The sequence below is a fragment of the Vidua chalybeata genome, chromosome Z (genome assembly GCF_026979565.1).
Source record: "Vidua chalybeata isolate OUT-0048 chromosome Z, bVidCha1 merged haplotype, whole genome shotgun sequence".
Lineage (NCBI taxonomy): Eukaryota > Metazoa > Chordata > Aves > Passeriformes > Viduidae > Vidua > Vidua chalybeata.
This window is the reverse complement of record NC_071570.1, coordinates 8,514,620-8,575,567: the sequence shown is the minus strand read 5'-3', so window position 1 is coordinate 8,575,567 and position 60,948 is coordinate 8,514,620. Positions and strand designations below refer to the sequence as shown.

At 40.5% G+C, this 60,948-nt stretch overlaps 2 protein-coding genes across 5 annotated transcripts; one reads left to right on the top strand and one right to left on the bottom strand.

The window, feature by feature from the left end:
• The first annotated feature begins 8,687 nt into the window (after positions 1-8,687).
• LOC128781989 (uncharacterized) lies at positions 8,688-11,003 on the top strand. Of its 3 annotated transcripts, none has more exons than XM_053932040.1 (3): positions 8,688-8,816; positions 9,712-9,757; positions 9,939-11,003. In XM_053932040.1, the coding sequence occupies exons 1-3, from the start codon at positions 8,779-8,781 to the stop codon at positions 10,818-10,820; spliced, it is 966 nt and encodes a 321-aa protein (XP_053788015.1). In that variant the 5' UTR covers positions 8,688-8,778; the 3' UTR covers positions 10,821-11,003. The 3 variants fall into 3 exon arrangements, with proteins under 3 accessions (XP_053788015.1, XP_053788016.1, XP_053788018.1); XM_053932041.1 differs by having other exon boundaries at positions 9,877-11,003; XM_053932043.1 differs by lacking the exon at positions 8,688-8,816 and adding an exon at positions 8,888-8,911 and having other exon boundaries at positions 9,877-11,003.
• Positions 11,004-15,000: 3,997 nt separating this feature from the next.
• On the bottom strand, positions 15,001-29,461 carry NFIL3 (nuclear factor, interleukin 3 regulated). 2 transcript variants are annotated; one of them, XM_053931541.1, is made up of 2 exons: positions 29,361-29,461; positions 15,001-18,979 (listed from the first exon to the last, which is right to left on the bottom strand). In XM_053931541.1, exon 2 carries the CDS (start codon positions 18,784-18,786, stop codon positions 17,413-17,415), a length of 1,374 nt encoding a protein of 457 aa, XP_053787516.1. In that variant the 5' UTR covers positions 18,787-18,979; positions 29,361-29,461; the 3' UTR covers positions 15,001-17,412. The 2 variants fall into 2 exon arrangements, with proteins under 2 accessions (XP_053787516.1, XP_053787517.1); XM_053931542.1 differs by lacking the exon at positions 29,361-29,461 and adding an exon at positions 27,568-27,619.
• Between the last annotated feature and the right edge of the window lie 31,487 nt (positions 29,462-60,948).

Sequence of the window (60,948 nt, the reverse complement as noted above, 5' to 3'; positions counted from 1 at the left end):
GCAGGGAGTTGGGCTCCATGATCCTTATGTGTCTCTTCCAGCTTGAGATGTCCAGTGATTCTGTGAGTCTATGCCATTGCTGGCAGTGGTAAATCCAAGTACAGCTGAGCCTGTTTTCCCAAGCAGGGGTACAAATAGTTTGTATAGCTGTAGATAACTGCATGAGTTCCTTGAAAATTATCTAAACATTGATTCTTTATTGTACTTATAAAACAGCAATCTGATTAGCACTGTTCCCAAGTACATTGCAGATACATTCATTCTGAGGCAGAGAAGGTTAGTTGAGATAAGCAACTAGAGCAAAGACAGATTACAGAACTGCACAAAGGTTGGTCTAAAGGAGCTTCAAGAAACAGACTATTTATCCCCTTTTCCAAAAAACTAACATCCTGACAAATCCTTATCTAAGATGCCTTTAAATATGTCTAGCAAGGGACACTTCATATCCTTCACAAATTATCTGGTCCAGCACTTTTCAACACATTCTTAATGTGAGTTGTTCTTATTGAGCAATTCTAACTTTCCTTGCTTTTGTTGAAGCCTATTGCTTCCCATCTTACCGCCATTGAATAGACATGAATTATCTTTATCTTTGCAGTAACATTTTATGTACATGAAGATTGTTGTCTGTATTACTACTTAGTATTTTTTTTCAGGATAATTAACCTTAGTTTTCCCAGCTTTTTATATAGGTACTGCATTTGGTGAGCTTTCCATGGCCCTATTCTGGGTTCTCTGCTGTTGTTTAGATTTTGCTTTGTATTCTTCTTGAAAGTACTGTCCAAAACTGAAAAAACCCAAAGCCATAATAATGCAGATTTTTTTTCTACATCTTTTAAACTGTTCCTCTGTTTGTATGTCCCAATATGCTTCTCTTCCAACATCATGATCTTATTAAGTCATGATCAACTGGTAAGTCAAGTCATAGGTCACACCCATGGAGGCTTGTTGTGAGGCAGTTTATGCTCATCACACAATTGTGCAATTGAACATACTCATTTGAATAAAGCACCTTGTGTTTACTGTTGAGTATCATCCATTCACTTGCATATCCTTTTTCCAATTTTGACAACACCATTTTCAGTCTTAAACCTCTTTCACTTTACACAGTCTCTTATGGCTTCAGATTGTCTCCAAATTTTATAAGCACGTTATTACAATTTGTAATTTTACTGAAAATATTTAACATAGGAAACTAGGTGCAGGCTACTGAAAAATACCATCTGCTCCAGGTTTTGTTTAGATTAAAAAACTGGTAACTCACCATGAGTTTCCATGTACGTGCTTTTGCCATCACCATCTTAGCAATTTCATCTTAAGCACACATCCCTGGCGTAGTATGCAACTGTCATGTGAGAAAAAAGATCCTTACAATAGTCAAGATGTATACCATCTATTTATTCTTCCCTTCCTCATAGCCATCAGGGGCTGTAGTAGAGTAAGAGAGATTCATGTGTTCATTATGAACTCCTGTGTACTTTCACCCATTTCCTCACTAACTTGGTAGTGTTGGCAAGTGGATTGATTGATAATTTTTCAGCGTGCCTCCCATTTTTAAAAGAAGCAATCTATTTTGTTTTCTCCCTAGGGTTTCACCCCACTACTCAAGAATAGCTACTACGAATTATGAGATATCTTCAGATGATTGTTTGAGCAAGGATCTCAACAATCATTAGTTTGAAGTTGTATTAATGGGTTGTATTAACAGGTAAAATACTTGGTGGCTGCCAATTTGGAAGTATCAAGCTCAATGAATTATTCTCATTATGTCCTGTACAGATACTGTCTTGACCTCATACTTATCTTAATGTTGTTAGAGAGTACTAATCAAAAAATATGAAACCCATGATTTTTGTGCATTATCTATCATTATTTTATCTTCTTTTTCTTGAAACAGAGCAGCAAGTCTCTTCTCAGCCTTACAGTGCTGATGTTGTTGTTCCTGGTGATATATTTCACTCATTTTCTACCTCAGATCTCCATATGTGTTTACATACCTGAACCTAGTTTCCACCTTTGGTATGTTTTGCTTATGTTTGATGCCAGTGAAATCCATCATTAAGCAAATTGCTCCCTTCCTACATTTTCCCACTTTCTGTCCTTAGTATTGCTGTTTTACCAGTTTTACTAAAACTTCTACTTCTTTGACCTGATGTCCTGATTTCTGCCTTTTTTTTCCAGTTTGCTGATTCCATGTTACATTGCACCATCTTTTTAAAAAGTAAATCAGCCCTCATGTCATGGTCCATAGTCCTTTTACTTTGCACTCTCAACATCCTCAAACTCCGTGGTGAGAATGAAAATTAAAATATCTTTCACTGCATACTTTGCTCTCTGCACCAAAACATTATTACTAATGCATTCCAAGAACTTGCTGAGCAGTCTGCATACTGTTCTATAACTTCCCCAAAGTCACACCAAATTTCTGCAGAATTTAGCTGAAGTTACCTCTGTTAACCACAGAACATCTTTGTTGTGTGAGAACCCAAATAAAGAAAACAATGCAGTCCTTGATCTAATATGTACCACACACACCTACATTGCCAGATTCACCCACCCTTCCCCACAATTTGGAGGGTTACAAGTAGAACCATTCTTCACGTGTTTGGAATTATTTTTGCTTTTTCCATGCCATCAGCCCTTCAAGATGAAAGGCAAGGGAATGCGAATAAGAGAGCTTTTGTCAAGCCTAGAAGGCACAGAGGTTGTTTGGGCTCACTTCCTTCCTGAGACATTTTGGATACAAAAAGGAGAGTACAGTGCAATGTTTAGAAAACAAAACCTTTAGCTCTACATCCATATCAGATCATTGGTAATAGCATTATGAGACAGAATACAGTGTTCAGTGTACATTCATAGGTCTGATCCACATGTTGTAATGATGGCATAGGAAATTAGACCAGCTGATTTTCCTTAAGTTGGTTTTCCTTTTCTGGAATGTGTCTTACTTTGTAATTTTCACAATGCAAATAATGAGATGATAGATCCTACGATTATTTTCTTAACTATACATCTCATTTTATCTCATTTTATTCAGTAAGACAGGACTTTAACCTGGGGTCTGAAAGATTATTAAGTGGGCAAAATCCTCTAGTTAAAATGTACTCTTATTTATAAAGTACTCCTAATGTTCCCTAATTCTTTAGCTAATGATTGAAATGTTTTTTGGATAATGATATATGCTATTTTATCTAGTTTAGGGTCTTTTTCTCTGTAAACATCTGTGAAACAGAAGGCATGAGTTTTCTCTTAGAAATTGTGGGAACACATAAAATATACAGTACACTTCCTGTTATAGAAGGCTATTTATTAGTCTAAATACTTGTGCAATATTTGGCAAATGATCAAAACTAGTTTCCCCTAGTGTGTTTACAATGTTCTAAATTAAAAGCAAAGCCCATGTTCAAGTGGCATTTGTCATAGAAACTGAAATGTTTCTCTCATGCTGCATGTCGTTGTAATTTCTACTTGACAGGATAAGCTCCAAATGTTGAGCACAAAAATTGCAGCAAAGCTTGTAACAAAGTTCTTGAGAGAATTAGACTTGCCATCTAGCAATTCTTTTTATAGGAACCAAAGGAGTCTTTCCCCCTAGTGTAGGGTCTTTTTTCTTCTAAGACTGTATGTTTACTTAACTTTCTGCCTGATGCTGTACTTAATCAGCTATACTGAGGGAAATTCTTTTGATTTCATTACAAATTCAGTTGCTCTTTATCCCATTTTAATGTTCTTTCCCATAACCTTTGAGTGGTAAAATGGTCACAGACAAGAACATCAGAGCTCCCATTTCTCTAGTGAATGCTTCAGAAATGTACTAAGACATAAATTTAGCAAAAGTTAAGAACAGACACTACTTCTGCATCAGACTCTGAAAAAATAGCTTGGAGAGCTACAGAAATGGACTTTCAGTGAAACAAAAATTACTCCCCACCGTTCTCTTTTCAACTCAGGTTCAAAACCTGATGGAACAATAAACATGTTTATTAATTATCATTATTTTTACTAAAGGGGTTTTGACAAGTTTGAGAGAAAACTGGGTCAGCTCATAATAGCAGCTTTTGAGTGTATTTCACCATTACCTAAGTATTGAAAAGCCGTGCAACACTTAATAAAATGTTGCACAGGAAAAATGTGCTTGGGTCGTGTTTCATGTTATAAATAGACAGATAGGCAAACACATACACTGTACCATTTCCAAGGAAAACACCTCCTATTCCAGTAACCTGTCTCTCTTTTCATATCTCAGATTTAGTAATCTTTTTACTGAATTGCAGACTGCCCTTGGACTTTCAGTCATCCTTGAATTTAAATAAAAACTATTGACATCTGTAGTTGTATTTCTTTTTTCCTTTACCTAAGTACTTTAATAACCATGAATAGTCCTACTGAAATTCTGATGAGACACTCTACTGCACTTCAGGAAAACTACCATTTGCCATTTGCAGTCAACTGGTCTATGGATATTTTAGGACTGTGGCTTCAGCTGAATCAAGGATACTTGAAAAGAGAATGAGTAAAAAATGTGTGTGTGTAGTCTTCTAAAAACAAATCAGCCTTTTGTCCAAACACTTAAGTACCTTTCTAAGGAGTACCTGCTTCTCAAAGGACCATATTTTGCTTATGATCTAAAGGATTCAATTGGATGAAAAAAAAAGAAGATATAAATGGAAAGCATTCCACATAACACACCATAATTCTCAGCTTGATATTGAGAGGTATAGTCTGTAGAATAAGAATAAACAAGGAGGTCAGCTTTCTTTAGGATCAACTCTAAACATTTTAATTTTTAAATTTAACTAGGGTTATTAATTTATTCTTAGAACGCATAAATGCTTTTTGAGGAGAGGCTGATAAGGACCATAATGATAGCTGAAGAAAGAAACATTTCAAACTAAGCAAGGATGCTGAAATCAAGACAATAGGCTTTGGCTAAACTGAGATTTTAATCAGCAGTTTCTCATAGGACTGAACTAATGTCTGTGTTTTCCTTATTTCAGGAGATATCTTCAGCAACCTATAGAAAAATTGAGCATATAACTAAGTGCAATGGATGGGAAAGTGAAAGAGCTTCAGGTAGTTCATTACTGCTACAGACAGAAACTTTCTGAGATCTGCCCGTGGGAATCGACAGGAGAGAAAAGCCTCTTAGTCAACAATTGTGGGACATGTGGAAATCACTCTGGAGTGGCAGCAGTGTGTCTAAGTCCATTGTTACCCAGATAGACACCAATGCTCTTCTAGGAAAAAAGGCCACTTCCAGTCAATTTTTGAAGACATAGTATGTACAACTGAAGAAGAGAGAGAAGACTGGTGTGTAGTCTCTGGAGTGTTTCTATAATCTCTTGAGGCTACACATGAACAAAAAGAGAATATTTTCCTTAAGAAGCATTATCACATGGATTTAAGATGAGCAGGATTATCAGAGGAAAAATAAAATTAACAAAGGCATGAAGTGAGCTAGTGAGTGAAAACATCAGATTGACAAATATCACATCAACAGATTGAAACAGTGACAACATGGAACCAGGAGGCTCTCAGGCTTTTCTTACTACTCGGATTCATTATGTGACATCATACTTATAATCTTCTGAGAGCAACCTGTACAATCTGACATGGTACTTAACTGTTTCTTCACATCAAACATAACACATGAAAGTGAGAAGTTTGTAGCATTTTTAACAAGGGCATTTTCCTTCTCAACCTGCACTTGTTAAGAAGATGAGAGACATGAAAAAAAAAAAAAAAAACCAGTGATTTCTAAAGAATTCAGACTGCAGAAGTGGTTTTCCTTCCTCTGAATGTCATCTACAGGCAATGCTTTTACGTTTTTTATATGTGGAGATACTAGTGCAGAGATATTACATGAATCATATACAAGTATAGATCATATCATATTCTCAGTATAGAAAGAGAAAATTCCCTAGTGGACTCTCAGATACAAACCATTCTTTTTGATTTCTGTGTATGTATCACTGTGTTGCTAGGACTTACAATAAAATTTATTGTTGATACAGAAATTGATATGGATTAATATATAAACCAAAAGACTGTACCTCCCTTCCATACTCTTTTTAACACTTTCGCTGATGAGTTATTCTATAGGCAATTAAGAGAAATCTCTGGATTGTTAGCCCTTGTCCTTGTGGGAGACTTCAAGTTCACAGACATTTACTGGAAATACCATACAGATGTTACAAGCAAGACTGGGCAATTCCTGGAGCTGCTTGAAGACAATTTCTTGCCACAAATCCTCCAACTAGAAAAGATGCCTTCCTATACATGTTATTTGCTTATAGAGAAGTACTCATGCATGTGGTGGTAGGTGTTTATCTTGACCACAGTCGTGGTGAAATGCTTGAGTTCCAAATTCTTAATGTAGTGAGAAAAAAAGTTCAATAGTGTTTTTACTGTAAATTTCAAGTGAGCAAATTCTCAGCTACCCAAGTAGCAATTTTGCAGTGTCCCCTAGGAATATGCTCTGGAGGCCTCTATGGGTGCTGGTCAGTCTCAAAAGAACCACTGTTGATAAGTGTGGAAGCAGGCCATCCTATTTGTCACAGGTCAAGCAAGAGGGACAGAAGACCAGCTTGGCTTAACAGGGAACTCCTCTTGGAACTCAGGAAGAAAAAAAGATTGGATGATATCTAGAAGTAAGATCAGAACTTGCAGGAAGATCATATATGTTCACAAACACAGGAAATGACATGCAGGGGCAAAACTCAATAAAAGTTGAAAATGGCCAGTGATGTGCTCAACAAGAAGAAAGGACTTGTAAAATATGTTAGTAGCAAGAGGAGGCTCAAGGAAAACAATGGACCAATTCTTGTTGAAGATGGTTCTGTGACAAATAGAAATACAGAAAAACAGGAGGTATTCAGTGCTTTTTTCTCCCAGCCCTTAATAATACTGGTAAAACCTCAGAGTTGAAGGACCACAACTGCAGGAACAGTGACTCTTCATTTGTGCACAGAAATTATAAGGTGCCACCTGCATCACCTGTTCATAACATCATGAGACCTGGTGAGATTCATCCAGAGTACTGCAGGAGCTGTTAGATGTGACAGCAGGACCCCACTCAAAAGTCATGGATGTTTGGGGAGGTCCCCGCTGACTGGAAGTTGGCCAGTCATTGCAGTTTAGAAAGGTGTGCTGGAAGACACAGGAAACTACAGATCTGTGAGTCTAACCTCAGCACCTGAAAAAATTGGAGAAGATACTACTGGTCATGAAAGGCATTTCAAGGAAACACAAGCATCAAGCATAGCACAAGTTCACAAAGAGAAGTCCTATATGACTAATCTGAGACGTTTCTACAATTAGGTCACTTGCCTAGTGGTTAAAGAGACAGAGGTGGATTTTCATAATGCTTTTGATACTGTCCCTTAGAGCATCCTTTTGGACAAGTTGTCCAGCTGTGAGATGAACAGGTGCACATTGTGCTGGGTGAAGAACTGGCCTGTTGACATTCAGAAGCATTTCCTACTGGGAGGGTGGTTGCACACCGAAAAAGACTCCCTAAAAAGATGGTTGATATCCCATACCTGGTGGTGCTTTAAAAGGAGGCATTTGGACAACACCCTCAATAATGGACTTTAACTGTTGGCCAGCTGTGATCAGGCAATGGGACTAGATGAGTCTTGTATGCCCCTGCCAACTGGAACTATTCTATTCTCTCCTAATTAAAAATTTGTGAAAGCTGCTGAGCCAAATGCAACAAGAAAGTAAAAAACTTCTCAAAGCTGTTGCTCCTTTGCTGTGTTTCCTACTGTCAATGCTTTCTCTTCCAGGACTTCAGCTAGCATCCATTCACGAGCTTGTGACTGTTGTGCTCTGGGTTATGGCCACTCAGGATTTGAAGACCTTGGCAATTCACTTCAGTGCTTCGTGGTTCTTACAGCAATTTTGTTTTTATTCCTTATCTCCAGTTTGAAACACTCTAGTTGCAGTAGATGGCACCATCTCTCAGCCTCCCATGAATCTGGTCCAAACCTTTTGATGTGGGATGTCCCCATCTTCAGAAACACTGGGTTGTGCTGCGAGATGCTCCCAACACCTTGTCTGCTCCATGTTGAACCAGCCCCAGCTTCACAGAGCAGCCTTACTTTAAAGGATGGAGCCTCTCTTATCTGTCAATCTGACTCCAGGACCCCAAAGAAGACACAGTCCCCGGATGAGGTCTGATGCATACTGAGCAGAGGAATCACCCTAGCTCCTTCCAGCTAGAGAAAAAAGATAGGAGAATACATGCCAGAGCAAGCCAAGTGCTGCCTGTGACGCATCGCGGAAGAAAGCAGGACAGACCAAAGGGGTGGCCAGCAGTGTGGAGTGTGTGGAGAGCCTGTGGGACTTTTTCCAGCAGCCCCACAGGGAGGCACAAGTTGTTTCTGAGTGAGCCCTCATGCTTCATATGCCTGGAGACATCTGTCATGGCCAGAGGAAACGGGCAGGAGTCTGGGGAAGCACAGCCAAGGCCCCAGTGACTGTCTTGTAACATCAATGTGCGTATAAGATGACAAGATGGGGAACGGAGTTGGCATTTGGGTAGAGGTAGCCCCAGATGCATGGACTGAGACAGTGTACCATGATGGCCCATTGTGATGGCCCATTATGATATCACCTAGACATGGATTGTGATGCCCTTGAGGGTTGGATTGTGACCCAGCATCCCTCACTGCTTACAGCTGAGCACCAAGTTTCACCCAGCCAGCTCATTCCCAGACACATCTGAAGGACAGGATGCTATCCAGAGGAACCTAGACAGGCTCACGAAGTGGGCCCATGGGAAACTCATCAAGTTTAACAAGACCAAGTTCAAGGTGCTGCAACTGGGTCAGGGCAAATCCCAGTACCAACACAGACTGGGGATGAGCAGATGGAGAGCAGCCCTGGGGAGAAGGACTTGGGGGTGCTGGTGGGTGAGAGGCTGGACATGACCCAGCCATGGGCACTCCCAGCCCAGAAAGCCAAACGTGTCCTGGGCTGCAGCCAAAGCAGCGTGGGCAGCAGGGGAGGAAGGGGATTCTGCCCCTCTGCTCTGCTCTGCTCTGGTGAGAGCCCACCTGGAACCCTGCATCCAGCTCTGGGCTCCCAGCACAGGGAGGACATGGAACTATTGGAGTGAGCCCAGAGGAAGCCACCAGGATGATTAGAGGGATGGAGCACTTCATCTATGAAGAAAGGCTGAGGGAATTGGGATTGATTAGCCTTCATAAGAGATGGCTTTGGAGTGGCTATAACAGCCTATCAGTACCTGAAGGGAACCTACACGAAAGATGAGGCAAGACTATTTACAAGGGCATGTAGCAATAGGACAGAGTGGAATGGGTTCAAATTGAAAGAGAGTAGGTTTAGATTGGATATTAGGAAGGAATTATTTACTGTTAGGGTGGTGAGGCACTGGAACAGGTTGCCTAGGAAAGCTGTGAATGGATGTTGTCCCTGGAGCTGGTCTTCCAGGTTGGATGAGGCTCTGGGTAACCTGTTCTAGTTGAAGGTGCCCCAACCATAGCAGGAGGCTTGGAACCAGATGATCATGAAGGTCCCTGTCCAGCCCAAATTATTCTATCAATTTGTGACTCCTGCTGAGCATTTGGAAAGGTTTGGAGTGCCGAGTGAGGCCTTTGATGTTGTCATTGTGCAAGGAGAGTTGTTTGTTGCAGCTCTCTGTGTTCAATCCTTCAACCATTGAAGGATTTTCCCCCTCCTTGCCAGGTTCAGACATCTGGGACACCCAGGAAGTGCACTTGCAGCAGCAGAGGTGAGCTGGGAGGTAAAACCTACTGGGGAGCTGAGATGGTTTCCCTCCTGAGGGACCAGGGCATTTCTACCACTCTTTCTGGGTCCAGGCAATGGCCATAGTGCTTCTTCCCCTTCTAGAGTAAAACTTGCTGATGCAATGCTAGTGAAAGGGAGCAACTCATAACCCCAGCTCCCCTCAGGCCGCTGCAGAGAAGAGCATGGCCACAGAGACAGATAGCTGCTGTCCCATCTGCCTGGACAGCTTGAAGGAGATCAGCTACATATTTCCGTGCCTGCACCAGTTCTGTTACACCTGCATCCTGCAGTGGGCAGAGAACACACCCAAGTGCCCCCTCTGCAAGAGGAGGATTCTATCCATCCTGCACTCGATGGAGACAGAAAATGACTACATGGAGCATGTCATTGCACTATCTGAGACACCATCCATCGTTGTCCACCAAGCGAGGGGAGACCCAAGACAGCTTGACCTCCATTTCTCTGGAGCATCCCAAACATGGGCTGCAGAAGGAGTGCCTAGGCATCCCGTGGCCGGTCTCCAGCCTCGGGAATGGATGGTACTTTTCCGGGACCACCCATGCCTCCTAGATACCCTGATGCTCTGGCTCCGACCAAGGCTGAGGCAGATCTTCAGGAACAACTGGATGGAGGCAGACCTAGTGGAGGTCACTGTCCTGGACATCCTGACCAACCATGGAATCGATGAAGACCAGCTGGTCCAGATGCTGGGGGTCTCCCTCCAAAACAATGTGGCGATATTTGTACAACAGCTTATCCGTGTTGCTGTGCGACAGTGCAGCAGGGAGGCCTGTCGTCTGCTCACCCACCAGCCCTATCTCCCTGCCCAGGTCCCAGCCCTTCTGACAGCCCTGCAAGATGCACCATGGGTGAGGTGCCCAACACCGCCTCCTCTGCCATGGATAGGGATTTCAGAAGCTGCCCCTCTGTACCCATTACCATTACTGTTGGAGCAAGAAGAGCCTCAGGAGGAGCCAGAGGAGTCTGTTCCTGGGTCCTCCACTTCCAGACGGGGCAGTGACCCCTCTCCTGAGGGGTCATGGTGACCTGAAGAGGCAGGCAAGTGGCCCTGGGGCCTCTTCAGCCACCCCTGCATCTGGGGCTTTGGAGGATGCCTCAGGGGTTAGCCAAATTGGGACTGGGCCACCAGCTGGGGCATGCAACAACCCTCTAGGGCTCCCAGCCCTTCATATCCAGCTATCCAAATAAAATGAATGCATGGAAACTCAAAATAAGTCTCAATGTTACAAACGGGACAGTGGCATTTCTGTCCTTGTTATTCTCCCATCAAACAAGTAATGGCCAGCTCCAGGCCCATTCCTGTAGCAGATTTTCCCATCCCAGAGCAGATATTTCCAGCATGGAGTTCTCCAGGTCCAGATTGTGCCCCACAGCCCATCACCCCAGGTCACTCCTGAGCTCTTCAGTGCCAGCCTCTGCCCTCACATCCTGGTTCTCTGCTCTCCTACCAGTCTGTGCTGCCTGGTGCAGCCTCGCTGCAGCCGTGACCAATTCCCTCCCCTGCCTGGAGTTACGACTTGGTGCTGCTCTCTGTGTCACCCCAGGGTCATACCCTGCCAAGGCAGGAGCCCCCAAAATTTCATGAAGGAGAAGTGTCAAGTCCAGCCCCTGGAAAGGGACAATGCCAGACTGGCACATGCATCAGGCTGCACAGCTGGTGAGCAGCCAGGACAAGGAAACCATACTGCCCTTAAGCACAGATTTTCCTCCCACAGATCCAGCCTCTGTGCTGGTATTTTTGCTCTGCTTAGAGAGGGCCTATCTGTGCCAGATGGATACCAAGCAGCTGAAAGCTTTCTGTTTGTCTAGTTTGGAGAGAAAGAGGCTGAGGGGTGACTTCACTGCTCTCATACAGCTTCCTGAGGAGGGAAAGTGGAGAGGGGCTTGCTGATCTCTTCTCCCTGGGATCCAGTGAGAGGACATGTGAGAATAGTTCAAAGCTGCATAAGGAGAGGTTCAGGCTGGACAGAAGAAATTTCTTTACTGAGAGTGTGGTCAGACACTGAAACAAGCTCCCTGTCTGCCAGTGCCTTAAAAGGAGGCATTTGGATAATGCCCTACATGATGAGCTTTAACTTCTGGTCAGCCCTGAAGTGGTGAGGCAGTGGATTATCATTGAGTTTCATTGTAGGTCCCTGACAACTGGAAGTATCCCATTCTGATACCTGTCAATACCATCAAATATGTGGTGTTTGCCCTCTTCCTGATTATTTTCAGTGACATAAATATTATTTCATGAAAAAGGTAATTTTTTTTCTTAAGTAATCTCATTACAGAAAACGAGAAAATGTACACAATTCCTTCCAGTCCCATGCAATACTGATAGTTCATATATGTTGTCTGTTATTGTCACTTGTCCAATACAGATTTGCTTACACAAATATTTATGGTGTTTGCTTGTTCACATTTTTCACCATGAGGCTTTTATAGAACATATGTCACCAAGTCTTTTACTGAGCACATGTATTATCTATTCATGTGTATAATGTCAAGAACACAGAGAAAGGAAAACAGTGTTCTGCTACAATGGCCCTCATTGCATTTTATCATCTTTTCAGCTCTTAGGTGTGATACATTACGCTTTGATATTTTCTGATTTTTATACAAAGCATTAATGTCTCAGCTTTCAAGGTTTCATAACAGAACTGGCTTGGAAATGAATTCATTATGTTCTCAGTATGTTTAGATACCAAATTTAAGAGAATTTTTAGAGGCCCAGATTGTTAGAAACTTGTTTAGCATCATGCCTCAGAATGTAGACATAATGGATATGGATGCTGGCACATACAGATAGCAGGGTAGCCTGATTTTTTTATATGTGTAAGTTATTAAGTGAGATGCTCATTTGCACATCTAAGAATCTGAATAACATGAAAAGGTACAACAGCTGGCTAATGTTTTGAGTTGTGCTTTGACTTGTCAGGGGAGTGAGGGATGGTGGAGGAAATATTGACCTCATTATCTGAATGTTGGTAGTATTAGATGGCCATTTAGCTTCCTCAGAATGTTTGGACTGATGCAGGCTTTTTCAGATAAGGTCTCTTTCAGATGCACTAGAAGCAGGGAGGATGCTTGCATGCAGGAGACAAACCGACATCAAATCATGGCAAAGTCTCATGCCCTACATTCTTCCCAGGCACTTCTGTTTGTAATCCTGTGGAGCTCCATAGTGTTTCAGAGGGAATTACTATAACTCTAGTGACAGCATTGTTATCAGTGCATGGGTAATAGCTGGTCAACTCATAAAAAGCATAGAAGCATTCCCACTATTCTTTGGAGTCCTGAAACCAAATGTCTTCTGACACTTTCTCTTCCAAGCAAGTAAACACTATGCCTCTACTCTGACCTTTTGCTCCTAATTCACCAAGACCTTCTAGAGTTCTCATTGAATAAATAAAAGTTGGGTGTCTGGTCACCTTCTGTTTCATAGTGAGGAAGCTCTGTACAGTTCCAGTGATATGTACGAAGTGACATATATCACTGTTTCATCATGAGAGGTAGCCCTAGAGATAGAACAATCACTAGGAGTTTGTGCCAGGAGGGAACTGTAAAGTGTCTATCCTGGTGATGTTACTTCTCTTGAGTGAGTCCCTTATTGTACACAGACAAAGTCTACTTCATCAAGGGAAGTAGAACTTAAAACTGAGTTAAAAACCCTAGGATTCTGCCTGGTGTTTTTAACTTTTGATTTGGCACTGAAGTGGAACAATATGTTACTCATTCTTATGCAAGAAATACCAAAAATTCTTTTGTTGCATTCTTGTAGTTACCAATCTTGTATTGTGCAATAACCTATAAAAGTATCTTTCAAAAAATATGGTAATAATAAAGGCCATATTAATTGGATTCTCAGAGTTTCTTACTAAATTCACTGTATACAATTTTCAACAGCATATTCATGTGCTAGCAAGTAGAAAATATTTTTAGCAGTTGTTTTAACTAGACTTCAGGAATGTGTTTATTGCACAATTTTGCATTTGCACAGATGTGGTTTTGGTCTCATAAACTACTCAAATAGACATTAGGGAGAAAATAACAAGAGAAGAATAATCAGGAGTTGTCAGTTAGCTGTCTCCTATTCATGATCAAGGGCATATTGAGCTCTATAGAATATTAATAAAATCTAAATATATGCCATGCAATACATAAGTTTTACTGAAGACAGAAATTTGAGAGTATTCAGAAAATTATAACATTTGGGCTCAGTATATGTATGGGCATATCCACAATTCACCTCTCTATTAAAATAATGGCATTGATAGAACATGGGGCTACATTACTGTGTTTATACACAATTAAGTTAGGCAAATTTAATGAACGAGCTGTACTCACACTTTGTATTGCTAATTAACCACTAGTTGATATCACTAGGAAAAAGTTTACCTTGCTAATCAACAGTCATTTTTCAGACTTCTTGTACTTTTCCAGTAAGCCCTTCACATTAACAATTATCATGGAAGAGAATTTATACTGATAAGTCTCAGAATTACCAGTTTCTGTATTCCTTAACATTCTGTATTCTTCCTTAACATTTGTAATTGAAGACACTAAAATGAGAAAGATTCCCCTTTTGCCATGTTTCATGTTATTTTGTCAATTGCTGACAATTTTTGTAAGTTAAGAGGATGTTATGCCAGTTTATTCACAAGAATAAAAAAAGCCCATTTTGTGCTCAAAACCAACCTTCTGATTTCCCATTGAGAGACTAAATGACCATGACCAGCCAGGGATACTTTTTCCATGGAGGCTGATCCTGTTTCCTGTAGTGCAGGGAAGGCAGGTTGGAAGAGCACAGCACTTACATAATGATGTACCAGCTGAAGGCTGGAGCAGGGCAGTCTCATTGCACTCTCTCCCTCCCCACCCCCACAGGGTGACACTCCATCTTTCCCATTTCACATCCCAAGGGGAAGCAGGCTACAGATGGGCAAGCAGGGTGAGAGGTCTGCATGAGGAGGCCATCTACACAACAGTTACTGCAATTGAGCAGTTCAGAGTCAGCAGCTGTAGCCAATAATGGGGCTTTGGATGTACCACCCACACTCTAGCAGTTTGTATTTTTAATAGGTATGTGAAAGACATTCCAAGTATTAGATGGAGAAACAGCAACTTCAGCTTGGGAAGATCGGTCATCAGCCCAAATTAATGCCCCTGTGTTGGACTATGATGATGAACATAATAGAAAAGCATGTGGTAGGTTAGATCTGGTTTTGAACAAAAGACAAATTATTTATTTCTTTCTTCAAATGAAGCATAACACTAAGGTATAAAGGGAGTATAAATAACATCTGATTGTGCTCCTAAGCTCCATGCTATAACTTTCTTGCAATGACATCCTTCAACAAATTAACTACATCATTACTGTTAAGTATTAATTGCACAAAACAGATACACAAAATATATCATGAGCTAGAAAGAGGACAACATTCTTCCATTATGACAAACAATTCTAACAAGAAATGGAAAAAAACCCAATAGATCTAGGCTTACACTGATGGCAACACTGAGAGTTTTAAGTCCTCTCCTTGAACACATTACATGTGATAAATAATATGCAAAATATTTAAAGAATTTTATTGTTGCTTACAGAAGATACTTAGCAAGCAAGGAGGCAGTAGCCATAACTGCCTCATGTCTCATATCCCCATCATTCAATGCAAATTTTTACATTTCATGCAATAATCCTGAGCTTATTTTCAGTAACATTGAAATGTCATCTATGTTAATTACCAAATACATACAGAGCCCAGCTATGGGATCTATTGTATTATTAAGGCATGAAAAAAGAATAGCAGTTTATCAACTCTGAATGCCACAAATACAGCACAGCAGTTAGAAGGCTCAAAAAAGCTCAGAAAGTACCAGTGATTTCTGTGCGGAGGTCCTCCCAGAACACAACTGAATCATCAGTTCCTGAAAAGGCACAGAATCAAATCCTGTCCTTACTGACATCAGGGAGTTCTGCCATTGCCTTGACTGCTGGACCAAGCTTCAGAGCTATCAGGAGTGACTCAGACTCCTCTTCATATCCCCAAAAAATTGACAAACTTTCTCTTACTCAAGTCAAGTATTAATTAAAAAAAAAACAATACCTACATATTGTTTGTTAATTAGTATTTTAAGCCTATGGAAAGGTTCAATTCATTATACAGTATGGCAATTAATAAAAAGCCTTTTCAGAAAAACTTATTTGTTAGTCTGATTTATTAGTACGTTAAAAGAAGGGGGAAGTATCATGAAAAGAACCTCTGTAAAGTTGATGCTCTGTTTATGAATTATTTTTAAAATGAAAGATTTTAGTAAGCCAAACCAAGGATATGTGATACAATTCTAGACTCCATGGTTCAATGGCTCTTCTGAAAGACAAAGAGCACCACAGCCCTGTCCAGTCATCAGTGAAGAACTCATCATCTGCATAAGTTGTAAAGGGCTAGCAGTGTCTAGATTGTGCAGTTCTTCACACAGTCCCCATTTTACATCTGAGACGCTCTTGCAAAATGCCCTTAGCAAGCCAAGGTATTCCAGTTCAGTTAATTAAGCCATTGAAACCAGGGACAAATTGCTGGCAAGACTTACTTCATGCATAATTGCATTATGTCCCATCCTGGGAACTAAAATAGCAGATGATCTTTAACTCTGCAACTGCTATTGCCTAGCCTTTGTGTAAGTATTTACCTAGCTGAGCTCAGAGTTTACAAATCCAGTAGCCTTATACTTCATGTACAGGTGGCCCGTGGTCTGCCATGGACAGAATGCTGGTATGCAAGAGGGGTTGACTTTCCATGCCTGCACCCCTTGCAGATGCAAGCCACCCCTTGAAAGAGATGGCGCTGTCCAGTTGTGCCACTGCAAGGCTCTGAAAACTTTGCAGATGTACAAATCTGACTTAACTAATTTCACCTAAAACACCAAGTAATAATATTGAAAAATTGTTTGTCACACTAAAACATCCAGGAAACTCATTACTGTCTCATTTGAGATTGAAGGAGAAAAAAAAAGGCTGTTGATATTAGTTACTGGGTTAGAATTTGCAGGGCTTTTGGTTAATTTCTACTAAGAAATAAGTTACAGAAGGCTAAGGCTATAAATTGGTACTGTTTAAATTATAAATATTCACTTTACTTCTCTTCTAAAAAACGTGTTAAGGAAAAAGGTGGCCAGAAGGATCACACATGTTGTAAATTGTAATTTGGTTGTTAGGCTGCAAAAACCAAAAACGTAAGTGAAGTTGAGCACAGTGTAAGAAAAAACCCAGTTTTTAATTAACAACTTATTTACAAGTTCATAAAATCAACTGAACTGGAGTAGATGTTCTATGTTTGTCACCAATATTTTATTGTAACTGGTAACTTGCACGCTCTGTAGTAGAACAAAAGAAATTAAAGTCCACTATATACAGCCTTTGTACAGGCTACTTGACTATACTCAAGGCATAGTGATCATAGCACAACCTAGTCTTCATAATAATTTGTGCACAAAAAGACACCAATCAGACATTATGCGAACATTACAGTGAAATGACATCACAAGTCCAGTGAAAATTCAGCATCATACAAAACATATTCATCTACTGCAAATGACATCCTTTGAAACAATAAGCCTTTTTTCAGTAGTAAATTAACCAGAGTCTGATGCAGAGATTTGTGTAGTTATAAGTCTTTTAAGTGAAGCAACCTCTGCAGATAAGTTTGCTATGCCCTGCTTCAAATAGAGATTCTCTGACTCAGAGACATTGTAGATATTGTCTTTTATTTCAACAACTCCAGTTTTGCAACCACTCTGAATTTTAACGTTGAGTTCCTTCTGATGCCAAAGTTCTGGTTTAAGTGACCAGTCTTGGATATTAGTCACTTGAACCGAGAAAGGAGTGTGAGAAGAATGCACCAAGTTTTGTGCACCATGTTTTTCAAGCTCAAAATGTCTTTTTGAGGACATGTCAATGGGTGACGACAACTTCTGTGTTGCATCATAGTCATTATCCATTGCTTCCACTTTAACTTGCATGGCTTTGGCTTTGATTCGAAGTTTGTGAGGCAAAGCTGAAGAATTCACTTCTGGAACTTTAACTGTTGCATGAACATTTTTATGTTCAACTGGGGAATGAATTGGACCCTTAGGAACCTGCTGTTCATCTTCTCCATCAGATGACTTTCCAACTACACCATCATCAGTTTCTGACGTTCTCGGGGAATTACTGGAGGACCTATTAACTTGCAAGAGAGGAGGAGAATGTGAGTATACATTAAAGGTAGCTCCCATGTAGTTTGGATATATGGACGCTTTATATGAACCTCTGTCATCTCTTGGCTCTCTCTCTAATTCAATAGGCTCCTGTTTTATAATCTGGAACTTATTTTCAGGACTTCTACAGTTGCTTTGTATACGACTTGGTTGGGTATGCTCTACAGTTGATGTTTCAGATACATCAGACACTGAGCTTTGAGGAGAATGTTTAATGACAGAAATACAACTGCTACCAACTATAGATGGTTCATGTTCATCTACAAATGAGTTAATATTTGATTTGGAACTCTGATAATCTTGAAAATACACAGTTGTTGAGCTACTGAGTTTCTGTATCTCTTGGGCATAGGCCGCAGAACTAATTAAACCAAACTTTAACTTCAATGAAAGCAGCTCTGCCTTCAAAGTGGCATTCTCTTCTCCCAGTGCAATTAGTTTGTTCTCTAAGACAAGGTCATTCAGTCGTCGCTTTTCACGAGATCTTTTGGCAGCTTCATTATTTTTCCGCCTTTTCTCCCAATACATAGCATCTTTCTTTTCATCTGGAATGAATTCTCGTTTTCTCCGGCAAGCTGAAGATTTGCTCTTTCCACTACTTGCTTCAGTAAGTAGTATATCTTCATTTGTAGACAATTCTTCAGATACTTCTGCTAAGGTTGACTTAAGTACCATGATTTTGTCCACATTGCTACTTGTGTCAACAGGTCCGTGCTCCTTTTTAAGGGTCTGCATTTTTCTCAGCTGCATCAGAAACAATTTGTAGAAGATCTACAATAAGCAACAGAGCAAGCTATCTCCCCAGTACTTCTCACTCCACAACTTGATAAATACATTAATTTTAAATCCACACACATTCTTCATTTTCTTTCATAATCTCAGAGAGAAGTGTATGTCTAGAACCAGTTTTCTTAGCAGATTCAATGGGAATCTTCTTAAAAACCTGAAACAAATAGAGAATTTTATTACTACTTAGGAACTGCTGGATCAAAACATACAAAAGTAGCTATTGACAAATATTTTAGACAATAATTTGGTTGATTAAACCTGCTATGATATGAAGACAGCTCAACACTGAAACTATTGATATTCTAAATTTCATGACACCTAGAGGTAGCAGATTTGCTTCCAAAACAAATATTAAAATATTATATGATCCAAGGAAGAATCAATTAAAAAACATTTGAGTTTTGACCCTACACTAATGCTGTCACTGAACCTTCCATGACATCACTGGTCAAATTAAAACTTTCCAACACTTTAAACTGCAGAACAGGGAGCATGTTGATGAGCAGCACTGCAAAGTATCCTGTCCCACATTAAAGCATCTCTTCTGAAAACAGCTGTGGTGTATGACAGAAATGCAATATATTTGGGTCCCTCAAGGATTAAAAATAACATAAGCTGATTTAGAGAAGAAGGAGTGCTTTCTATTGTCTTAAAATACCACCATTATCCAATGCTTATCTATTAAGCATTTAATTGCTGCTTTTGAATCCTGTAAATATATATATATATATGTAAGTGTTTGTATCCATCATATTGATTCAAAGTAGCAAGTTCGCACACATAATTTAGGCAAGTACCTAACTAAAAAATATTGACAAAAAAAGTAATTTTCTAGTATCTTACAAAGAAAACATTAAAATCATTATTGAAAAATACATTAGAGAAATGACATTTAATTTAAAAATTGCATTTGACAAATAGTTGTAGTATGTCAAAGTAAAGTTTAATACCATTGGGGCATGTGCACCTCCAGGAAACAGCATTTGCATTGAAGTAAAAGTTTAGACCCAGAAGTCTTACCATTAACAAATAAAAACTAGCTTAACCTTTAGCTTCAGGCATTTTAATCATTAAATTTGAACTTAACAGTTTATATTGGCCTTTGTTTTATTTCGTACTTTTTAATGCAAAAATATTAAGATCACTTGGTCTTGATCTTATACACAGCTTCTCAGTATATAATTTTCTACAGTCAATCATGTTCCTGTTGAAAAGAATGTAGTATGCCAAGTGCTTTTATAGAATTGACTATCTAGTCAGCAATCATTCTTGCCTGTACAACCAGAAAAAAAAAAAAAAAATCAGCCACTTCAGATTAATGTCTCTATTTACTGGGAATGTTTTTACAATGACTGATGAAACTAATTTTAACATTATCAGTCAAGAAAGTTATAAAAGAATTAATGAATTGTATTCTGTCAGTTTCTCTTGTCTTTTCCAGAAGACAAAGTGGAATGAGTGATGTAGTAACAATTAAGCAAGGTCATAAAGACTAAGGTTTCAATCTGGGTTCTGTTCCATCAAACCATGCCAATTCTTCTGTCATGAAAAAATTAACACATTTAATAGAACAACTAAGTAGAATTTCCTAAATCCATGGTTAATTACTAACATGTAACTATTTGTCTTTGATAATACAACCCTAATGAAAAATAGTTAGAAACCAACCACACCAAAGACAGCATCGAATATTTTAGTGCAAAAGCAGCACCACAAATTGTCATGTTTGAAAAGAAGAAACATACCTCTAATACACAAACAGTTACATAGTTAGACCCTGATCCGAAATTCGAAGTGGAGTCAAAAGGGAGATTTCTGTCAGGACTGAAGGAGCTGGATCAGCAAACCAGAAACACTACAGCAAAGCAACATCTGTTTCTCAAAATTTTCAGTACAGTTTGATTTGCTGAAGTAGGTGTATAGACATTTTGCCCATTTCACTGATTCAGGGAATTAATTATTTAATTAATATGTATACCATTTTAAACCTAGTGTAAGTCAACAATTAAAAAAATCATTGCTGAAACTTTAAAACAACAACAAAAAACAGAAGACAAGGCCACTTGACCTTTTGTCACATTTGTAGATTATTCAGTCTCTGTAGCACTGTAGCATCATTTTACACTAATAGAATTCTGGGATTTCATTTCATTATCCTGTAGAACTGGGAGTACACAATTACTGATCCGTAATTGTCTTGATCCACTACAATCACTCTATTCACCTGTACCAGTCGCAGACACCTTCCATGACACACAGCAGGAAATTGTATCATGTACTCAATACCTATGAAATCATCACTTGTCTCTTAGTATGTATCTCAGCCAACTCTCACATGAGCAAAAAGTGCTCAAAACAACTTTTGTGAAATTTCATGTCCTTATCAGTTCACAGCTCTTACTGAATTTAACAATATCGGAGAGCTACACTCAAATCAAAATATTTGTTCTCCCAGAAAACACACACTAATATGCATATGTCATCATTATTGTTACCACATATATAGATGCACCATATAGCCTAGAACATCTACACTTAGTTGAAGTGGTAGCATAAACAAGGAAGTACTTATAGAATCATTGGATACTTTAAAAGAACAAAACCATACCTACACAAATGAAATACTTTTTCCTCTATAATATCCCCATCTTTTATTTCCACATGCCATAAAAGTAATGTTTAGTCTTGAGTAAGACTGTATCAGGATAAGAATTTGGACCTTGTCTATCAGTATGGTCTCCAGCTCAAAGCTATCCCACTTCAGTGTTTGTCCAACACTATGGTCTAGGAAAAATACTAATAATGGTAATAATAATTAGCAAAAAGTTTCTGGATTGTGGCTTTTTGCCTAAATGAATGTAGACTAATGACATAGTTCATCAATATGACCATACTGATAGATAAAAACTCAACTGCATGTCCAAATATCCTCCCGCAAGCCTAAGACTGGCACTGAGCTGAACTTAGCCCTACCAGCTGCAGAGTTCATGTCCCTTGTTCCATGGGACATCTGCAGATTGTACACTGGAATGGCCCAATCTGCTCACTGTAGCACTGTTAACTCCTGTTTTGGCCAGTCTCCCTCCTGTACACATTGTTCCTGGCATAAACAGACAGAATGTAAGTAGTATGCAATCCACAGTAAATATTAAGCATGTATCAAAATGACTGTGTTTTTGCATGCAATATTCAACTTTTCTCTCTGCCGGAGTCCATCAGTAAAGCTGTCAGGACAGACATGTAACCCACTGACATAGTCACACAGGTTTGCTATTTATTCAGTTACACCTAATGCCATTTACTTTTGCGAATTAACAGAACAACAGAAGATCTTTAACTCTTTCTGTATTCCTTGAGTGCTTTTATTATGGTAACTGGAACTGTGGCTTTACAAACAGGAGTCAAACCCCTTGTTTAGTAGTACTTCTTCACCTGGATCAGCCCAGTGCTGAGTCTGTAAACAAATTAAATTCCATCTGATGATAATGGCAACATGCCTTCAATGGAACCAGCCATTTCACTTCACTAGCATTTTATAATTCCATTGGAAAACATGAGTATTTAAACATAAATTAATGAACTGTAATGATTCCTCTGACTACATTTCAAATACCAATATTTTCCCTTATGATTAATTTTTCAATTGCTTTATCACTCCCTCATAAAGTGTTATAAAATCAACATTTGGTTGGTTGATGTTAATGGCATTGAGTGCCAATTCTACAATGTAATAACACTCGACCCTATTAACTTAATTACAAAGCCAGATTTGCTCCCCCAGCAATTTTGCCATTGACTTCAACAGAAGCAGAATACAGTCCCAGATTCTGTTGTATAGGACTCATGCTATTGAAGCAAAAAATTATGCACACAGAAATCACAAAAAATTAATTTATCCATGGGACTTCAAAAAACACTGAAATGACAACATGGCACATTCAAGATCTGATCCTGGGGATTTACGTATTCACACTGTAATAATTGAGAGGTCTCAAAGTTTGGAGGACAAGGCCACAAGCTTGCTCTCTTCTGTGTAATTTAATTGCATAAATAATTTCTGCTTTAGAGAATGTATGGGAACCTCCTCATGTACCGAAGCTTCTCCATAGAGTAACTGCATGCTTTCATTTATATTTAGCAAAATAATTCATTCTATTTCCAAGCATAATTTTTCAAACATATCCTAGGATAAAATGACTGTTTAATTCTACAGCTCTAGCATTTTGATAGTGATTCTATCACACTAAATGAAATCCCATTCCTAGCATTGGATGCTCAAACACAATTCAGTTTTGTATCATTGTGTCTACAAGAGGAATATATATCAGCCCTTAAAAATGGAAGAAAATAACAGTTGTGTATAGCTTCTTTTGTTCTAGGAAAAAAAACATGCCTCTATCATCACCACCACTATATGGCACACTTGCAAAAACAATTGTGCTCATCTTAATGTCTCTGCTTTTTTTTTTTTAGTTGATGTTGTCCATGTTTTGCATAGGTATCTTTAATTATATTACTGCCACCATTCTGCCCCAGTTTATCAATTTTGAAAATCTGGCTACATACCAGATGAGCTGCTATAGAAATTGTTCATAGATTCAAAAGTTGCCAGTTTCCATTCCAAATTTTGGAAAACTGAAAGACGTATTTTGCACTTTATCTTCAACGTATTCCAAAACCAGATGCTATCTATCTCAATACTTTGATAAGGTACAGAAAATATATAATTCTCATCACACACATAGGACTGAGTTTAAGCTCAGGTGGTGTATGCACAGCCTCCCTAAACACTGCTGAAAAATGTTGGAGATACTCTACTTCTACTGCTTTCCACAGACAAAAATTTTGCCGTGAAACTCTGCACCTATCATTATCACTATCTATCATAATTCAGAAATCCAGAATATTTCCAATCTCCACTGAAGTCCTCCAACATACTTTTTCTTGCCTTTTACCTAAAACAGTTTGTGGGTTCATGTTCCTGTTGAAGAAAAGCTTTAATGCTGGAAACACTGAAACAGTGATAGCCCTGGGATAGATCTGTGGGCCAGAGGGTCTAGACAACACAGAACAAATGAAGTTAAAACTTTTTGATAAAACTTAGGTGACTGCATTTTATGCTATGACAGACAGGTTATTCACAGTCACAAAGGGGAAAAGCATTTACAACATTAATATTGCCACCAATTTCTGCTGTTACATAGTAACATGCATAAGGACCACGAATGTGTTACAACAGCATGAAGCAATGCACAAGTATTGATCCTGTACGCAGTTTCCTTTTCCTACAACTTCATGAACATCTTAAGTGCTTACTGTTTCAGGACCAATGTGTAATTAGGTCAGTGGAACACTGATGATGATAACTTTGTACAAGCTGACCCACTTTTGCTAAAATGTTGATCATATTATTGAAGGAAAAAAATGGAATATGTCCACAAAATATATTCCATCGGGCTCATCAGAAATCATTTATTATGACACTGTTCAATCAAATGTAAGGAAAAAATAAGTAAGATTATAATGGAACTTGAAATACTATTGCAAATTCATATTACCCAACTCTATGTTGTACCCAGAAAGCTGATGTCATATGTAATTTTTACAAAAGGCTTTCTTTGTTGGAAAAATTACTTTAGTTACAGTTTATCTTAAGAACTACAAATTAACTCATTAAAGTACAGCCTGCTTACCAAAGGTAAATTACAGAAATAAAATTTCTATTTGGAGAGCAGAAAACATATGTTAAGGGTAGCTGTTCAGAAAAGGTCAGTGAAGCTTAACAAGTGCCAATTTGCCCCACATTTTCTTTCATTTCCTTGTGAGGACAGTATGATTCTGCCAGATCAGTTCATGTTTCCTAAAACAAGCTATTTATTGATCTGGTTAAAATGGTAAAAAACAAGAACTAAGAATATTACTGATAGCACCAGGAAAAAATGTAAAACTGAGAAGGAATATATCTTGGGTAAATATTTAATTCCATATATATAATATATATATCGTATACACATGTAAATATGCAATTTAATAATACCGTATCACTTTCCAGTATTTTAATAATGCCTCAATAGCAGCAACTGTTACTGAAGTTACAGTACCATCTATGACAGAATGTTTTTCATTTCAATAGCTACTTGACAGCAGGAAGAACTAGACTGTGAAAAGCTATAACTTAATAGCAACCATGTTCTGGAAATACAATTTCAGGTTTCCCTTAGTTACAAACCATTAAAAATAAGTCCACAAAATCAAATATTAATTATTCTGACAACATATAGCTTTCTATTATTGATCTGTGTTCTTAAAATGCCAACCATGGACCAGACCTTCAGCTGACCTAAATTTATATGGCTCTATTTAAAGGCAGCAGAATTATGTCAATTAATCCCAGCTGATGCTCTAAACATGCATCTTGTTATATAACAACTGAAGTAAATATATAAAATAAATGCTGACTGTAAATTGTTGTTATCTACCACTCACAGCAGAGAGAGCAGAGAAACAGCAATCTTTAGAGCTCCAATTCTGTGAGATGGTCCAGACCACTGCCCATGCTGAGCATTATTTTCTTTGTTGGGTTGCATTTCACTTGCAAAGAGAAGTCTTGCAGCACTGGCATCTATATTGTCAGCTGTTGTGCAGACACCTCTATAGCAAAAACTGGTTAATTATTCAAATACTGCAGGACAGACTGAAAATTACACCAAGGTGGAGCAACTCGAGAAAAGGAAAAAAGCCAGGTCTTAAATAAGACATTTTTCCTAATAGAATATATATTTAATATCTGTCACAAAATTCAGTCTCATATTATGTTATTTTGGACATGGACCAATTCAACAAGTGAATTAGGAAAAAATGCAGGGTATCTAAGGTGGCTTTAGATTTATTTCAGATCTACCATATAATATAATTTCTTAATAACTTTGCTTCTACCACATTTTTAGTCAAGACCAACTATTCCCTTGTTTACACAATCTTGTTTTAACAGTCATGCTTACCATCAGTATTAGGCAGTTACATTATCATGTAGCTACTAAAAAAATATTTTCAAATTCTGTAAGGTAATGCTTTAATACTGTAAAATACTAAAACGGAAATCAATTGTCATTTTCTTTTAGATTGGACTGCAGGAATTGGCCATCTATTTGCATTTTTTTTCTATTACATAGCCTAAGCACATTTATATCGCATAACTGGCTGTAATGATCATGGCAAGGTCACCTAGAAGAGTCAATTAAGCTGATGAGTCAGATACATTGCTTAACAGTGTGTAATAAGACTCAAACAGAGGATTTTATTGTTCATATTATTGCATCACAGTGATGTTATAACAGCAGCGAGATTGCCGTCTGGAAAAAAACTATTGCATAAGTGTAGTTTGCATAACTATTTGTTAAAATAAGTCAATTTAAAATGAGTTAAAGGTTTATTTTATTTAAGAGTTTTATTTCAAGATAAAGGATTGGAAAAAACCAGCATGGTGCTGATATCTTTCTCAGACTCTCTTTTGACTCTACTGCAATAGAAAGAATGCATGTTCTATAAATTTCATCTAAAGCAAGGCAAATACTGTTCCTTCTTAAGATGAAACAAGCTGTTTGGAGGTCATGTAAGTTCATACTGCCCATGGGAAGATTCTTAGCTTCTTGACACCTTCACATCAGTTTCTTAAAAACAAAAACTAACAAACAAAAAAATCCCCTCCCCAGACCTCAAAACAAAATGCAAAACAACCCCCACCAAAACAGCAGAAACTTGAGGCTTTGGATGCAAATTCAGGAAGCTGGATATTTTGAAAGCTAGTTAAGAGTCCTTTGGAGCACGAATTAAAAATATAAAGTAAATGAAAGTGGAGGCAGATTATTCTAAAGCTTATTAGCATTTTAACAGTCAAAGACATCTGTAATGTAACAATAACTGTTAGTGCCAATGTTATTAATGATCCTTATTCAACAGTCCTTGAACTTATTGGTTTAAATCAGGTTTTTGGGCCAAAACACCAAATCCTTATTCATTCGAGTTTCCCATCAAAGTCAACATTTTGATTGAATAAGGTCCATAAAAGCAATGCACAGAGCAATATTTCAAACGAGGCTCTGGATTTAATTAATTACTGAGGAGGGCAAAGATAACTCAAAGTAGGTTACATACACACTGGAGCAAACATAACGAAACTAAGTGCAATCATTCAAGTTACAAGGACAACAAAAAAAAAAAAAAAAGGGGGTTGTTTTTAACAAAACAGTAACTACAAAAAAGCCTCACTGTCAAGGCTGTACTTGGCCCCAACAATCAAGTAGCAAAAAAGTTCATGCAGTTACCAAGAATATTACATTTTTAAAATACTTTGCTGCTACTTCCTATAGCAGGTACAACGAACATAAAGCCTGTGGCTGGGGTACTCGGTTGGAAGGTTTTTGGTCAGAAGCACAGTGATGTTGGTTTCACGTATTGGAGAACCGTTTTAGTAATTAAAAATTAAAAAAAAAAATTAAAAAATTAAAATCACCTCATCTTGAAAGGCAAGTTATCGTCAGCAACTTTCAAGCTATGCTCCTATCGAGGACACAGCACAAGCTGGCCCCAGAATACAAAACACACAGCCACTGCGACGCCGAACTGACTTGGGGAAAAAATTACAGAATTAGGCAATGATGATTTCTCCCTCCCCCCTCCCTTTATGGTGTTGTTGTCGTTCGTTACGTAAGAAACGAAAGAAAACGCTAATCTCGTGCCTACCTGCGAGGGCCTTTGTCTGGCGATCCCTGCCTGCAGGCGACGGTGGGACTAGGGGGGTGATGGGCAGCGGGGTGGGGACGCTCCGCGGGGCGCGGTGCGGGGCCGAGCGGCGGGGAGACGGCGTCCGCCGCCCCTGCGCCGCTCGGCCCCGCAGCGCGCCCGCCACAAAGGCGGCCCGGCTCGGCCCCGCGGCCCCCTACGTGACCGGCGGCGCATGGCCCCGGCCCGCTCGGCCCCGCGCTATCAGCCCGCTGGCCCCCCCGCCGCCGCCGCCGCCCCAGCCCAGAACAAAGGGCTGAGGGGGAGCGCCAGCGCCCCCAGCCCTCGCTCGCCCGCCGCCGCCGCGCCCCGCCGGCCGCCGGGGAAGGGAGGCAGCGGCGACCCCCGCGAGCCTCTGGGAGGAGAAGATGGGCGCGGAGAACTCGTCGGGCTCCGCGCACCCGCTCCGCTCCACCGCCCATCGGATCTGTCACACTGACCTACTGCCGGCGGCCGCCCCCGGAGCCCGGCTCCGCTGCCCCACGGCGGCCGGCGGCACCTGGTCCCCAGCTCGCCGCGGCCGTCAGGGCACGGCCGGGACGGCTCTTCCTCTCCCCTCTAGCGCGGCTGAGGATCTCCCGTAAACGCCTTTCTTCCTTAAATTAAGCCGTTCCCGTTTGGTTTGTTTTGGTCTGATGTTTTGTTCGGTCGGTTTTTTTAAAAATTATTTTTCATTATTTTTTTCCCACTGAAAGCCCGTACCGGAGAGATGCCACGGCGTCTGGGCGAAACGCCTTCCCTAAAAAATAAATACAGCCTGATCTAAAACGCCTCCGAAGGCGTAGAGTTAAAAATCCGAGCAAATGCCTCGAACGTCTTACACACGCACGGCTCTGGAGAAAAGACCAGAAATAGCACATGAAGCCACAATTGCTAAAACGCGAAGGGGCTAAATATAGACCCAACACAAATCTCGTTTTAAGGCACCCGGCACGCAGCCGGCGAGCGCGCCTCGCCTCCCCACTTACCCAGTTGTGTACTTGCCCTAATAAACACACTTTAACAAAACCTGTTACAGTTACGGGTTTAGGGGGCTTTTTTTTTTTTCGGGGCGAGATTGTCCTAGTTTCTTTGTAGGCAGATTATAAAATCGCATAATTAGCTCCCTTTTCCCAGCCCCGCCGCCAGCATATTTTGTGGTTACATAATGCAACATTTCCAGGAACTATTATGCGATCGGTCCCGCAGCGCCTAAAAAACAGCGACAAAAAGTGACGAAAATGCTGGCTGAGACAAGCGCAGCCCCGGTCCCGGGCCGCTGCCATTGATCCCGACTGCCCGCGGGCAACATGCCCCTACGCCGCCCGAGAGAGGACTGGGTCTGGCCGGCGGGCTCCGGCAGCAGCTCCCGGTGGTTTCGTGGCTGGCGCTGCCCGGGACCCAGTCCTCCGCCCCGCACGGCATCCGCCGCGGCAGCTCCGCTCCCCGCCGGCATATTATGCAACGCGGGGCAGCCGCTCCGGCGGCGCTGCCCGGGGCTCGCTGCGAAGACGCGCGGGGGGCAGCGCGGCACGGCACGCCAGGAACGGGCACGCCCCGACAGCGAGAGCAGTCGGCCGGCATCTCCCGGGCTGCCTCCCGCGCCACCACCCCTCCGCCGAGCCGCCCAGAGCGGGGCCGCCGACGGACCCTTCCCCGCCCGGCGGCGGCCGGAGCTGGCTGGGCTCCCCTTAAGCAAGGGCCGACCCCCGCCCGAAGCTAGAGCGAAGCACCGGGCGGGCACCCCAACTTTGTACGCGCGCCTTCCTTCCTACCTGCAGCGCACCGCGGAGCGCCGAGCATTCCTCGCCCCGCGCCGGTCCTCGGGCTAGGCGGGCGGGCGGCGGTGCGGAGCGGGCGCGGTGCGGTGCGGTGCGGTGCCGCGCCGTGCGGGCGGCGGCGGAGCGGCGGGCGGGAGCGCGCGGCGGCGGCGGCGCGGAGGGATGTGTGTTAGTAGGTCAGGGCTGCGCGGCGCGGCGCTCATAGCCCGCATGCCGGCCGCGCCGCGCCGTGACTGGCGGCCGCGACCAGCCAATGGGCGCCGGGCGCCGAGGGGAGCCGGCCAATGGGAGCGCCCGGGGGCGGGGCGGGGCGGGGCGCGGGGCGGCGCGCGGTACAGTAGGTCTGTGTGCTGCGATTGCATAACCGCCGGCGGGGGCGGGGGGGGGGGGGGGCGGCGGCGCGGGGGGCGCCCGCGCTTACGTAACCGGCGCGGCGGCAGCGCGCAGGGGGGGCGCTCGCCCCGCGCAGCCTCCGCCCGCCGGGGCGCGGCGCCTCCGCTCCGGCGCGGCGGGGCCCGAGCGCCGCCCCCTCGCCCCGCGCCGCCGCCTCGGCTCCCGCCGCGGTGCCCGGCGTTACGGGCGTGTGTCTGCGCGGCCTGTGGGAGCCGAGCCCTCGCACCCGCCGTCTCCGCGCCGTCGGACAAGCACGCGGGAGCCGCGCTCGCGAGGGCGATCCGCCGGCGGATCGCGCTGCGGGTGCCGTCACTCGCGGAAAGCAGCGGCGATAATCGTAAAAGGGCGAGGAGGAGAGAAATGGCAAGGGGAAAGGAGCCCGCCGGCGGCCCAGCCGGGGCGCCGCCTAGCCCTGGGCTGCGCGGGCGCCAGGGTTTGTCCGCCGGCCTTCGTGGCCGTCAAGGCAGAAGGATTTCGGTGGCGTTGCTTCATCTCCGCCCTCGCCTCTGAGCCGGCAGCGCTTGAAGTGCTGCGCAGAAGCGGGGACGCTCTCTGGAGAAGCTCAGTCCCGGGGCGATCCGCGCCCGCGGCCCCCCGTCCCCGCGCCCCACACTCTCTCCCAGTGAGCGGAGATGCTGTGGAGAGCCTGGTGCTGGTTTGTCCCCTGTTTCCGTTCTAAAAGGTGGCACACGGCCAGCAAGAAATCCAGTTGTCAACCCAGAACGGGTTTGAATGCACACGTTTGATGAGGTGTGAGATATGTACCTTCCTCTTTTTTATCCTCACAGAAGGTTTGTATCTCCATCTCTCTTCTTTTTTTTTTTTTTCCCTTTCTTTCTTTCAGAAATAAAAATTATGGAGACAACAGAAAATTTTCTTTATTAAATCCTAGTTCCGGAACATAAATGATTCATGATTTCATTCTGTTAAACACTTACTGAAATAGTATAGTCCTCACCAACATTATCTTGGTACATTACTCTGTCATCCTGTATTTATATGTCAACAGAGATAGCCCTCTGGAGTAAAGCAAACCTAACAGAAAGCAAATTCAGAGTATTTTTTGTTTATCTCAGCCCTCAGTGTTTTATAACATGTACCCATAATGTTCCTCTACAATAAAATCTAAATGCCTTGAATCCATTTCCATCTATCTCCCTGGATTATTTAATATGAAAAGTCTACTAACCTTTACTCACATTGGTTTACCCCCCTTCCTTTCCTATTTCTAATATCTAGCCTATGCATCCTTGTTAAAAGTAACAGACTATGGAGTGTGTGACAGACAATCCACTGTGACAGACACGGGGATTCAAAAGCAACCCGACTGCAAGAGATCAACCACTGCCTCCACCTGGAGGCTGCACAATCACGGGGTTTTTTTTCCCATGCTTCCACTTGCCAGTGGATAACAGACATGCAGAGACAGTTGGCATGCTACTGGAAATGTCAGACATGAGATCCAGCAATAAGCTTGAAGACCTGCTTGCTCATAAATATTGGTGGCTTACTTAAGGTCTTTGGCACACTGAAGAACCTATGTGAGGAATCTTGTGCAGCACACATTATGTCCCACACGTATCGTTCCAGTCCAGTCCACTGAGTTCTCAGGACTCAAAAGCCAAAGAAAATCCTGAGACTTCAGGCAGTTTTTAAAATTAAATGGTACATATTGTTTTCACCGTGATAAATGTTTTCTTATGAATCCTGGACATACACTTTTAACAACTTTTACTCTCATATCTAGGGGAAAAAAAAAAAAAAAAGCAAAAAGCAGTAGTTCAAATTTGCCTTCATGACTCAGGTTCTAGAAATTCTAGAATTCTAGAAAGAAGTCTCCAAGGCAAATAATATCCTTCCTATGTGGGTGGACAGTCTTGGAAATAATATTCCAGATGGAGTTTGGTCACCTATTTGCTTATATGTTTGTCACTAAATATAATCAGCCATAAAACCAAACCTGATCTTTCTCCCAGATTAGTAACAAAGATATTTTCTATATTTTACATTACTTCTATTTGGTGGAGGTCAGGAAAGTCAAAACCTTTTACAGCAAAATCTGGTCTTACTCTCCAAATCTTACAGTGGGCACTTGACAGATTCAGGGATAAGGTTGGATGCAGGGCTGAATGCTTATGTTGTTAGAGGAACATATTCACCATTTTCCACCTCTTCTGAGGTACAGAAAAAAATAGCATGGATGAAAGACATAGCTTTGTGTATTCTGCACAAAAGGAATCTAAGGCTTTTGGGAAAACTGTAAAAAAGAGAATCATTCTATGATTATCCACCTCTGCTGATTTTCCTATTGGAGGGATGAAGTAGGTCATGAAGATCTTCAGCTAAATTCTCAGCTGACTCTAGCATGGTATGATTTATACTTGCTTTTGGACAGCGCAATATTAACTTCAACTCCTTTAGATTCATTGGTATTTATTGCTACATCACTTAAACTCTCTTAAGTCTACCTCTGATTTTAGCTTAATGAGAATTTCTAAGGCTACACTGAGTCATAGTACTACATGCAAGTCTAGAAAGGCATTTGAGAAGAAACTAACAAAAATATAACAGAAGTAATGCCTGTCGTCTCAAGCATTGGTTAACACCTTGGCATTCAGTTGTGTCCATGCCTCTTGGGCTTTCCATAATATCGGCTTTGAATATGACCCAACTTGAAATTTAGAATCACATGAAAATAAAAGTTCCAATATGTCCAAAGAAAAAAGGCTTTCATTCCTCACTTTTATTATAGTCCACATACAGTACAATGTAGTAATTGAAATAAATATGGAACAAAATAAGAATAAAATGTTTCTTAAGATTATGCTCTACTAAACACAGTTTAATAATTTATTTATATGTGTACACACACGCACATACTCTCTGAAATTAACTGAAGAGATGGTGACTTCTGCTATTATCCTTGGTTCTCTTGCTTTGCTTTCTTTATATCTGTAGAAGGTTTACTACATAGCAATGCAATTACAGAAAACTGTATTCACTAATCTTTTTATCTATTTAATGTGATCAGTGCTCAAAAATGTTTAAAACTAACTGACTCCTCCAGGGCTTCCTGCTCAAGAACAGTAGTGAAAATTCCATAAAATAGATGAGATTGTGATTTTATAAAGATCAAAGACAGAAATAAAATGCACTAAAGAAAAAGGCAAGTCATTTGACTACAGTTGAAAGTATTAATCAAAATATTTCCATGCATCTGGGAACATTTGTGGAAATTGTTCTGGAAAAATATTTATGCTGTAATGTACTCTTGCTAAAAGCAAACCTGAGAGAAATAGATGTTCACATTGTAACTTAGGCAGACATAAGTGAGGCAATGTTTACTGGAACTGTTAAGTGTGAAGAAACACCAAAAATTTCACAATAAGAGCATGGACTAAATAAAGAAAATTTACATGATACTTTTGCACTGCAACAGCCTACTTAAGGCTTCATGGCTATTCATATGACAAACTAAGAAGGTTATGGGGTTCAAGTATTTTAGATGAGTCTAAGAGCAGACAAAAATATCCTATTTCTTATGCCGCAAATGCCAGTTCTGCCCATAGAGCATGTTACCCACTTAGATTGAGAGACAATATAAGGAACAGCAATATCTCCAGGACTAATGGAAGTATCTGATTTCACCTAAATATTTTAAACACAAAAAGAAGTATTTTCAAATGTTCTTTTCATTAATGAACACATATACTACTAATGTGTATAACACTGCCCTTACTGAGACTCTTGAGATAATGCTGCCAATGTTGTGGAAAGTAGAAACATGTAACAGCATTCATTTTCAATATTGGACTGGAAAAGAAATCACTGGAAAGCCCTCAAGAATGTGAAAATGTGCCATTTTATGAAGTGTATAGTATGAATATAGAAAGTGGGAAATGCTAGGAATATCACTGAAGAGAAAAAAAAAAAAAAAAAAAAAAGAGATGAGTCCTAGCTTCCCTCTTCCCATGACTCAGTTGCAGACATTATCAGGAGGAAATCTGAAGCACACCACATAAAAACACTGGAGAAGGAAAGCCAGCAGGTGCTCTGAGTGACTGAGATGGCAAGGCACACTTTACATCCACATTAATTTGAAAGGAAGGTGGAGATGACACACAGATAGGAAGATCAGCAATTTCTCATGGCCAGCAGCACAGGAGGGAGACAAGTGACAAGTCATTGCCATTGAGAACTGTTTCAGTATGGTGCAACAAGCTCTCCACACTAAGTTCTACTTTGTGGCACCTTACTCAGAAATTGCCAAGGACCAGTGGGGTTTCACATGTGTACTTACTCAGAGTTGCCTCCCTGCTGACTTTTGAATCTCTCAGATTAAATCCTCCAATAATTTGGAGGATAATTTGGATAATGTCCAGAGGCTCTCCTGGTCTACAGCAACTGAAGCAACTGCTGGCAGGATCTTGTCTAAAGCCCCAGCAGATGAAATTTTGTGACAAAAGCAAACAAACAACTGCCTCCAACACCTTTTCACACTTTAAACAGTTTTCTGTCCATGTGGATATGAGCAATCTTACCTCCAAAACAAAATAAAAGTGTCTTGCATAAAAGTTTCCCAAATTATAGAATTAACACAGATCTCATTCAGTTAGTCATCTAAATGCAATTACTCAAAAATGATAATAAAAGTCACAAAATTCCCTGCCTGGTCTCCAGCAGAGCCAAGACAAGGGAAAGTCAAAATTCTTAGTCAGAATCTTTTCAATATGACCTAACACTATTCACTGCTACTTTTCTAGTCATCTACTTTTCTGCTTCATTTGTCATACTCCAAGGTGAGAAATGTGTAAAGAAACCAGTGGGATGGGAGTTTTTGGCAGTCATTTCTTAAACACAGTTGCAACTTGGTCTTGCCATTTAATCTTTTTCACATTAGTCATCCCACTGACTTTGGTGATTTACATTTGTGATTAATCCTGACTCCAATTACAGCACTAAATCTTTAAGAAATATACCTCACTTGGTTTATCAAGATGTTTGGAAATCAGTGTGCTTGACCACTGCAGGCAGAAAGACACTGGGGACAGATATTTTTCTATGATGCTGTGTTTTGAGATAGGATGCCAAGAGCAAACATCTCACAATGGGTTTTTACAGCCACCATAACAACTAGGAATAGTAAAATGCATATTAACATACTGAGCAGTTTGTTCTCCTATCACAGTAATTATCAGTGAATCATTTGGTAAAGCCACTACACTTGGCAAAATAGCTGGAAATGTGTTCCACTGAAGAAAAATTTGAATAGTAAACTTAAAGACAAGAAGAACTATAAAAGGTTTGTCACACAGCAATGATTATCAATCAGAAGGACAAGAAGAAGCCTTTGTTCTGTGCAGGGAATGATTCTGCCACTGTTTTATGGTTATTGTGCACTAAAGCTGTGCAGGCACTGAACAGGTTAATTATAGCCTTATTGAGAGAATGGAGTATAATACTTTGTCCTAGACCCTTTCTCTCAAGAACTGTAAAGAGTCTGCAAAACACCCTTAGCAGAGAAGCATGGCTGTTCAACTTGGCTGTTCAACAGCTGTTGTTGCATGGTCTTTACCATTTAAAGGCTGGCAGCTAGCTTAATTCAAACTTTTGTTCCTGAAATTCTCTGCTCTGATGCTTGGTAACATAGGAAGATGAGACATTACATTGCTGTAATTCCTTTTCATCCTCACCATGCTCAGGTGACTAAAGATTTTCCTTCTCTGCATGCAGAAGGGAAGTATCTTTCTTGCCAATGAGTCCAACTGGGACCTAGAGATGTGGGAAACTGGGACTGCTACAATTCAAGGCCAGAGTAGGGCTTTGTCTGGCAGACTTTTGGAGAAACCTCTACCAGCCACTGCTGATACAAACCTCTTTTGCACTGCTGGCTTCCTACCATTTGAGCTGCAGAGTTGTAAATCTGGCATCCAGGAGGATAGGTAGAAAGTGGCATAATATGCAAGGAAAGACACAAAGAGCAAAAGTGAGCTTGCCTTTTGTGGCATACCCATCAAGACATTCACCATGGGAGAAGGGTATCTGTGTTTATTACTTACAGGACAGATTATGCATTGAGCTGGATGGACCCTAACCTGAAGAATGTCCTGTGTTAATAAATGTACCTGTGGTAATAAAGAGTCAGTCATCATGGATCTTGAACCATAGATTCATACAATGGTATTGTGGGTAACCCTGGGTGGATGCCAGGCACCCACTGAGGCTCCCTCTGCCTCTATCTCTCCCCTCTGCAACTGGACACAGGAAAGAAAGTATAGCAAAGGATTCATGGGTTGAGAAAAGGATCGGGTGAGATCATTCACCATCATGCACAAAACTCAAAACTCACATGGGGAATAGTAATTGAATTTACTGCTGACAAAGTCAGAGCAGGATAATGATAAGTAAAATATATCTTAAAGACACCTTCCCTCCACTCCTCCTCATTTCCAGCTCTACCTCCTCCTTCCCAGTGAGAGAGAGGACAGAGAGATGGGGAATGGGAGTTACAGTCACTACATCACATGATGTTCCTACTGCTGTTCCAGGAGAAGAGTCTTCCTCCTACTCTTGCATGGGATCCCCCCCACAGGAGATAGTCCTCCATCAACTTCTCCTGTGTGAGTACATCCCATGGGCAACAGTACTCCACAAACTGCTCCAACATGAATTGCTCTTCTACAGGGTGCAGTCCTTCAGGCACAGCCTGCTCCAGCATGGGTCCCCCACAGGGTCACAAGTACTGGCAGGAGATTTGTTCCAGCCTGGGCTGCTCTCTTCCATGGGTCTGCCGGTCCCTGTCAGGAGCCTGTTCCAGCACAGGCCTCCCAAGGGGTCACAGCCTCCTCTCAGGCATCCACCTGCTCCAGCCTGGGGCTCCTCCATTGGCTGTGGGTGGATCTCAGCATCTCCGTGGACCTCCCTGGGCTGCAGGGGCACAGCTGCCTCACCATGGTCTGCACCAGGGGCTGCAGGGGAATCCCAGCTCTGTGCCTGGAACACCCTCTGCCCTCACTTTCCACTGACCTCGGTGTCTGCAGAGCTGTTCCTCACATGTATTCTTTGGCACCAATTACAATCAGCCCATTAAGGGTTTTTTTTTACATCTTAAATATGTTTTCACAGAGGCCTTACCATCATTCCTGACTGGCTTGGCCCTGACCAGCAGCTGGTCTGTCCTGGAGCTGGCAGGCACTGGCTTTATCTGACATGGGGGAAGCTTCTTGCAGCTTCTTACGGAAACCACCCCAGAAGCCCCAGAACCTGGTCACACAAACCCAACATAAATGGTTTGATTTGGAAGGGACCTTAAGGATCATCTATGTCCAACCCTCAAACATTTGTCCAAACATGTCCTGAACCACCCTTATTCCTTCATAGAGAAAAACCTACTTACCATGGAAAAACTTACTTACTAGCTGGCTAAAAAGTAGTTCTCTAAAAATAAGTATGATAAAGACTTACATAATAATGTACACACACTTTTCTTCATTGTGTTTCATGCAAGAAACAAATGTCAAATGCAAAAAAATAGTTAAATGTAGTAAGATAGCAAGGTTGGAGAATATGTGGTCCAATGAAGCCATTCAGTTCAGAAGTCTTTAAACAAAGCTATTTCAGGGGTAGCTTATGTTTCAATGCTTATATATGCCTTTAGATAGGAAATGGAAATATAGTGTCTTAATCTATTTCAACAATCATACTCTCATTCTTCATGCATAAACACCAGTATATCAAAAATATCCAGTACAAATCTCTTATGTTAGAACAGATAGACATGGATAAAATTTATTACAAAATTAAACTGGAACTAGAGAAAAGGAAATCCTGGTTTACTGTTGCATATACCTATGTGTCTGCAAACTTCAAAGTATCTTCTCTACTAACTCTGCTAACAAGAGTAATATGTGGAAAGAAAACACACAAGAAAGCATTAAGCTTGACTGTAATCTTGCTTTTACATTGAGCTGTCTTCAACACAGGACAAAGGTTGGAAATAGTACACTAAGTTGAGTAATGGTTCAAAATGTCTGTAGTGTTAGTGGCCAGCTAGGCTTACCTACTACTGTTAGTTAAATATTTTTATGTTAGAGCAACTAGAAAAGTTCTTTGAATTAGCTCTAAAAGCTGAGCTGTGGCACACTAAGAAGGAATGAGGCAACAAACTGAAGGAATGGAGGTTTTTTCCCTGCTATCCCATCACTGTTGCCTGCACATGGCCACACACCCTTGCAATCCACCCAACCTCCCCTCAGAACTTGGCAGAATCTGTTCCTTATGTCTGCTAGTGATGACACATCCTGGAGGAAAATTTTCTTGAGATTTGTTAAGTTAGCTTCTGAGGTGCCTTTCCTCATGTTCAAACAGAGGAGAAACCAGAAAGGGAGAATGACAGAGCTGGGAAGTGTTGATGTTTGTCCAGGGGCAAAAGCAGTTGTAGTTGCATTGGTTTGAGTTGAAGTGTGAAATATTATCTGTGAACTTCTACTGAGCAGCGAGAGAGACATGGTCCAAAATTAAGTCAAGGGAACCAGACTTCCACTGCTAGTGGTGATGAGTACAAAAAGATCCATAAACTAAATATTCTCTCAAATGTCCCCAGGAAGCAGTCTGAGGAAAATAAGGGATCAGCAAAGCAAGACTTCCTGAAAATATTTAACAGCAAGCAAACATGGAAGGAGTAAGAGATTATTCCTTTATCTAGGCCAAGTCTCAAGTGTTGTCTATGCAATTTGTGAAAATAAGCATTATTTTCCTCCATTATTTGCCTCCATAATCTACAAGTTCTAAGGACAATGATTCTACTTGTGTTTGGCTCCAAACATATTTAAGAAGTAAAATGTTATTTCCTTGGTACTAATAGTCTTCTCAAATATGAGCCTTCTCTCTTTCAAAAAGAGCATATTTCTAGAAGGCACAAAACACACCAGGTTAAGCTGTGGGATTTTAAAAACACAGTTGTGTTACAAATATCAACTAAATGCCCTATGTACCTGAGCTAAATTCTACTTGGGCTAATTAGCCGTGAAAGAACGTCGTCAAGTCTCAGAAGAATAAACATGGACAATTCCTTCCAGACTGACATATTATTCTCTAACACAAAGCTGTTTTAGTTTTCTGTCAACAATTCTCATGGAGATGAATTGGTGTTAGTTAAGCCCAGTGCCCAGTAACAGCAATGCAATAAAATGGTCAAGAACACTTGTCATCCAAAGGCTCAATTTGCCATTTTTGTTTACTGTTCCTCAGCTATTATTCTTAGAATAGAATATATTGCCTCATAAGCAGAAAGAAAACAATAACACCTACTAAAAAGGATCATTTAAAGAAGTGTTTAGCAAGACCATTTTCTCAGCTGCAGGGTCTCAGCCTTCATTCCTATCCCAGGCTATAGGTAACATGCTCACACAGTTTGTGAACTGGTTTCCTACAGAAAACTTGAGATCAAGCAAGAAGTAGATGATGGGGAAATGTGTAGTCTGAGATCTGACAGAAGTGCACTGATACTCACCAGCCTTTGTAGAGGTCCTTCATGCTCTCTTCCATTGCAGAATGAAAGCACATCCTTTAAAGGATGAAGAGGACAGTAAGAGACACCAAAGTTGCAAGTAAAGATAGACTACCACTATGACTACCACTATCAGAATGCCTTACCAAATGTATTTCCTATTCCCTTTTGCATTTATGAGTTGTTCTTGAGAAAAACAATGCAGAACAAAAAAAATTATTAAAAAAAAAAACAAATTCTGAAGAACAACAAAACCAACCAAGCAAAAACAACCAAAAAAAAAAAAACAAAAAACCCTAAACAAACAACCCCCCTCACAGAACAAAACAAAACAAGGAAAACAAAACAATTAGGACCACTTGCTTGAATTTCCACTGACCTTCTGGATGGTTCTTGGGGCAATCACAGATCTGTGAACATGGTGAATCCTCTGCTGCTGGAAAGCACTTGGCCTACCATCCACATGTATGAAGTCACTCTGCAGTACACATCACTAAACTGGGCTTGTGGGCTTGGTACAAGCACACCATATGACAAAAAAGGGACTCTGCCGCTCCATCCACCCCAGCAAAGGAAAGAGTTAAACTGAACCTAGAGAGAAAAAAAGGTTAAAACACTTCCTTACATGCTCAGACAGTTTTATTGATAAAGGTCTTCTAGAAATTGAGCCAATTTGGGGCTCACCTTCTCAATGGGTGTTGGATCCAGAACAGAAACTCCCCAAAATAGGGTCAGTTGCAGGTCTGATCATTAATTAGAGTAGAAGAAAGTGGATGTTTTGCTGTCCTTCATGCAGCCTGACTCCTCCTCACCCTTCATTTACCTCTCCCATTACAGAACTCCTAGTCAAACATCTTTCTTGCCCTTCTAAGGGCAAGCAGCTCTGGTCTTGCCTGCCTTTAAGGTTGATGACCATTCTAGCTTTGTGATGAACAGCCTGCAAGCCCAGGGTCACCCAGAACTGAGATACTTAATTCAATGGGCTGCCCTAACACTGGGAAATTTGAAGGCCTGGCATTTTTTCTCCCCAGCAGACTGATGGGCAGACTGCTAAGAAGCTGGGCTGGCAAGCTGGCATGAAACTGGGCAGGCTTTTGACTGAAACCTGCCTGGCAGGCGAGCTTGGAAATGTGCCTGTGTTTTGTCAGAAGATTTGTTAAAAGAGACACATTCCCACAGAATGTTCTGATTTTGATTAATCAGCATTTCAGGGTGGGTAGAGTGTTCCCCTGGAGGATTTCTGGCTGTCTTTGTCGACAATAAGCTGCACATTTGCAGCATTCCCAATTGCAATGATCCTTCAGTGTCTTCCACTCAAAATGCTCATGCTGATGATACTGTAAGAGCTTCCCTGCAGAAATGCTAAGGTCCACCATGTCTGTCATGAGCAAGGGCAGCGTGTTGTGACATAGGCAAGAACTCCAGGCCTGGGCTGTTTGGTATTAGAGCAATATTTTGCAGGCAAACAGAGAGAAAATGTCCTTCCCATGACTAAAGTACCTCACAAATATTCATACATATTAATTGCATTGCTCTGGTTAGTTCATCTCACACAAACCTGCTCCCAGTTTACAATTTAATATTATGAATTACAGGCACTAGAATTACTGAATTAGAAAAACAAAGCAAGCATGCAGGTTAAAGAAAAGAAACTCATACCATTCTCTGCTCTTCTTTCTGTGTTCTTGTTTCACATAATCACCCTGCCTTCCCCCACCCTCAGTGTGCCTGGTATGCATTTTAAAAGCTAATGTTATTTGTTTTCATCCCTGTATTTTTGAGAATAACAACAAGGTTCTGATTGCTCTGACAAACTGAACTTATTCTCAGGGCCTGCATTTCAAAGTGGGATTTGACACACAGGAAACCCAGAGGAGTATAAGCCTGTCACACTTGGTTTTGGTTTTGGTTTAACTGATTCATTTATTTTAAGATATTATAGAACATGTAATGATTCTGCTGCACTTTTGTGCATCTCTGAGTCATAAGGTAGACTGGGTCTAAGAGAGGGCCAAGTCACAAAGTTCACATACAGATTTTGTTTTTCTGAAATCTGAGGAAGTTCAGATTTGAGGGTTTGGGTTTGGACCATCTCAGGAACATCCAAGGATTCAAGAATTCCTGTCCAATTAGCTGTGGAACATTTATTTTTCCTTTCCCTTCCATTCCTACAACTTTGGATTTTATTTCAGTGATTGTGTTTGCCATGATTAGAAAAATTAACAAAAAAGTCATCACTATTACATTATCCTTCTGCTGGGATTAGAAGGAAGAAGGAATAGAAATGTTACATTGAATGATAATAATATTTCCCACATTTGCAGTCACTTATTGCTGACTAGTTGTCAGTAATATCTGAATTACTCAGAGGTAATATCAATGGCTGTGACAAACTCCCTAATGGATTTCATGACCAAGAATTTTCAGGCTCTTATTTTTGAGGTCAAATATCTCTTTTTCAGGGAAGTGAGGAAGCTATTAGTTTGACTATTAAAATATATATCTGAAAGGAAACATTTATGTTATAAAGGCTTTCTTAATGTAGGGAGTTGCTCCTGTTACTGAAGACTATCAGTCTCAGGGCTTTCACATCTTCTCTACTGATATTAATTAGCAGATGACATTTTGTCCCTTGTTCATCAATGCTTATCTTGTACTTTAAATTCATCAAATACCAATTTTTTAATGCAGGTCTAATTTTTCTCTGTTTGTATCTAATTTTTGTTTTCTTCAGCTCTTGCTAATCTATTGTTGCAGAATCCAAATTTACTATACAATGTGCAAGTGTTGCTAGCTCTTTGACCTTTCTATTTCATTTTCTGCACGTTGCTATATAATACTGTCTGCAATCTTTTGTCTTAAAAATCACACATTTTCATGCATACTTTTAAAATATGGAATTAACATCTTAAGGCATAAAACCTTCTTCATTTTTTCTTTCACAAGTTGGTGGAAAATACATTTTAAAGCAATATAAACCTTGCCCCTCCTACATAAGAAGGAAAACAGTGGTAGATGGATGTTTAAGAGGGAAGAAGTGGAATTGTGTGGAATAACATTTTGAAACACACTTGGATGTTAAAATCAAGAGAATAGTTGATTCCGATAACTCAAACAAAATTTAGTTTACTAAAGGGCTAAAGAACATGTTATGCTTGATATTTAGCATTAATATAAAAATACCAACTTGCTTTTTTTGGCTAATGGTAGCAGCATAAGGTTGCTAGATATATGAGAAACTACAAGTGTAAAGATTGATGTCTCTATAAATGCATGGTATTAATGGGCAGATTATGATTCTAATAGAAACATACTTTGAAGTAAACAATCATACTATGGACTAATTTGTTCAGTGGGTTGGTGGCCTACATCAAGAACCTAATGGGAAAAGGAGGCAAGAAATCCTGCACATAGATGACACAGCCAAGAGGTAATCTTACAAAAATAAAAACAAAAATAAAAATAATAAAAGTGACAATAAAAATAAAAATTATAATTATAATAATAAAATAATAATTAGAGGAAGTAGGAAAGTTATTGTAGTAAAACAAGGAAGAGGTATAGGAGGAGAATGAGTAAACAGAGGTTAGGGCGGTCAGTAAAAATGTCAGAAGCAAACTGGATGCACAGATTAATGGTGCTGGACTGAATGACATTGACTAATGCCACTACTTTGGGTAAGCTACAGAAGACAGAATTTGACTGTGAGAACCAGTCCAGTCTTCAGAGTGCAGGAGGAGCTTGGCATAAAAATATCAAAGACATGGTATAGGAGAACCATATGGCACCAAACAGTACCCAAGCATGAACTGCGGGTGTTTATTGTTAACACCTAACCTCAGATAACAGGACACAATAATCTAGTTTTCAGTAAAAGTTTCTTAGTATGGAACTAAGATATTCTTTATATCTTCTCTCTTCACAGATGTGTTTCATGACTTAAATTGACCCAGTTTATTCCAGTCATAAACACTGCCTAAATATCCTTCTGTAATTTGAAAAGAATTAGCCACAGTCATTCTGAAAAAAAATAAAAACTCCAAACTTTAGTAATAAACCACTAGATGTAGAAATACCATTTGTTATATTATTATTTTATTTCAACTTGAAGATTAACAGAAGCATAAAATCATTTTTCTGCCATTCTGTTCAACCTCCTTCCTTCTTTCTCTATTTACAATAAATAGAAATAGATCTATTTTCATCAATAAGCCCCAGATGTTTCTCACACAACAGTTTTCTGCAACAAACTAAACAAACTACCAGTGTTGACACTTCTACCCTCACCGACTCTACCAACCAAGCGAATATTTAACTGACTGTTCCTATGGAACCTTTTTAATGAACCTTATTCTACACAGGATGCAGCAGCAAGAGAGAAAGAAATGTCTTACGTTCCTCTTTGCAGAACCTGATGTCTCAGAAGTACACATTAGAGAAATCTTCCTTTTTGCAGAAGATACAAATCTTTTTGACAAGGGTATGCCCAGTGATTTATTCGTCATTTGGTTCCAGGAACATTCTCTGCTACTCTTCAGTTCACTATCACCCTTTCTGAGTACAGAAGAACACCTCTCATGCTTGTCAGTAGTTTTTCATTGATTTCTGGCCTCTACAGAGCAACAACCTCACCTTCTCAGTGGAAGAAATGAGGGCAGGCTTCTCTATATAACAGCATATGTAAAGATTTAACTCCAAGAACACCTCACAGCTAAAGAGTAAAAGTGAGGTTTTTGAGATTTGCACACTTCTTGGTAGATAATGGTGAAATAAAGCCTATGAAAGCCAACGTTATGTGAATTGGATGGGATTTTAACTGCACTCTACATGCCTACCTTCAGACACATTTTGTCTGTGTAATATCACCAGTTTTCATACTTTGACTGCCAATGGGGATTTATACAGTGGCCACTGCACCAGCACAGAGTGTTTTCTACTCCCCCAAACCTGGCTAAAAGCAAGCAGCAGTGCTCCATGTTACTGCGTGAAATGGCTACACTCCACTCTGCACACAGGATCATGTCTCTGCCAGCCAAAAATTATGTGTGTTCACTGCTGGCTATTTGCTAAGCAGGTAGGTATTTCGCAGCAGAGCAGAGTGAACTGAAATTTCCCATTGTGAAGCACCAAGGCTTTTATTACAGGCTCACTAGAGCAGATGCTTTGTGGGTTGCACAGCCATAAAATAGTTCTTGATTAGTGTTACTTCGCTGCTAGTAAGTTGTTGGTGGTTTTACTGCAGCTGGACTTTGGAACAGAGCCAATTTGGTGCTAGTACTTTGTTTTTAGGAAACAAGTTTTCTTGCTTCTTTCTTTTTCTAACTGAAACCCCTTATCCTAAATTCAATGTCTGCTTATCTTTTTGATCTTTTGTTATAGTCATAGCTTACCAGCAGGGTTTTCAGGGAAAGGGACCATCAAGAAGTTCATCCAGTCATCATATAAATGTCTGTATGCTGCTCCAAATTTAAGAGAGCTGCTAGTATCCATTTTCCTATCAGGTTCACATCAAACTTTGTAGTGTCTGGGAATCCAGTCCTTGGCTTGACGAGTGAAGCAGATTAGCCTCTGACTTACAGCTGGAAAAACCTCCGTAGTACCTAGGGCCAGCAACATGTGTTCCCTGGCACATTCTTTGTCTGCCATATTTTTATATCCTCTCTTGATAGAGTACATGCATAATTTTGAATAACATGGGTAAAGACCATTTCAAAAATTTTATTTGCTCCCTAGAGTAGTATCAGGTATTTCCATTTCCAGGTTCTGTTTAAGTATCTGATCATCACCCATGCACAGATGCCAACAGTTTCTATTTCCTTTTGCAAGATGCTTAAAACAAATCAGGTCATTACCAGCCGTCTGTGTTTGCTGCTGAAGCTGCAGTAACACAAATGAACATTACAAGCAAAAAATCTCCAATAAAAAGGTTTATGTTTGTCAAGGACTGACATATGTTCCTTAAAATCATACAGGATTCACTTTCAAAGCATTTTGCTGCTGTTACTGAGCAGTATCGGAGTTGCTACTGCACTGACAAAGCTCAACATTGTGCTGGGCTCAATTTTATGAGGATGCTCACACTGGCATGTACAAGGAGAGCTAGCCAGAAGACTTTTATTTCCTGAAGCCCGAGGTGCATGCAGAGCCTGAGTGGTGTGCAGGGCTGGGGTCAAATGGCTTCCTGCCCAGTGCCACACGGTGGGTAGGATGTGGCATGTCAGGCACCCAGCAAGATGGGATGTCACAAGCAGCAGCCTCAGCACGAATCTGTATTTTAATAAGGCACATCCCAGGCAGTATTAAGCACTGCAAGGAGATGCCCAGCTAAGAAAAGCCAGTCTGTGGTCCTCACCACTGAGGTGGAGTTACTGAATCCTGAAGGGTCACTTACGCCACTCTCTCCACTTTGCCTCTTCATCATTTTGCTCAGTTTCTTCACTCTTCTGGTTATCTTTCCTCCCTGACCTTCAGCAAGTGTTTGAAGAGTAAGGATTCTTACATGGTTTTACATTAAAAACTTAATTTTATTTATTGCAAAAATTGTGTATTTGATATAAGTCTAAATAAAGGGTCTAATTAAATTGTTGAAAAAACTGAAAATGATGGAGAGAAAAATAAGGAAAAAGGTGGAATCAAGAAACAGCTGTGAGGGTGTAAAGAGATCTCTACATCTGGCTACACAGGTGACACACCCTGCCCAAACTGAGCCTTGTTTAAGCCAAGCATGCATACACAAAACTTCACTGGTTCTGTTTGGCCTACAACAAACGTGCAAAGTAATTGATATCTGTACAGAGGAGCTCCGAGCATATGCAGCCTGCTTCAGCTGAGTATGCTTTCTACAAACCTAACCTGGCTGGTGAGCAATGTCCTAGAGCCAGTTTCAGCGGGAGGACAGTGGTGTAAGGGTGTACATGATTCAGGAACTCCCTGCAATGATGAACTGCCATTTTTACACACCGCTGTTTCAATTCTAGTGGGGGAAAGCACCATGAGATGATAGAGGTTAGGTTTGAAACTTGAAAAATATTTGTATAAAGTTATGTTTTGTGATAGCCCAATATCACAACATACCAGACAGTGTGTTCTCCCATCTCCGTTACGAGGGGTCTGCTAGTAGCTTTGACCCTCACACCACAAGCTGCTTAATATTTCTAGATGTCTGTGTCTCAAATGTAGCCATATTGCTGATGGTGATTTTTGTGGACCATGTGGTATTAGTATTAGTTCTGCAGATAGATTAGATGCAAAGAGCTGTTGAAGCTGCTTAAGATAGTGACAGCTAATCAAGTAACTCCTACTCTCCTCTTTAGTCCAAACAAAAGCTCCAAGTAGTCTTGCAAGTTCTCTAGTTTTAAGCACATATAAAGTGCAGCCCTCAGAAATTACTTCAAAATAGAGGTAAATTTAAGGAAATAAATTGGATTTTCTTTTACCATTTTCTGTGTTCATAAAAATAAAATTGCCATAATATGAACAGCAGGGGGAAAATAAGCAGTGAAAGAACATCACCATTAAAGCACTCATCGTGAAGCTGACAAATGAATTTTCATAGTATTATTTGAGTTCCAAAGATAGCTCTGGAAAAGGAGGTCAGCCTGGAATTGGGGCATTAAAAAAATGTTGGCTAAAGACGGGAAAGGTCATGACTGTTTGCACAGTGCTCTACTTTCTCCAGTAAAAAACCCCACCAACAATAAAAAACAGTTAAGGAGAGATGATGATTCAGTGCTGGAGGAAAAAAAAGCAATGTGTGTGATTGGTGAGCACACTCGCCCCATCTATGAAATCATCTACATGCGTGGCTAGATGAACATCTGCTGCATAAAGTCAGCACTGGTTTCAGTATACCACAAAACAATTTGGCTTTTGCTTATTTTCTGAGGAATGGTACAGGAAGAATATATACTATACCCGAGTAGCTAATAATGTAGCATTTAATAATGACATCAGTGAGCAAGCAATGCTAATAAAATTCAGCATCTTTGTCTCAAATGTGTTGTTAATCCAACATGATTCAGAAATGGATGAACGGGGGTGGGAAAGTAATCAAGCATACTTGTTTATGTTATTTCCTCTATTCTTTATCAAGAAAACTAAATGCCAGCATGTGATCAGCTCCGATTCCAGCACACAGTCATTTGCAATGAGTGTTTTAATGGACTGCTCGAACTGACGGCAGAAATGAGAAAGATCATGCCACAAATTCAGCATATACATACAATATAAATCTGGCCTGTATTTATCAGTGATTAAGTATGACAGGGAGTAGTAGCTTATCCAGGAAATTCCATATGCTATGTGGGCCAGATCCTCAGCTGGTACAAACCTGTTTAGCACCAGTGAAGTACTAGCAGTACAGTAGGAACAATTGTAGCTGCCAAGTTTGATGCTGCACCATGTGTGATAGTCTATGCCAATTATTTAACAAGCTTATTAGGTATTTGCATGTAATTTGCATATAACCAACTTCCTTTTTTGAAAGCCTGCACTCTAGTACTGTGGGGGTGGCAAGCAGCCTTGCTACACAAAACCCTCAGATAAATTACTGAGCATGAAAAAATTGGTGGAGGTTTTTATAGCCGCTCATGCTCTGTAGTTCCTTACCTATGGCTGACAAACGTATACAGCATCTTCTAGTAACTGAAAATGGTGGCAAGGAACTTGTGTCTAGGAGCTACCACTGAGAGTCTTGGCCTCTCAAATCCTGCCCCAGGATTCTAATTAATTCTACAGATCCAGCTGAGATTTGTCCTTGTAAACTTCAGTCAAAAGATTATAATCAACCATGCTCCCAGGTATTTAGTCATCTAATACAGTGCTAGTACCTTTCACAAGAGAGTTACTAGGGGCTGCTTGGGAAGTTTCCTCTGTGAAAGTGATGGCTGAGATTTGGTAGCCACTAGTAGGCAGGCACACGTTATTTCAGTTGCTCTACCCCACACAGTTCCTAAAAAGTCAGCTCTCATCAACTCAGTGTTAGAATTTACATTCACATGTAAATTCACTTCTTTAATGTAATATTTACATCAGAGGAGTGTATGTCAGGATGCTGACATTTACACTTTTTTCTTTGGCGTGGCTTTGGAATGGTAAACTAGGAAGGCGTTGCACAGTCCTCTTGTATTCTTTCTGCAGAGGAAAGGGTGGAGAAAGTCATGCCACTGTCTGGTGGAGCGCGGCCTTTTGAGTGTGACAATTTTTAGGAGTGCAAAACTTGGATTTCAGGATTTTCTGAGTTCTTCCTTTACTCCCAGAGTAGATTGTAAGTAGTTAAGAGTCAGAGATGCTTTGAGGTTTGGGTTGACTACAAGAAACTAAATTCAGGACAATTTTCTTCAATCCAGCAATTTCATCATTTGGAAAGACCATGCACACTAAAATGAAGTCCTACAAAGAACTATGCATCATCTAACCTGCTCAAGGATAAAGTCATATCCTGCACCATAAGCTTGGTTCCTTACTCTGAGAGGCAGCATGACAAAGCAGGGGAGAATGAAGCCTAGAATGCTTGAAAAATTACTTTTTAAGCTCCTCTGTAATATAACTGTAAAATAGATGAACAGCTGCTGGTTTTCTGGCTTGGAGTAGGATCCACTGATTGGCAAGGTCATTAAGTGTCCAGGAACATAAGAAGCTGCCTTAAAAAGCTGCAGTTTCCTGATTTGTGTTTCACTACACTTTCTCCCTTAAGTTAGAGAAATGACAGAAAAGTACAGGTCAGTTGAAGGGAGTGGCTGAGCACTTGTTGCAGATTAGCTAAGACACACTGGTAAAATGGGAAGGTCATATAGGGCCCACAAACTCTAGCAGGTTTGATGAGGGACCAGGTTCCGCTACACTCCTCAGCGAGCAAGGGCATCACACTCTGACCTAGATGGGAAGCTTGTCTGAGAGGATACCAGAGTGATGATAACACTCCAGTACAAATTATTACAGCAGCATGAATTGAATGTCTTAGAACACATTCTCTAGAATAATGAAATAAAGTAAGATGAATGCAGCACAGATTTTCTTCAACTAGTGCAGAGGCTGTCTGCTACTTCAGTTGCTCCCTTTGGTGCGCTCTAGAAACATCCCACAAAGCCTAGGTCTCAGGCAATGTTCTTTCTCTTCATCTTGTTTAATACTTTTTCCTTTGCTGTGTTAATTTTCACTGTGTTCCTTCTTCTGGCTCTTCATTAATTTGAAAGGCCAATATCAACACATTTTGGCACTTGCTGTGCAAATACATACCCAAGGTGTGCTCAGTGTGGTATTAGCAACTCCAGCTCCAGCGCTGCCATTAGCTCTCTCAGTGCAGACATCAAACAACAATATATTATCTTAATGCAAAGCTGTCAACTGCTTACTACATTACACCTACTGTATAGTATTCCCAGGCCAAGACTATATTAACAGCTGAGTTAGGATAGAGAGCATAGATTAAAAATGTGGACAAAATAACTGTGCAAGAATTCTGCAATTATCCCCAAAATAAACATTAAACCCCCTTACAATTCAAAGTTTCATTTATAATAATAGACATTCACAGTAAGGTCATCAAAACTATCTCAACTGTGACAAGTAGTGACAGCTTGCAATAAACAAGCATGTTAGTCTTCCAGTACCAACAGCTTCAATAACATCAAATATTTCTACAGTTTAAAAGTAATTATTTCTTTTTCATATGCTGTCTTTGCAGTGAACTCATATATGGACAGCAAATACATGCCATTTTTTTAGCATGTAGAATGGCCTTCTTCTAGAATAGAGCAGACATACAGGAAAAATGTATTTACGTTGGACATAGAAAGAGCCTTTATCAAAATCCATGTGTCTTAATGCTAAGAGTCTCCAGAAAGAGTCTTAACTCTAATGTAAATTGGATCACCTGCTTTTATAATGTATATTTTGACTTGCATCCACAGAGTTCATGACAGTAAAACAGCACACATCCTTAGCATGTAATTACATGTGCAACTGCCTACAGTGTAAATCATATGCCCTTTAAAAACAGTTACTGGCATATAACTAATTAATGAAATTATTCACGGTTATTGCCCACATACCAGCAATTTTAGAGAAATTTTACATTCAGGTTTAACCAGTTTGCAGCCCCACTGGCTTACCACATTATTTTCCATGATAATGGTTTTATCTGGCTTACAAAAACCGCATTTTAAGGAAAAAAAGCTGTGGTATAAAATAAGGCTGGAAATAAACAGCATTGAGGGCAGTGGCATCATGCAACAGCACACAGCTACAAGGGAAGAGCCTGTAGCCCTTTAGACTCAGGCAGAAAGGGTGACAGCAGCTATTTGGGGAGAAGGAGGCCTAGAGGTCACTTATGCTTGGCAGCATGTTTTGAAAAGTTGCATATGATCACCCTTCTGGCTCCTACTGGGAAAGGAAACGTCAGCTGAAAGGAACAAGGAGCTTCCCCCATAACCTGGCACTTGAGGGGAGACTTTAGCTTGAAAAAGGGGCCCACTCCACATTGTGTGTGTTGCTCTGACCTTTCTCTCTTGTTTGGAGTCTAGCCTGTCAAATTTTGTCCCTTAACACCCAAGCCCCAGCAATGTGAGTTAAAGTTATGCCACTAGCCCTAGAACTGTATTTCCTTTGTTTGCAGCTGTTTAAGCAAATTCCTCTTAATCACTTAATGCAATTTATATGTATAATTGTGGGCCATATGAGTATAAAGAGGTAGGCATGGCACCAGAAATGTTCATGGAACCACCTTTGCTTACACCAACGGCTGAATTTGGTCCAGTATTTTTGCACAGAAAGGCAATGTGTAATGTTACTGCAACGCATTTGCTCTGGCACTGTCTCACTGCTGCTGGCACAGACACAACTCTTTGATATTGAGTAGGTAAATGATTTTCCTTGCCAACTTTCTATCTGTAACTTTGACTACCAGTAATATTTGCTAGCTACCATCAGTATGGCAGCTTTTAAGTTTTGTTTCAGTTGTATCTCAGACATTAAAACAAAGCTAGAGGTGATGCCTGTCCTAACAAGTAATGATATTTTGTGATGATGCACTTCTGCGTCATCTCAAAATGACAGTATGTTCCATGAAAAAAAAAAGGAAGGGGGTGTAGGCTTATGTCTGCATTTATCAGAAAGCACAAAAACACATCTCTGTCTTCATTCCTGTGAACAAAATGCATCCACCACTCCTCATGAAAGAACAGACTGCAACATTGTAAAACAGTCAGTAAAACCACCTGGGTGAGGCTGGGTTGTGGGATGGGAAAGGAAGAAGGTGAACAGCTATTAATACCAGATTTTAACTCCTAAATCTTAAGATTTAAGATGTTAAAGTAGGATAGTTTCTTACCAACAGCTACCCAGAAACCACAGAGACCAACTTGTACTTTAATGACATTTTAATTTGTATTTTAACTTTATATCAGAACATAACAAATGTGATTCAACATAATCACATCTTTTCTTCCATGCTGGCATATTAGTTTACTGAGTAACAGAACAGCACTGCAAATACAATGCCTTTTTGAGTGTCTAATAACAGAAATAACAATCTCATACAATCAGAAATAATATTTCCACTCAAGTTAGAAAGGGGCAGTGCTCTTACCTATAGATGAGAGTATGCCTCACATATGGGAAGGGGTTTGTGCAGGAGACACAGGGAGGATATTTGGCTCCACATGCTTTGCTCGATGTGCAGTTTCACACTACAGCCAGCTGAATGCAATGGGGAGATTAATTCGAATGATCTGCTTCTTGTCCTCTCTCCAGTACTTTTCACTTGCTCCTGCTCATACCCCATTCTGCTCTCAGGAGTTGCAGGGCTGGCCAGTGAGCAGCTCAGACAGATGGTGGGTTAGCCCCTGTGCCGAGAGAAGCTGATCCAATGCTCCCTTCAGCAGAAAGATCACTGGATCTGCTGTACTTATGCCAGTGTTTTCACCAGAGCTGTAGCCATTTCTGGCTGTATGTCAGACCCAGCATATGAAGCACCTCATAATCCTGTGACTTGAATCTGTGGGGCTGACAATCAATCAGCTATTCCCAGCCCCTGCTAAATTAAGTTAAACAATAACAGCTAATTTTGTAATTTAAAGTGACGGTATTGATGTTACACCCAGTGCATATTTCTTTGAATGCTGCCCATCAGACTGCCCTACTTTCTAAAGGTTGTGAGGGTGCTATAATGAAAGAGATGCAAATGCTTCATAATACCAGCAGAACTTCATAAAGACACTGTTTCTGAAAATTACCAATCATCAGCCAGGGCCTGTTATTGCTAGCAGCACTTGAGGCTCACAGCCTGAGGAACACCACTGCTGCCTCTGCTCCTTTGCATGACTTGTTTGTCTTGTATCCTCCACTGACAGGTCAGATTGTAATCTCGGGTGAATTGTAAGCAGCACTATGTATCTGGAAATGTCTGCTGAGATACATGTTTATGTATGCTGTGTGCCCAAGATTAGTGCTTGGCCCAGCACCAGGAGTTAGGAAACCAGACCCTACCCAGGAGTTAAGAAACTTGCTTGCATTTGTTGTGTACTATTTAAAACATAAGAACAAAGAGGAAAACACCCTGCACTGATCCTTGATGATGTGGAAAGTCAGACTAAGACACCTATTTAAGTTTCACAATGTTGAGGAATATCTATTACTTCAGGATGACAGTTGTGCTGAGCTTGTTGTGCAATAGGGATTTACAAGAACTTCTGCAAACTTACCCTCTTAGGTACCAAACGAACTTAAGCCTCCCCATGTTTGCTACACAAAGTTCATTTTAGCGCTGAAATAGTTCACGGCACTCTTTGTCCCATACTTGCCTCACACCCTTCAGCAAGCAGCATGTCATGCAGACCTGGAGGCTGATCCCTGCTGACACATAGGGGATGATCTTGCAGTCAAGAGCAGGGTCTTTTTCTGCAGGATTTTTCCACAGAGATTTTTTTTTTAATTTTCTAAAGGGAACAGAATAAAGCCAGTAAAGACTTCGAATTTCCAGGACTACTCTTTAAATGGGGCAAACACTTTAAAGCATCCCCTCTCTCACATCACAGGTTCGGGGGGCGGGGCTCTGGAACTGAAATATGGTGGTCCCTGGTCTCTCAGAGGCAGTCAGTGAGATCTAGGGAGCTGGCCTAGGTTCAGGCAGCTCTCAGTGCACTCACGGCAGCCCGGAGGAGCCGCTGCCTCCAAATCACAGAGAGCAATTGCAAACCCACAGCCCCAGATTGCTCACCTCCCTAAGACATGTTAAAAAGGTAGAGGAGAGTAACCCCAGCCTGCCGGAGGGGGTTTGCTGGTAAGTAAACAGCAGTTAGGGCTCCACTCAGGTCAGCAGTGAGTGCAAGACAGATGCCCAGTTTTTAAAGGTGTCCAGGCAAAGCAACATTGAGCCCTTGTAAAACTAGGTGCTGAAGTTGGGCTCTTACCGCAACAATTAGTTGCTTACATAAGTGACCTGATTTTTCAAATGTGCTGAATATCCAACAGTTCCCATGGACTCCAATTAGGGCTGCTGGCTGCTCAGCAGTTTTGGAAATCAGACCATTTCTTTGGATGCCTTAATATGGGCTTGGGGATGCTGGCTCTAGCCACGCCAACTTACAAATTCTGGTCATGCTATTTCTGCAGCAGAGGCAATCCCAATTAAGCTGAGCAGAGCTAGAAGTCATTCTAGAAAAGGAACATGACAGCACTTGGAAAATCTTTCTGGTCTGCTGACATGATGAAATGAAGTTGAAATTCCTGTGTTATTTATTGATAATCATCTGTAAGATAAAATAAGAACGCATATGTCCATCATACTTCACTATATGCCATTTTGCTTGCACTTTGAGAGAAGTCACAGAACACCAGGAACTGATTTTGAAAAACTATTAATTTAGTATACATTCCACTTGCCCATCCCAAAACACAATGTACTTTACCACAAGGAAAGACTTGGACTTCTTTTCATAACAAAGAAAAGAAAACAGCAATAAATAAAAGAACTAGGAGGCAACGGTCAGTGTTGAAACTTGTTCTCAGGTTGTTCTGCAAGGCTTCCTTCAGTCTCCCCCCTCCTTCTAACCCTCCACAGGGAGAAATGCTTGGGGTGATAGGTAGCAACGGGCTTCAGAAACATTCTGATAATAATGAAACTCCATCCAATCGTATGGAAGCTCTTGTTAGCCATCAATAACACTTAAGAGTTGTCGAACAGTCAGAAGTGATAGTCCAATAGTCAGCAGTGAAAGTGTACAGTGCAACCTGAGTTTGCTCAGGTTACTTGTAGCACTGGTATGAATGAGACAAGCTCTGTTAGAGATATTCATAACTCTGTACTTTAAACAACCTCCTTCTACATCCTGACATCCCAGTCACTCTGCAATCTCTCTCACCACTGTCTGTTTAATATGCCCCCATGCTAATCTGGAAATGTGAAAACAAGGTTGAGAGCCAACACAGGTTGTCTGAGTAGTGACGAAAATGTGCTTTTGTTTGGTATCCAGCTTAAGCTTCTGTATTTGGCTCCCCAAAATAGGCATGCTTGGCAAGCCTGATGTTAAATTAATTACTAATACTGGCTTTCAGCAAATTTTCTGTAAGTTTTTACACTGATTTATTCTCCTGGCAAACATTTTCTAAGTTCTGAAAACATATTTAGATACTATCACTAACTTATGTAACACGTACAGAAAGCATGGCAAGTAGTATGGAAAGGGAGCTAATTTTCATTTGTATAGCTGATAGAATCATGTAATTATATGTTTGCCTGTGGCCTGTTTGCATGCTGATTCCTGTCTCCATAATGTTAATGTAATTATGTAAAATCTTCACCATGAGTCACATAGGAAACTTCAAAGACAATGAAGTTCATTCATTTGTACACTATGTATTTCCCAAATTTAAACAGGAAAGTTATCATCACAGCATCCCCCAAGGGGTCAACCCAAGTGATAACAATTCCCTTCCCTTTCCCTTGTAAGTATTGCTCAGAGTATTAAGTAACTTTCTCATGGACATTCCAGAAAGGGTAATATGTAATCTATGACTTCACATAAGACAAAGAAATACCTGCTCTTCTCCTATAATGGATCTCCACTGAATAAAGACAATTCATTCTTAAACATATTTACTTTGACATAACAGGGGCATTTTGTAGCCTGTGATAGCAGTTTCATAAAAGTGTCCATGTACTCAGGAGAGCTTTTGCTGCAGTAGTGGAGGCAATGATGCTTGTAACACCATTTCTCTTTCTCTTCTGTTTTCGCTCCACCCTAAATGCCTAAACACTGATTGCCAATCTTCTGGAAGGCGTTTCTTCTAAATAAATAGAAGTAGGAATATTAGTCTGGGGTTGGCTGGAGTAAGGCTGTGTCCTTTGAGAAAAATCCTGGCATCCATTTTTAAGATCCAATGGTTGAAGGAGCTGGACGTACTGGAGAAAAACTATCTGTATGGGCTGTCCAGGAGCTCCATTGCTAGAGTTTCAAATGAATCTCTGCCTGAACACTTTGGAGAAAAAAAAAAAAAGGAAAGGGTTTTGTTGTAATGCTGAGTGAATCTTACTATTTGGAACGAGAGAATTCATGTATTTTTTTCCTTTCTGTCCCATCAGAGCACTATAGAGTTATATTTAGGATTTGATTTGTCATTCCTCATTACTGACAGGAAGGGAGGTTTTCATTTGTTAGTCATAAGAAGAATAGAGAATGCTGGATTTCACAAGATATCAAAAAATTTGGTCACAAATCCAGAAGGTTTTATCAATGCTACACAAATATTTGTAAGTCATCAGTGATGTGATTTTCTCCAATGGGTGTCAAACTTTAGAGACTGAGCCACTGATTCCTGAATTTAAAAGGCACCTTCACTTCCTGGACTACCCTTACCTCTTTCTCATCTGTATGCCTTAACCCTGAATTCCACTGCAGTTTTGTAGGTTCAAAGCAAGCCACAGCTGGTGAAAATTTTCATCAAGCAAGTAATAGACAGTCATTGTAGCTAGGTAAGGACTATGTTTGTGTACAAGAAAAATCTTAACTTGACTGGGAACCTGGAAGACATATCAATTTAAAAATTATTTTTTCTCCAGCTCCTGCATAGATCAACATACTTAACTTCAATAAGTATACTAATGAAATGTAATTCCAGTTACTATTCAGAAATAACAAGGTCAACCAAACTCATCACAATAAAATCTTTCAGTCAAACATTTGCTATGTATTTTCTCTATGGATTATACATCTGCTGTATTAAAGCCCACCTTAATACTGTTCTTCTAAAAGACAACAATGTTAAGCATTCAGGATTTAGGAAATCCCGGCACTTAAGGCTCCCTGTGCAACCTTAATTCAACCTCTGTGGTACATATGTATTGTTATCATGTATAGTGAGACAGTCACATAGTGGTTTCTTCTTACAAGACCTCTGCCTCTTTCAATTACTTAGGAAGGACAGTGCCCTGTAGGTTTTTAATATTTAATTCTTTCCTCATGCAGTACACTGTTGCCTAATGCGTTATTCATTTAACACTATTCAAGCCTACTCTGAAAAAAAAAATGCATAAAATTTCCTCAAGGGCTTTTCTGTGGTGCTTACCATAACAGTGCTGCACACAATGATACACAAATGTTAATGAATCATTTCACGGGTTAAGAAGTGAGGTAGAGACATTAAAACCTGGTAAGCAATTTCAAATGTCTACAAACTTTCCAATTATTATTTAGCATTGTATTTTCAAAGCTCATCTTCCACTAACTACAGCTGCAGCTGTAAGCATTCAACATTTCTGCAGCACAGTCTTACAGCCTCAAGTCAGAAGATCAAGAAATATGGGGGAAAAAATAATGGCCAGGCTTGGGAAGTCACTTAGCTGTTGCCTAGTTAGGGCTTCCTTCTGGAACAATCCAGGTTTACAAAACCGGTCTGAACCAACTATAAATTGAATTTCTAATCGTAAAGACTCCAGTCTGGACTTTAGAAAAGTTATGTCAAAACTGAAATGTGTCCATGAGTGTCTTTGTTTTGATAGACTGAAGTTTTGTGACAAAAACATTGTGTAGAAAAATTCCTAAACAGTTCCCTTTGCAGTAAGGACAAGCCAAGAAACCAAATTAAGGTTATTCCAAAGTTCATTTTCTGGTATTTCTTAGCTTTTTAAGTGCTTTAGAGTGTATCCATCATAATAATATAAATAATTTACCAGTGTGTGTGTGGGCACTTTGGATCCATATCAGTGAATGCAGACGTGTTCATATTGACAACTGCACATAGACAGAGATGTGCTGGGACATGGTACTACATTGACTGTCAGCATTCTTACTTTCATTTGTGTAATGCAATTAAGCAAGATAGAAACAGTATCTGCTGCTTCTGACATTTTTTATAAGCAATGGCAGACGTCACTTAGGAATATGATTTATTGGTAGACTTGGCTGTGTTAGGTTAATAATTGCACTCACTGATCTGAAAGGTCTTTCCCAACTTAAATAATTCTATGTTTCCATGAAAGTGACTCAAGCTTTAACTTACACTGTGGAATCAGGTTGTTAGCAATTTTCACAGCTATGAACAACTACACATCGAAAATAAACAGATTTTCAAAATATTGCTGTATTCATTGTTGTTGTATTATTTACTTCTCTAGACAAGTTTCTAATTCATTCAGGAAGGATATTACAGGAGAGGGTTAGGAGATGGGGAGGACTTTGCAATGGGAATAGGCTATACCTTTATACTAGATGTTATACAGAAAGAATTTTAATAAAGCCACCAATTGTATTACATCAGTGCATCCTCTAAAATCTCGTTGAGATTTTCCTAAAGAGAGCTAAGCCATTTGCTTCAAACATCTTATCTATTTCTGTCGCTACACAAATCCCCTAAATATTTCAGTCACTGCAAGGCCAACTGAAATGGTAAATTACCTTGTATACTAAAGGGAAAAGTGTTGAATAGCACTAGGTTTGGATCCTGCTGAAAATGAGGCTGCTGGGATTGAAGACAACTGCAGGAAAATCAGAATTATAAGCAGTATCATCCCCATCCAACTATTACACTAGCACCTATTGGTAACATTCCTTTATAATTCTCCTTGCTTTTATTTTTTTGCTGAGACATTGCTCTTTTTCTAAGCGCGTGTTGAAAGAGAACAGACAAAGGATGGCCTCACCTATTATTCTTTGCAGTGGAACTGTTTGCAGACAGGTCATCAGAGGCTACTGCAGCTTTGGAAAAGCTGAGATAATACAATGAAAGCATTTCTGAAACCTAAGGCTGCCTCTGCTGTACTTTTCCTTCTTTATTTTATGGTGTCAAATGCTTTTCTTAGCGCCCTTTAGCTAATTTTGGAAGCAGGGATTTTTATTAGATGGATGGTTTTAACCTGGGAATAAAGCTAGCAGCACCAGGGCACAAACCCAAGTGACTCAGATAAGGTTCAAATTCACTTACAAACTTATTCATAAAATTCTACAATGAAGGACAAATCCAAAGAACAATTAGCTTCTGCCACTACATGAATTATCTTTCTAACAAAACCACCAGAGCGTTAACTGTAATCCCAGGAACTGACAATTCATAATGATGACATCAGTCTGCAAAGGGAAAGCAAAAAGAAATGCATGGAAAGTATTATTATCCTCTCTTATTCTCTAGGATTTTTATTTGTGGTTTGTGGTACCATTGCACTTGGGACACAGCCTTTCAATTGTAAGATCTGACACTGGATTTTTTTAAGATGTCCTTATCAGGAAAAGACATAAGGATTCTATTTTCAGCAAAGATCCTGAGTTTTGAGGCTTTTCCACACCCTTTATAGATGATTCTGAAGTTTAAAGGCAAGTCAGGAAGTAAATGACATCTTTACTAATGGGGAGCAAACTCCAGAACACATGCCTGTAATTCTCATGTACTATTAAAGCACCTATAGTTGGATATTATTAAATAGAGCAGGGATAATTGAGCCACAGAATTTTGATTGATCCTTCAAAATTTGACCTTATTTATACTAGTAAGCAACTCTAGTGTAAAATGAGCTCTGCTCTCAAATCATGTATGAGACCTTTGGGAAAGGGCTGGTCATACACTTTGCTGTACACCAGCAGATACACTTCATCAGTACAACCCCATCCCAAGGCCATGGAGGAGGTCCCAATGTTCTGGACTCTGCCTCAATACCATACTAGTTCTGACATGGTCATCTTTTGTCCCTGACCACCTTTCAGGACAACACCAAGTCACAGTGGTACATTAGAGTCATGGCATCTGTGTGGAGATGGATCTCCACAGAAGCAGACTCTTTTGCATTAAAGAATTCCTGCTCTCCTTCTCATTTCTCTAGCCTGCTCCTTGCCCCACTAGTGATGGCCTCTGAATTAGCTTGCTCCTTTGTAACTTAGGAAATTTGGTATCTTCATGTTAGATGTCAGAGGCATCTCCTCCTGTCCCAAACAGCCCTCCCCACCTGAGTTGCTGCACTACCCCTCCAGGAGACAAATGCATGCCTTAGGGCTGTTCTGCTTGGTCTTGTAACATAACTGCTCACTGTTTTCCGGGGACTGGCCTTAAGATCTTGGAGTGTTGCCATCCTGCTGTCAACCCCACCCCCCTGTCCCCACCATCACCCCTGTCTTTGTTTTCACTGATGTTTAGTACTTTAAAGCATTAAGTCTGACTGGGTACGTATCAGATGTCAAGTGGGATGACAGTGTAGCAATGCTGTCACAAAGGAAAATTAACAGTGTATTTCTATTTTGGCAGAAACCAGTTGTTCATGTGGGACTGGAATCTCATTAAGTTGTGGCTCTGCCACTTGTACCTTAAGAGCAAACAGCACAGACAAGATGCCTGGTGGAATACGCATGCCTGCTTAGCATCTAGATTTTAAAATACAGCTATGGGTGCACTAGAAGAAATACATGTTTTCCTGAGAACTAACTGTAGTGTTTGGATTCAGAAAATTCCCTGCTGGGCTTTTAAAAACAGGCTGTCATATTTACATGCCTTCAAGAAGGAACTTCAAAAAATTAAAAATAGTTCTTTCTCGTATAATGATGACACAAAGATACAATCTTTCTTTTCCTGTTCTGAATTGAAACTCATGCTCAGAGGGAAGTGGAAGGGTATCTTCATCTCTCTCTTTTTTTTTTTTTTTCTTTTAACTTTCTTGAAGACTGACACCAAAATCTATTTATATGGGTTGGGCACATTTTTTCCTTGAAAGAGGTCAGAGGGGTGAAATCCCAGTTTCCTCTGACTTCAGTGTGGAAAGAAGCCACAGCATACTTCTGCTGAATGTTTATACTTTTATTGGGAAATTTCTTTCTTTTTCTTCTTTAAACAATTTATGACATTTTCTGGAAATCAAGGGCAACAGCAACATGTTCAGACCAACTTAAAAAGTCAGCAAATTCACACAGATGTTGGGACAAAAGCTTTCCAGTTCATTATTTTGAAACAAAGTCAAAGAGAGAGGTAGAGAGGTCTAATGCCACGCTTGGTTTCGTTTGGTTTGTAATTATTTGAAACACAGTGGCAGCCTCTCCTGAAGTGGAACCTGACTAGAAAATGAGGATGAGGAAATACTGTAATTTCCATATGATCTCTGTGCGCCTGCATGCACCTGCATGCATGCACACACACACTTTTTTTACAGATGTATGGCTCCAATTGCAGTGTCCCAGGTAGAGCACCCAAGGACTGTTCCTGATCTGTGCA

Bases quoted from the DNA above. Each gene is read 5' to 3' on its own strand.
- LOC128781989 (XM_053932040.1), top strand. From the start codon at position 8,779: ATGGGAAACTCATCAAGTTTAACAAGACCAAGTTCAAG. The intron at 8,817-9,711 runs GTGCTGCAACTG...CCTCCTTGCCAG, and splicing joins TTAACAAGACCAAGTTCAAG to GTTCAGACATCTGGGACACC. The intron at 9,758-9,938 runs GTGAGCTGGGAG...AGCTCCCCTCAG, and splicing joins GTGCACTTGCAGCAGCAGAG to GCCGCTGCAGAGAAGAGCAT.
- NFIL3 (XM_053931541.1), bottom strand. From the start codon at position 18,786: ATGCAGCTGAGAAAAATGCAGACCCTTAAAAAGGAGCACGGACCTGTT.